This window comes from Colobus angolensis, unplaced genomic scaffold (genome assembly GCF_000951035.1).
Source record: "Colobus angolensis palliatus isolate OR3802 unplaced genomic scaffold, Cang.pa_1.0 Scaffold491, whole genome shotgun sequence".
NCBI classification, from domain to species: Eukaryota; Metazoa; Chordata; class Mammalia; order Primates; family Cercopithecidae; genus Colobus; species Colobus angolensis.
The window spans coordinates 2792493-2864581 of NW_012118388.1; the positions used below are offsets into that span (position 1 = coordinate 2792493).

At 36.9% G+C, this 72089-nt stretch overlaps 1 long non-coding RNA gene across 1 annotated transcript in view; it reads right to left on the bottom strand.

The window, feature by feature from the left end:
• LOC105524226 overlaps positions 1 to 2103 on the bottom strand; it is a 15534-nt gene extending 13431 nt beyond the window's left edge. Inside the window, exon 1 of the long non-coding RNA XR_001003720.1 lies at positions 2044 to 2103. This is a non-coding gene — a long non-coding RNA (uncharacterized LOC105524226). The remainder of the gene's footprint in view (positions 1 to 2043) is intronic.
• Positions 2104 to 72089: the final 69986 nt, after the last annotated feature.

Here is a 72089-nt window from a genome sequence, read left to right on the forward strand (position 1 = left end):
GATGAGATTTTCAAAAGACTAGGAATGAGTAGCATATATAGCAATTGAAACTGTAGGAGTAAAAGATATTATAAGCAGAATATTTAATGTTTAAAAAAAGAAAATTTTAGGGATAGAACCCTGAGGGACACTAGCACTCAAGGAACTGTCAGAAGAAAGAGTCCCCAAAGTTAGACTGAGAAAGAGTGGCTAGAAAAGTAGTGTGGCATGTAACGAACTCTCCTCTAGTGTTTTGAGGAAGAGAGAGTGGTACAGAACTAAATATTTCAGAAAGGTTGAATGATAATCCAAACCAGGAAGCCTCCAGTGGATGTGTTACTAGAAAATAGAGGCTTTTCATTGGAGTGGTGAGAGCAGAGGGCTTGAAGAGTGAAGGTCAGGAAGTTGAGACAGAAAGTGAAGATAATGAAGAAGGAAGTCAAGTTTCACGGAATCGTTTTTCTCAAGATTGTAGGGATATGTTCACGTTTAAATGCAGATAAAAAGTGAAAACAGAATGAGAGAGTTTGAAGATCTACTTGCTTTTTGAGCAAACTGCTTAATTTTTCTCCTCCCAATTCTTTAATCTGAAATATGGGGATGTGAAACAATGTCTACATCATGAGATCTAATTGTATAATCCATGCAGAGTTTTGCATATTACCTGGTATATGCTAATTACTTAATAAATACTGGCTAATATTAAATAGCAGAAAGAATAGTATTGAAACAGGAGAAAGGGAAGAGAATGTGGATTTGGATCCACGTCTGTGTGTACATTCAGCATTGGGAGATGTACAGAGTTTCAATCTCATAACCACTATCTCTCTGTCAAAAAAGAGGGGTAGTGGATTCAGAAGTTTCTGAAGGGAATTAAAAGGATTATATTTGGTAGTGGATTCAGAAGTTTCTGAAGGGAATTAAAAGGATTGTATTTCTCATATCTATATGAAGAAGGAAGGAAGGGAATAGACTAAAATTTATCATATCTCTTTTATGAGTCATGCATTAAAATAAGTGCTTTGTTTATATTATCTCATTTAGTTCTCAAAGTAAGGTAGTTATTATTCCCATTTCACAGATACACAAACTGAGGTTTCTGTATCAAAATATTCTGTGGTAACAATAGACTCAAACAATGACTCAACATCGAATAAGTTTATTGCTTGCTCTTCAAACAGTCTAGTAGAGTAATAGGGCTCCTTCTCCATAGTCACTGAAAAACTCAAGTCGATAAAATGCTCTGCCACTTTCAACAATATGGCTTCCAAGCTTGGCACAGTCTTCTCCAGCCAGGTGGAAACTAGGAAGGGTTTTCTTTTTCTTTTTTCTTTTTTTTTTTTTTAATCTTCGTTGTTGTATTTGGCTTGTTTATTTGTTTGTTCATTGACCAGAAAAATGATATGGGCCAGACATGGAAGAAATACTCATAAGTTCTGTTCATATTCTCCAACTAGAAAATAGCCACATGCTACAGGTAACAGTCTCTGCCAGTTTGTTTATTTGTTTGAGGAAGCTTGAGAGCAGGGAAGAAGATTACGAGTTTATTTTAGAAACATTGCATTAAAGTTTATATGTTCGAGTGGAATATTACCTATAGAGGTACAGCTTAAGAGAGAACCTCAATGGAGTTTTGAAGAGAACCCTGAGGTGTAAAGCAAATAAGACCATCAAGCATTGAAATAAAAAAGGTTGCCAAAAAAGATATTATAGTAGCTATAGGATTGCAATATTTCCACAGACAGCACTAACAGAATCCCTACCTACTACCTAAAAAGCTAGTAAGGATAAAATGGGAAAATAGGCCTCAAAATTGCTAAGCAAATACACTAAATTACCATTCCAAAAACTACAGTAAAGAAAGAAGAAGTAAGAATGAGTAATAATTGATAATACCGTGTGGTTTTCTTCAATCTTCTTTTATTTTCTATCAGTAAAAGCACTTGCTATGCAACTAAATGCAACTAGTAAATGAGACAATATTGCTCAAACTTATGTGGGCTATTTAGTAACCAAAAAAAAATTATTGGTGCTGCTGGCAACAAGCTGATAATCTATACTTACTTTTTCTATTGTGTGTGAACCATTTTTCTAATATATGTTCATGTCATATCTCTGTTAACTCTGTAAGCAAAAATGCAAAGCAAGTTAACAAACATTCCAACAAACAAAATTCATAGCCTTAATGGGAATAATGCACAACCCAACAAAATCATACAATTCTTGTAGAACAAACTCTTCCATGAATATCTAATATAGTAAAAAGAGCAAAAGACCTAGATTCTTGCTCTAGCCATGTAAATATCTGAATAATTTGAGGAAAGTCACTTTTCTTTGAAGGGCTTCACTTCTTCCATCAGTAAAATGACCCAAGTTTGAACTAGATTAGATTCAATTTACCAAACATTTATTGAACATCTATTGTTAAACTCTGTGCCAAGTACTGGGGGTATAGAAATACTTATGATACAATCCCTGTGTTAAGCTTTTCAACAAAAGTTATTTCTTTCCTGGGCACATAGATAACTAACTAAACTTTCAATCTTACTGTCAAAAGGTAAAACCCTATCGTTAGTTCTGCTCAATGAAATGTGAATAGCACATGTCTGTGTCAGTCCACACTGAAGCAGTAGAAGCCCCTACTCAATTTCTACTTCTTCTGCCATGGAAATATGAGAACAGTCCTTGTATTGAGAAGGTAGAGCCTCAAGTTTGAAGTTGCCTAGATCCCTGAGTCACTGAACAGACCGGCAAACAGCTGTCCTTGAGAGTTGCCCAGATCTGCGGCAGATTCTTGCATGAGTGAGATGTAAACTTTTTGTCTGATAACTAGCATTAACTGCAATAGAGTCTATCACATCTTCACAAAAGAGGCTAGTTAGAAGGTAGACATATGCAACATGGTATGCATTTCACTATGGGAAAAATAAAGTGCTTTTGGCAGAGAAAATGAAAAGTAATTCATTATTTCTAAAGATATTGGGGAAGCTATCATAAATTAAGAATGAGTGTGGCAGTTTAATGAAGGAACTGGAATATAACATTGAGACACAAGAAAGACCGTCAAGGATAGAACCTTGGGGAATAGTAACATCTAAGATTTAGATAAAGACAAGTTAATAAAGAAAACTGAGAAGAAAAGACAAAGGAGCAGAAAGAAAACCAGAAAGAAATGGTATTCTGGAAACCCAGAAAGGAAAGGAAAACATTCCAAGAAGAGTCAGAAATTGTCTGTAATGTCAGTTGTAGGGAAGTCATGATCTGAAAAGAGGCCACTGGATTCAAAATTATGAAAACTTTAAAGATGATATGCAGACTATAGTGATTGGGATACAAAAGGTGGCAAAATATGCTTATAGTAAACACACAGTGGCATTTATCAAAGTGTGTTTTGGAAAACATTTACTGCACAAAATTCACCCCCAAAAGATGGAGGGAGTTGACTGCTGAATACATTTGAGACATGCTGCTGCATACCATGTACCTATAAGAGGATTTTGAAAATCTATTTGTGATTTCTCACCTTGGGAGATAAGAAAAGGAAAAACAAAAAGTATTATTTTCTTACAAACTCACAATGTCAAGTCAAGAAAACAAAGTAAACTCCTAGGACTGCTCCACAAGTGTTGACCAATAAAGTTTAGTTTCTAATAGCACTAAATTTTGTTTCACTAAGAAAAAAAAATCCCTTGAATGGGGACAAGTTAGGCTAAATTTTTTAATTAGGTATGTCTTGAAAATAAAAGAATCCATAAAGTGTGTTTTCCCTTCTCACATAGCACATTTGTGGTTTGCTAGCCTGAGCACAATTACAAGTTTCAGCCGATTTTTGCAACACTCCTTTTCTCTAATTTGTAAAATGGGGATAAGAATAACACAGATTTCAAAGAGTTGCCTTGAGGAGTCAGTGAGATAAAACATGAAAGCACTTAGAATATTGCCTGACGTATACAGAATGCTCAATAAATATTAACTATGACCATTATTAAACTTTTCATATCTCCTTCAGCATCAAGCTGGCACACAGCAGAACTCAAATCATCTGGGCCCCCGATGAAGTGTTGTTATTGACCCTTGGCAGTCAATGTAACATTCATGCATAATTTACACACTAATAATCAAGAGTTGGCAGAGGAACTATTACATTTGGTTACTTCAATTTCAGGTGGAGATATCTGAACTTGAGAACTGTTAATCTAGCCATGATTTTTACAGAACTATCCTTGTGGGATTTGATCATTTAATCCACCTAATTGCATGAAAATAGAATAATTTAATGTATATTCCTAATTGGGGTTCACACCTAAACAAACGCACATGTTCTTAAATGAGTGTGCAACGAGTCTGTGCTTTTCTGTCATTACTCCAACCATTGCATTAAATTGTTAAGAAACCTATTTTCTGAAAGGAAACTATAGGAAAATATCTAGCCATTTTCTTAATTAAAGAGCAATTCTTTAAATCTTACTGTGATTTTAAAACTTTAACATAAAGTCTTCTGCTCTGAGGAAAATTATATAGTTAGGCTGCCAAAGAATTCCCTCTCCAAGAATTTACACCATGTGATCATGTGGGCTGTGAGCATTCTGAAAGTTTTCCCCTCAGATCTCCCAGACAGAGCACTGCCTCTTCCTCCCACACAGTTTGGGGTTTGGGTTATTTTTTTTTTTCAAAAAAAAGACATGAGAATTTAACTCATTTTTACTTTTAATGTCAGACTCATTCTGAGGCTATATACAGAATCCAGCATCAGCACAGAAAAAGTCATTTGAGTTTCCTCTTCCTCATATTGAAATGAAAAATAAATATCTAAAATTATCCGTAACACATAGTTTTAAATTGAGTAGATGTAAAACGCTTGCTCTGAGAGCAGCACTGAATTCCCCTCAGAATGTCTTTAGAAGTGGGTTTTTATATGTCTGCCATCTGAGTTTTTTATATCCACATCCTTAGAAGGCATTTCATGCATTACCCAGTCTGTCCAGCACGAAGTCCACATTACCTTGTGGTAACTGTACTACCATGAGGAGAGCAAACAGCATTACCTCATTGCTATCTTCTGCCTCTTCCGAATTCACAGACTCTTCATCCATCTTCTGGCAGCCTCAAAGACAAAAGTTAGGCAAACTATCCACCTCTATTTCAATAATTCTACCACACATCTTTGTTTGCCAGGATACAAGGGGGTATTTTAGAAGACAAACATTGTGACAATCCAGTACCCTGTTGTCATTTTGTAATGTTTTCATATTTCCATGGCATTCTTCCACCTGGCCACACCAGATATAGTTAACTAAGCTTCTTTTGTACTAACTTCATAGACACAAAACCAGTTACTATAAAGAATAGAGTAAGATCAATCATGTGCACCTGACTTTTCCCATCACTGCCTTTACTCTGCCAGTCCTCACTATTCTTCATCTCCTTAAGTATAACTTACTCAGGGAGACTTTCTCTCTACCCTCCTTCCTCTCCCAACACACACCTGCCTAGATCAAGTCCTTCTATACCACACTCTGAGAAACACCCTAATTTTTCTTTTCCTTTGTGGCATTTGAAATGATTGTAATTTTAGGGTGATCTGTATAATTGTTTTTTAGTGTTTCTCTCTCCTCCTAGACTGTTTACATGTCCATGGTTACTGCTCCATAAGTGTTTGTTGCATGAATGAATCCTCTGGGTAACATCTTTTATTAAAGAAACAAGTCTGATGAGATTATAGTCATGTTCAGATTTCTGTTATCAAACTGAGGCACAATGAGGAAGAAATAGAAATAGGCCATTATCACTTTGGCATTCAGAAAAGCATTTAATCCAAGCATAATTCATTTCATGAGCCTGGCCCTTTAAAATTTAAAATATAGCAAATAAACATACAATGATATTACCTTATCCTTGGGAACAATATATTCCCCCGTTATAGTTTTCTATAACTGACACAACATCAAAATGTGGTATCTGCATTTTCAGCAAATCATTTAATATACAAAGTACCATTGCAAAATAGCCTATTGAGGAAGATAAAAATTTACTATCATCTTCATTTGGCCTCCCTGACCAATCTCCTCTAATGGCTACTCTGTGTTATATTCCCCATGTTCTCTGCTGTTTATGTCTTTCCTGCTGCCTCTTTCGCTGCTTGGCTTCCCCTCTGTGCTTCACGCATTTTATGACTGGCATGCAATTCACTGAAGGATGTTCCCACAGAGATTTTCCACTCCGTGGAGGAGTCAGAGATTCACCATTAACCCCAAACTGGCCTACTGGCACTTACAGAACTGTCCAATAATGTCCCTCCTTGCCTCTCATCAGCTGGTGTATGCTTGGAAAATACAAGCAATTATGATATTGTCCTGAGGTAAACATAATTAGGAATCAAATCATTAGAGAAAAAAAAATTCACAATAATGCTTTTTAAGCCAAATATAAATGATTTATTAAAAACAATCTCTATTCGTTTGTCAGACTGATTTCCAGAACCGAAAGTCTCATGTAATGTTTCTATCCTTACCTAAAATGGTACTTAAAAGGTTATTTGAAATGTTATTTGTGATTACTAACTCTTATGGTCTTGCAGAAATCAAAATACCCCATACAAATATAGGCAAGGGTAACAAGGCAGCTGTAAATGTTTTTCCTCTAAACAGATTCTTGAAAGTTCTTTTTACTGAAAAAAAAAAAACATGCAAATGACTTCTGCTAGAAAAATATTAATAAATCTGCATGCAAAATTTGATTCAGGAAATATTAGGTGTGTGGTATGTATGGCACTGGTAAAATGCAGAGATAAATAAATCCTCAACCTCTCTGTCCCTCAGTATCTTCATCTGCAAAATGGTAATAACAATAGTACTTATCTCAAGTATGTGTTGTAAGCATTAAATGAGTTAACATATATGAACACTTAGGGATGGGCCTGGCACCTAGTAAGTGTTCAGGAATGTTAGCTGTAATTTTTATTATTTACAATAATGAAGAAGTTTTAGCCTGGCATGTGAGACTTAAATGTAAACATAAAAATATGGACCCCACTGTGGCTGTTCCAGAAGTTTTTAGTATTTTTTAAATCTCATTCGCCTTGAAAATGCATCTATATGAGTAGCACCTCCACCATAAGTCTGATCAACATTGGACGTCTCAGAGACTTGAAACCAAACCAATAAAATAAGGGCTAATAGTACCTCTTCATTCCCTCCACTCATTTCCAGAGAAAGCCGGGAAGATAGTTCTTTCGGTAGGAGACCAAGTTTCCAGCCCAATCTAATGCCTGGATCCCTTCTTAAATATTCTAAAGTGAACCTGAAAGACATCAGATAAACCCTAAAATATAATTTGTTTGTTTCTTTTGGTTGTGTGTGTGTTTCTTTTGAAATCTACAAAATGGGGATAATTAAACAAAATGACAATATATAATAATATATAATGCTGTGAGCCAGACCTCGCTACAAGCAATTTCCATATATTAACTCATTTAATTCTCACTATAACCAATTATTGTTCTCAATTTACAAATGAAGAAGCTAAGGCACACAGTAGCTGGTCATATAGATGCATCTTGTCCAACATCACACAATTCATTAGCCAGGATTTGAAGCTAGTAATACTCTTAACCACAATATTATACTGGTCCCTACTCCATCCCTTCAGCACTTACATTATAAATTATGCCTATACCAAAATTTCTTATATGTCAAGACCAAAAGCTCCAGGAGCTCCTTAGAGGAGCACAAAGAACATTGGCTTTGTTCTGTTTAACAAAGTCTAACTATGTAGTTCCTGTAACTAGGGTCACCATACATCTAATTCTGCCTGGGACCATCCAGGTTTGTACCTGTTTCCCCAGTGAAAATTATAAATAGCACCCCCTTTCACCTTCAACAGTAATGTAAATCATATGTCTGATCTTTAACTTAATAGTTCTGAATGTGAGAAATGAGTTTGTGTGTGTGTGTATGTGTATGTTGCCACCTGAGAGTTTGAATTATTTACCGTTAAAATGCTTTGCTACTTTTTCTTGCACAGATTTCTATCTTTAAAATAAACTCAGAATATTCACTCATCTCAGTAGTCACCTAGCAAAAGAGTTGAGGGGGTATAAAGGAGTAACAGGCCTTTATACCTATGACACAAAGTATTGGTAATAATTCTGACTAGAACTCAGCTTATTCTCCCATTGTCCTGCTTAGTTCATGAACTATTGTTGAAGTTGTTTTGTAAAATGCATTTGAATATATCTTTGACAAACATACTGTTAGTCACTTTTCATTTTTTCGTAATCTCGAAATTGATATATTCACTTGCTTGATCATTAAAAGAGGAGCATCCTATTTTTCATGGGGTTTCCTTGAGGTTTCATTGACGTTTCAAATTTTCATGCATTTTTTTAGGGCATGTATAAAGTAACAGATTGTTTTCCCTGCTACACTTTCACCATTTCTTGTCCTGGTTCAGTTGTCTTTGATGCTTCTTTGTTTTATGAAGTTAGCTTGTCTTCTGTCAATCCAAGAAAATAAAAAAGAAGTAGAAGAAAGAAAAGAAACAATTACATCACCTTTATATGCCTTCTGGAGACCTTCCTTCCACTTACCATTTTTTCAAAAATGGAGTGACTCTCTTGATACTGATTATATGTAGATATCTGACTGGAATGCCCTTTGCACCTTCTCCGTCTGGTGAAATATTATCTAGCGTTCCAAGTCCACATTAAATATCTTCTCTTCTGTGAACCCTCTAGACAGAATCAATTGATACACCATCTGTGATGCTGCAGTTTTCTTTATCCTGAATTATGATTTTACCCTCATCTGTCACTTCCCTCATTTGTGAGCTCAATCACAAAGCAAGAATTTGTTTTTATATCCCTCCCTTGGGTCTAACACAAGGTCTGGTATATATGTACTTAATGAATGTTTGATGAATTAATAGCATTTTATAGTATACAAAGTTATTTCAAACCTATTAGCTCATCCTATCTCTATAGCAATTTTATGAAGTATAAGATTATATTGTTTAGACTCATGAAATATAACATTATGAACACTGCCATTTCATAGATGGAAAACCTGAGAAATCCCAGAAGGTAAAGGGTATATGGGAAGAGGGGTATAAACCACTGTATAGGTTCCTAACTCATTAGATTTATTCAAACAATACATCATTTAGTCTTCAAGGGCAATAACGATCATTTTGATTTGAGAAAACTATTTTATTCGACAGTCTTTTCTAGAGTCCAGAGAAGCTTCTGGAAATTGTTTCTGGTTTTTCTTTATAGTATCAGTTATCAGAACTACCAGGAGCTTTGCTGTGAAAACTTCATCTGACACAAAATGTGTATGACAGAGACTGAACTTTCAAAATTGCACAAGTCGAAAAAGATAGGCCTTGAAATTACATTTCTTGAGCAGGTTTTCCATTACTTTTAGAATGGCCTCCAGGGTAAACCTGCCTCCACAGAGTAGACCTTAGCCAATCTTTATCATGGTGGCCCACCAGGAAATTTCCATGTGGCAACAGGCCACAGCTAAAGTAACATGGATAGGACTGCTCTCAAACCACTGAAACACTGCCTAAGTGTCCTTTTGTGTAGTCCAGACCCTTTCACCCTAAATTATCTGCTTATTTTTTTCCTAAGGAGGTCAGACTGCAGGAAAAATTCATTAACATAAAATATCATTTACATTTAACCTCTGAACAAGGAAAGTGATTTGAATTTTGATATATATATATATATATATATATATCTGTACTACTAACATCATTTTTAGTTCATGAACATAAAATTAATTAAATATATGGGCAAAAGAAACAAGATCAGCAAATTGAATCTAAATTGCAATGTGCCATAGTAAGAAAAGTTCAAAACTCAGACGAGCCAGGGGTGCCTGTTCTTTTAACCAGTATTGATTAAGTACCTGTTATAGAGTATGCACTGTGTTACATATCAGAGATTCAGTACTAGGTGAAACAGATAATGTCCCTGATCTCACGAAACTTTTAGTCTCATGGGAAGGTCAGATTATGAACATGTAATTACAACGAAGTACAAATGCTAAGGTTCATTTATACTTCATTTAAGGGAGGCCTGGGGAAAGGATTCTTTAGCTGATACTGAGGGATAAATAGGTGAGTTAGGCAAAGGGAAAGAAGAAAGATACGGAAATGAAGAGTTTTTCAGATAGAAAGAGAAAAGGAGACCAATGAGAATTCACTATGGTATGCTCCCTTCTGCCTTGGTGAGAATTAAACTAGCAATTTGAGTAACCAAGAGAAATTAAGAATGTAATAGGGAGAGAGTCAAAGGCCAGAGAGGCAGACAGAATACAAATCCTGGGGTAGCATATTAATCACGTTAAAGGGTTAGGACTTTATTCTCAGAGCAGTGATATGCCAGTGAAGTTTTAAGCAGGGTGGTTACATGATGGACCATCCATTGGCTGCTGTGTGAAAAAATGGACTGGACAGGGCAAGACTGGTGGTAAGGAAACCAACAATGCTAGGTTATTACAGAGGCCTAGCATAATAGACTACAAAAATGGTCATAAAATATTTCTATTCCTCTACTGACACCCTTTGGCAGTGCATTGCCACAGTGACTCAGTGCCCCTGGCTGGCATTAAGAAATATAGCACAAAGGTTTGAAGTGTACTCATACACTGTTCACTCTTACCACACTTGAAATCCTGAGACCACTATGTGAATTAGCCGAAGCTAACCTGCTGAAGGATGAGAAACCACATGGAAAAGAACTTAGGCACCCTGGCCAAAGCCATCCAGCCCTCAGCTGATAGCCTGCCCACCACTAGATAGACACGAGTGAGGTCATGGTAGATTATTAAGCCACCGGCCAACTCATTGGCAAATCATAGACATAAGAGAAAGTGCTGCAGAGATTAGCGGAGCTGGTCCAGACCCAAAGAACTGCCTGGCTGATGCACAGAATTATAAGTTAAGCAAAATGATTTCCATCTTAAGTCATTAGTTTATGGGGAGATTTGTGTTGTGCAGCAAAGGCTAATCGATGTGCTTGGTAAGAGATGATGCTGGCCTGAACTAGCAGGTTAGCAGTGAGGTTTGACAGAAGGACACAGAACTAGGTGCTTCAATCCAAAAAACCATTATTTTTGAATTGAACCAACAGATTGTTGGTAAGACCTACTTGCTGAGTTCAGGGATAGAGGAGGAGAGAAATACGTGGGAGGAAGACAGTAAGTACAACTGAGAATATGTAGAACTTGAAGTATCTGAGAAACATCTAAGCAAAGATGTCAAACAGGTCATGAGATCAATGGCTGGAAGACACACAAGAAAAACCCAGGCTGTGGACATAGATGTGAGATTTGTTGGTATAGACATTGTGTAATTGAAGCCACAGATAAACTTCCCTAAGCAAAGAGACTGAAAAGCCCAAAAGTTCCTGATTATTACTATATATGCAATTGTGGACAAGCTACTCAACATTTCTGAGTTTGTTTTACACCTATAAAATGGTGTAATGTTAGTTGACTTACTGAGGCTGTAATAAAGATTAAAATATATATATTTTGTTTCAGTCATTTGATGAATAGTAGAGGACTAAAATACCAATTATCTTCCCTATCACTTACAGTCAAGTTGCACAAAAATATTTTAGAGTTGTCTTTATTTCCTGCTTTCTATTCTTGATACTTGTGGATTAGTGATGGATTTTAATGATGAGCAATAAGAATGCTAGATTCTTCATTCTCCTTTTGAAATATTAAACAATTTTTCTTAAATTGCATGCATCAGAATTGTCTGTGGTAATTATTTAAAATGCAAATTCCTTTGCTCCACTTTAGACCTTCTGAACCAGAAATTCTGGAATCTGCATTTTTAGTAAGCTCCCAAGGTGCTTGTTACACACACATTCTAAAAGTACATAACCCAAGCTCTTCCCTGCATCTCCCTAATAATAATATAAAAACAAACAGAAGTTGTTGAAATGTACTTGGTATGCTATGAAACTCCCCGACAACTGGTCCCACACGAACCACCTTTCCTCAACTCTTCTGCCGTATTAACTCTATCCCCACCCTGACCAGGTAAAACTCTGCTAATCTTCCTCCTGCCTGTGAATTTGGCTGGCCTTCCTGGAAATGGAAATCTTTGGCCTCCTCCTGAACTGCCCTGATAACCACTTCATTATACTTCCAGAATGGGGTTTGACCCATTCCAAGATCCCAAAGCATTCCTGTCACAGCACACTTGATCTCTTCCTGTTGAAATTCTGCCTCATCATTTAGGCAGCTCTGCATGTTTTAATACACAGTCACATATATTACACGCCATCAGACTCATGAAATCAGTTGCTGATTAAAAATAAATATTGTCTCCCAGCTGCTAGGAAGGTTCAAACACTTGAAACTGATTGCAGAAAGAAAATAGGTCCAATATGTTCTGTTCTACAAAATGTCAAAGAGACAGTTATGCAGGCACAGCTGATACTTTCCTTTTGCACAAATTACAGGGTAGAATAGATACAAGAATGGCATGAACAGAAATACATATTTCAAGAGAATAAAGGAAATGGTACATCTATGAGCTGAACCTCCACAGGTTGCTACCTACCATGAACTTCTAAAGCTAAATTCATATAAAGAGGGAGGGCCCCAAAGATAAAGCTATCTAATCACAGGAGTACTTTCATAGGCATATGTTTTTAGGAATTATCTTGCTCATAGCACGTGGGATCAAGAATACAGGGTCCATAAATACACTGTATCTGTCTTTCTGGGACCAATTTGCCTATTCTCAGCAGCTGGAGCAGAAGGGAGGCCATACACACCCATTCTAAGATAGCATTAAAGGCCTATGTTTAAAATACCTTTAAATCTGTTCAGTAACACCATGTGCCAGCTCACAGTCCCTTCCTGCCAGCATCTCAGCCCCCTTTTCTGTGAAGCTGCACAAGGGCCAGACCGCCACTGTCAGAAAGAAAGGAAAGATAATCCTTCTCTGATTTAATGAAAAAAGCTTTATCTACATGCTCCTTTGATGAGGTTGGGTTTTAGTATTTCTGGTGCATTGTAAAGTATTTATTTTCAAATAATTTACCAGCAGATTGTCGATGTTCCTGTTTGAATACTGCAGCCCGCATATACCCATGCTAAAGAACATCCTGCATCCTTAAGATACTTCAACCAGAGTAATCATCACAGGTGTGAAGTGGTGCTCACCCACAGAGCATTGTATGCCTCCCCAATTTCCACCCTTGTCTGTACAATGTGTACAAAAATCTGTGGTGTTTAATAAAAGGGGGGGGAAGGTTCTTTCTAAAAGAAACCAATATACATGCATATTTTTCTCAATTAGAAGAAACTGCTCAAAGAAAGAGAAAGTGCCTCCATGTACCAGTGGCTTGCTTTCACTCCACAGATGCTAATGTGATTTTCACTGCTGGCAAGTCTCATTGAGCACAAGTGCTGGTATCAGTTGATGCAGGGTACCTCAAGGAATCTATTGGAGGCCACAGTCTCAATCTCAGGAGAACTTTTAGAGGCCAGGTAAGAAAAAGGGAATTGCTTGTCAGTGCTTTCAATAATTCCTTTCTCCCTTATGCCTAACTAAATCTAATTGAGCTCGAGTTTTCAGAAGTCTCTGATGGCTAAGGATCTCAAAAGCTAAGTATTAAAGAAAAAAAATCATCCTCCAATCACAGTTAATTAAATTAAATTAAATTCATTAATTCAATTAATCCCTTCTCTGTTCAAGACACTGCTTGATGGATGATTGAAATACAGTATGTTTTGAAAGTTTTAAATACCATAGGAAATATGATGCTCTGAAAATGTAAGTAAACTTACATGAGATCAAGCAGCCAAGAAAACAAAATGATTCTGGACCCACTACCCTTATTACTATAATATAACATATTTAATATATAAATATATCAGATATATTTATATTTAACATAAATATATATCATATAGGCAAATTCTAGGTCGAAAATCTATAGATTTAATAAAATACTTGATGCTAATGTCAGAATTGAAGTTCTCTTTATTCTTATAAAGGAGTGGGTACACTTATAAATTGTCTAAGTGGAAAAAAATTCCTAAATTTTTGAACACCTTCAATCTCTATTTTTAACTAGAAACTGAAACTGTACTATTTCTTCCCAATCTACATTTTAATGATTTTAGTACAACCTTGTTTTTGTCATTTGTTTATTTTATAGCTGTTACAACAATACAAATTTGAGCTTTATGAAGGAGGTATCCAAGAACCTACTGTGTAAAGCATGGAAAACAATTATTAGAACATAATTAATTTACTTTTTCCTTTCCCCTTCTTAGTCTCTGGGCATGGCTGCTTAACAACTACAACCACCACCGTGAAAAATGTGTCCTCTGACATATCTGAAGGTATCATCCTGAAAAGGAAAATAAAGTGTTCTTTTTACCTGAACTCTTCAATTTTCTTATTCTGATCTCCACATTTCTTTTTTTTTTTTTTTTTTTTTTTTTTTTTAGACAGAGTTTCGCTCTTGCCATCTTGCCACCCAGACTGGAGTGCAGTGGTGTGATCTCGGCTCACTGCAATCTCTGCCTTCCGGGTTCAAGTGATTCTCCTGCCTCAGCCTCTTGAGTAGCTGGGATTATAAGTGCCGACGACCACTCCTGGCTAATTTTGTTTTTTGGGGCTTTTTTTGTATTTTTAGTAGAGATAGGGTTTCATCATGTTGGCCAGACTGGACTCGAACTCCCACATTTCTAAATCAACCTGCAGGACCAGCATACAGAAAGGACTGCAAATGCTAAAGGTACAGTGAAGGGCCCTTCCTAACTCCCAGAGAATGGTGGGAATTCATTTACCTAAGAGGTAATACAACAAGAAACAAGATTAGGATCTGTCCGTTTTATCACAGGATCATTCAAGCAGTTTCTGAAGTTAGGTCTCCTGGTCTCTACATAAAATCTATTTCCCACAACCACAATTCCTTTTAAATGTGTACAAAATGCCCTGACAATAAATAAAAGCCTAGCTGCTCTGAGCTGACACTTCCACCCACGGGATGTGGTCAGACTTAGGTAATAACACTCTGGCTGACAGTCTGTCAAAGGATCATTTATTTTCACTCTCTGCACAAAAAGAGAAAGAGCTTATGAACCTATGAAACATACCAATGTGTATATTAAAATAAAATTTTCTCCATTGGAAGTTTGACTTTTGATGCAATATAAAGGTCCCAAATCAAAATAAAGCAGGTGCAAGGAATTTGAAAACATCAACAATCCAAGGGCTAGAAATGTGAAATGGTTCGATAAAATGCAAATATCTATATTTTATTCACCAAGTTAAAAATATTTTTGAGTCACTACAGAAAATGGAAGAGTGACAAACCTACCTAACAGATTAATAGACAATTCTAGCTAACATATTAAGTCCGAGACTTTAAGAAGTAACTCAAATTACCTTCAGTTATAAGTGATATAAAATGAAAACTCACAATTTAGTTCTAGGAAGCAGATGGGAAAAAAATTCAGCCAATTTCTCAGTGTAGGAGAGAGAGCTACTTGGTGACGCTTTAAGTGAAGAGCAGAGTGAAGAAATCTGTGCAGACTTCAGAGTTAGAAATTGGAAAAAATGTCTTTCACCTGTTAAAATTTGATACAGTGACCAAAAAAATTACTGGTATTATATCACAGGAATGAAGGATGCTTCTTCACTCCCTACACACACTCACAAAATCAGAGCTTTTTTTTTTTTTTTTTCTTTTGGCCACTGCTAAGGAGACAGTTAAGCATTCTGTTGTTGTTGAAGGCCAAAAATGTTGCTAGGGTATGGGTGGAGGTAGAACTACTTCGAAAAAAAAAATCCCCACTAATATCTCTATGTTGAAATATCCAGACAATTGATCTCATTGAAATGCCTATGACAGCCAAGTCAGTAATAATAAAAAGCAATAAAACATTATTATTTAAATTATTATTATTAATTATTTTCACATGTCTGGCAGATCTAGCCCCTTCAGAAGTATCTTATAGGACCAGACACAGAGTGATGGTAACTTTGATGATGGCCAGATACAGACAGAGGCAGGGATTGCTTTGTTTTTCCTGGACTGTGTAAAACCCCAAGGTTCTGAAATAACCTAAGAGATAGAGCAGACTTTATGAAAAATGAGTGATACTGAACTTCATCCTGTGTAAATGAGAGCTAGAATAAGCTTCCAGGAGGGCAGGAACTTGTCTGCCCTCTTTTCTAAGAATATCTGCAGAATTGAGCACACATCTGACATACAGAAGTCATACAATAACTATTTGTGGAATAAATAAATTAACCAGATTTAATTTCATTTAGAAGAAAATGTGTGCTATTTCTTACATCGCAGGTTTTGGAGCAATTCTTACTATTTATTCACCGCTGACTTGTAGATTATTTTTAAACTGAAAAGGACCTGTACAATCACCCCTACATTTTATAGATGAGAAAACTGGATGACCAAAGAACACAGTCAGTTAGCAGGAGAGCTAGGACTAAAGACCAACCAATCCCTTTTCACTTTAGCAATATTACTACATACTTTTCTTCTTAGAAAGTCTTATAGGACCAAAATAAAACAGTCAATTAAGGGTCACAAAGTTTTAGACAATTACTCTCCTTTTGTATTACAGATTTTCCACTCCCCAATACTGTTGCAATCATATGAAAGTAATTTCTACTTCTTACACTTGCCCTTTGTGGTCTCATCTTCAACTTGCACTCATGCCATTTGCTTCTACCCAGAATGCTCTCCCATGCGACTTTTTTGTTGGAACATTCCTGCTTAGAGAATAGCTCAAACTTTTCTCACCACGGAGTCTTCCTTAACTAACATTAATTCCTCCATTGGAAGTCTGACCATTTTCAATTGGGAGCCACTATCTGGCCGGTGGGCCCTTCCCACATTTGAAGAAACAATTAGGGTCATTCATTCTAAACTGGGTTAAGTGAAACAACTTCTTGTAATAGACAATTCATTCAGTTGCCTTTTTTTTTTTTTTTTTTTGCCTCTGAGTCATTAAAGCATACATTTCAAAAAACAAGTTGCTTACCAATAATTTCTAGTCAGTGTTTTATTTATTTTTAACTGAAGTTAGAGGGATTAATCATACCCTTCCTTATTATGATGTTACCGTTCTATCCTTTTCTTACTCAAAGGTATGAGAAATATTTTCTCTTTATTTGATTTTGAAGATAACTGCTGAAAAAAACGAGCCACAGAAATAGAGGTGCTAAAATACAAGATAACAGTTAGATAAAAAAAACTGAGGACTCATTTTTTAATACTTTTTGATCAGATTTGTTTTAAATGATTATTTTCTTAATAAAAATGAGAAGAAATTCTTATTCCCACATTTGAGTTAAATCAGCTAATGAAGGCTATGGAAAAGTGATATTCATTTATCCATTCAATTAATATTTAGAGTTAGGCCTATTATGTGTCAGATACTATTACAGGTACCAAGGAAAGAGCAGTGAGGAAAATATGAGCAAAAGTCCTTGCCCTTTGTAAAGCTTACATTCAAGTTGAAAAGAAAGAAAACAAGCAAAATAGTAAGTCAAATACATAGTATGCTAAATTTTGTGTGTTATGAAGAACATAATAAAAAGGATGGGGGATAGAGAGTGAAAGTAGCTCATAGGGGAAGAGGTGAAGAAAGACTTTAAACAAGAGGTGAAGAAAGTCCTCACTGAGAGGGTGACATCTGAGTAAGGACCTGAGAGAGTTGAAGGAACAATCGTATGGTTATACAGGAGGACAGTATTCCAGACAGCAAGTGCAAAGTCCTGAAACAGAGATACATGTGAAGAACAATAGCGATAACAGTGAGGCGACTGACTGAGGGGAATAGAGGCCACAAGACCAGAGAGCAAGGTTACAAAGGGATTTGTGTACCATGTGAGAACTTCAGCTATTATTTAGAGTGAAAAGAAAGCTATTGGCTGGTTTTCAGCATAGAAAGAAGACATTCTTAGCCTTCTCTAATAAGGCTAAGTTTAAGCAGAAACTTTAATTAGGCAAGGCAGCAGTCTGTGTGGATATCTGGGAGAAGATAGAGCTGTAAATGCAAGATCCTAGAGAAAAGAACAACCAACACTGGTACGCTGGAGAACAGCAATGAGAAAAGGGTCACGAGAATGGGGTGAACAAAGTTGGGGTGCATCCAAAATATGGGTTAGGAAGAGGAAGTGGCATTATCATGTAGGGTCATTTAGACAGGACTTTGAGTAAGCTTATCATGGGGTATAACACAAGTAGAGAATAGTATACGATTCAGTGAAATTTTATTTATTTATTTATTTATTTATTTAGAGACAGGGTTTCACTCTTGTTGCCCAGGCAAAAGTAGAGTGGCACAATTTGGCTCACTACCTCCTGCTGAAGCAGGAGGATTGCTTGAACCTCCTGAGCTCAAGCAATCCTCCTGCTTTAGCCCCCTAAGTAGCTGGGACCACAGTCACATGCCACCACACCTGGCTAATTTTTGTATTTTTTCTAAAGACAGTGTTTCACCATGTTGCCCAGGTGGGTCTCAAACTCCTGGGCTCAAACAATCAGCCCGCCTTGGCCTCCCAAAGTGCTGGGATACAGTAAGCCACCGTGCCTGGCCTGAATTTCTACCAACTCGCAAATTTTCACCAACCCCACATTTAGACCACCATCCAAACCAATCTATAGAATAGGGTACTATAGAACAACCCTGAAGCCTCCTTCACGCCTCCTCTGTCATTACTATTTGCCCATCCAAGGATAACCACTATTTCACTTTCCATCACTTTGGATCAATTTTTCCTGTGTTGAACTTTTTATAAATGGAATCTTACAGTATTACCCATTGATATCAGGCTTCATTCACTCAGTGTTGTGTTTGTGAGATTTGTTATTGTGTGTAGTGGTGGTTCATTTATTTCATTGCCATGTAATATTGCACTGTGTAAATATACCACAATTTATTCATCCATTCAAAAGAGGAAAAAAAGAAAGTGGAGAGGTTGAGAAAGACAGTTCATGTAAATGGAAACCAAAGATAACCAGTAATAGCAATACTTATGTCAGGTAAAGTAGACTTTAAATTAAAAGCAGTAAAATTATTACAGCTTGATTATAATATTTAATATATTTAATATAAATATTAAACCTGAAAGTAATAGCAAAAATCACAAGTACTTTTGTACCAACTTAATGACAAAGAAGGACATTATAATATGATAATAAAGGGATCAATTCAGCAAGAGGATATAAAAATTCTAAATGTATAGGCACTCAGAACTGGAGCAGTCAGATATATAAAGCAAATATTATTAAATCTAAAGAGAGAGACAAACCCCAATACAATAATAGTTGGGGACTTTGACACCCCAATATCAGCATTGGACAGATCATCTAGACAGAAAATCAACAAAGAAGCATAAAATGTAAACTATGTCATAGACCAAATATGCCTAATGGACATTTACAGAATATTTCACCCCACAGCTGCGGGACATACACTCTTTTCATCAGCACATGGAATATTCTCTAGGACTGCCCATATGTTAGGACACAAAACAAGTCTCAAAAACTGTATAAAAATTTAAATTATTTCAAGTGTCTTTTCTAACCACAGTGAAATAAAGCTAGAAATCAATTAACAAGAGGAACATTCGAAAATCTACAAATACATGAAAATCTAACAACATGCTTCTGAACAGCCAATGCATAAACAAAGAAATTAAGAAGGAAATTTTAAAATTCCATGAAACAAATGAAAATAGAAACACAGCCTATCATGACCTCTGCAACACAGCAAAAGGGGTATTAAGAGGGAAGTTTACAGCAATAAATGCCTACATCAAAAAAGTAAGAAAATCTGGTATGGTGGCAGGCACTTGTAGCCCCAACTACTTGGGAGGTTGAGGCAGAAAGATCCTTGAGCCCAAGAGTTCAAGGCCAACCTAGGCAACATAGTGAGACCCCTTGCCTCCAAAAAAAAATAGTGAAAATATCTCAAATAAACAACCTAATGATGCAGCTTAAGAAACTAGAAAAGCAAGAACAAAGCAAACCCAAAATTTGTAGAAGGAAAAAATAACAAAAAGCAGAGCAGAAAGAAACAAAATTGAGACTAAAGAGAATATAAAATATCAGCAAAAGGAAAAGTTAGTATTTTGAAAAGATAAATAAAATCACAAACCAACAACTAAGCTTAGAAAAAACAGAAAAGATCTAAATAAGTAAAATTAGAAACAAAATGATGTTACAACTGATACTAGAAATGCAAAAGAGTATTAGAGACTACTAGGAAGAACTATATATCAAAAATTCAGAGAATCCAGAGGAAATAAGTGAATTTCTAACTACATACCAATACTGAACCAAGAACACATAAAAGAACCTGGACAGATCAATAATGAGTATTGAGATTGAATCAATAATAGTCTCCCAGCAAAGAAAAGTTTAGGATCAGACAGCTTTACTGCTGAATTCTATCAAGCTTATAAAGAAAAACTAATACCAATTCTTCTGAAATTATTCCCCCAAAAATGGAAGGGGAGGGATTTCCTCCAAATTCATTCTACACAGCCAGCGTAACCTTGATACCAAAATCAGATGAGGACACACAAAAAAGAAAACTACAGGCCAATATCCCTGATGAACATACATACAAAAATTGTCAACAAAATATCAGCAAACTGAATGAGATCATGTCAAAAAGATAACACACCATGATCAAGTGAGATTTATCCTAGGGAGGCAAGGAGGATTTAACATATGCAAATCAATACACATGATATATCACATCAATAGAATAAAGGACAAAAACTCATCTCAATAGACGTCGAAGAGGCATTTGATCAAATTCATCATCCCTTCATTATAAAAACTCTCAAAAAATTAATGATAGAATGAAAGTACTTCAACATAATAAAGGCCATATATGATAAACTCACAACTAACATCTTACCAAATGGGAAAAGCTGACTTTTTTTTTTAAGAACTAGAACATGACAAGGATGTCCACTCTCACCACTTCTATTCAACATAGTACTGGAAGTCCAAGGCAAGAGAAAGAAATAAAGAGGACTCAAACTGGCAAGGAAGAAGTCAAATTGCCCCTCTTTGCAGGTAACATGATCTAATATATAGAAAAACCTAAAGGCTCTAAAAGAAGAAAAAAAACCTCTTAGAATGAATTCAGTACAGTTACAGAATACAAAATACAAAAATCAGTACAATTTCTGTATATGAACAACAAACTAGCTGAAAAAGAATCAAGAAGGTAATCCCATTTACAATATTATAAAAAATAAATAAAATACCTAGGAATAAATTTAACCGAAGAGGTAAAAGATCTCTACAAGTAAAATTACAAAACACTGATAAAAGAAATTGAAGCAGACATAAACAAATGGAAAGACAACCCATTCTCATTAGCCAGAAGAATTAATACTGCTAAAATCACCATGCTGCCCAAAGCCAGATTTAGTGCAATCCTTACCAAAATACCAGTGACATTCTTCACAAAAATAGAAGAACAATCTTAGAATTTGTATAGAACCACAGAACATCCCCTAATAGCCAAATCAATCCTGAGAGAAAAGAACAAAGCTGGAGGAAATACACTACCCGACTTTAAAATATACTACAAAAGTGCAGTAACCAAAATGGCATGTTACTGGCATTTAAAAAGACCAATGGGGCTGGGCACAGTGGCTCATGCCTATAATCCCAGCATTTTGGGAGGCCGAGGCAGTCATGTTACCTGAGGTCAAGAGTTCGAGACCAGCCTGACCAACATGGTGAAACTCTGTCTCTAAAAAAAATACAAAAATTAGCCAGGCGTCGTGGTGTGTGCCTGTAATCCCAGCTACTCAGAAGGCTGAGGCAGGAGAATCGCTTAAACCTGGGAGGCAGAGGTTGCAATGAGCCCAGATCATGTCACTGCACTACAGCCTGGGTGACAGAGCAAGACTCCATCTCAAAAAAAAGGAAGAGAATAGAACACAGAAATAAATCCATGTATTTTCAGTCAACTGATTTTCAACAATGGTGCTAAAATCATTCATTAGGGAAAGTACAGTTTAATAAATGGACCTGGGAGAACTGGGTAACCATACACAGAAAAATGAAACTAGACTCCTATTGCTCATCTTATACAAAAAAAAATTAAAATGAATTAAAGATTTATATGTAAGACCCAAAACTATAAAACTTCTAGAAGAAAATGTAGGGGAAATGCTTCAGTACATTGGTCTGGGAAAAGATTTTATGAATAAGACCTCAAAAGCCAAGGTAACAAAAGCAAAAATAGACAAATGGGATTATATCAAGCTAAAAACCTTCTGCACAGCAAAGGAAACCATTAACAGAATAAAAAGACAACCTATAGAATAAAAGAAAATATTTGCAAACTATTCATCTGGCAAAAGATTAAAACCCAGAATATTAAAAAAACTCAAACAACTCAACAGCAAAATGAATATTCCAATTAAAATTGGGCAAACGATCTGAATAGACATTTCTCAAAATAATGCATGTAAGTGGCCAATGAACACATGAAAAAATGCCCGGCATCACTAATCATCAGGGAAATGCAAGTCAAAACCACCATGAGATATCATGGCACTCCAATCTGAATGACTTTTATTAAACATACAAAAAAACAACAAATGCTAGTAAGGATATGGAGAAAAGGAAACTCTTATACACTGTTGGTGGAAATGCAAACAAGTACAGTCATTATGCAGAACATTATGAAGTTTCTTTTAAAAACTACAAATAGAACTACTGTATGATAACAATAATCTCACCACTGGATATATATTAAAGGAAAGGAAATCAATATATCTAAGATATATATGCACCCATCTGTTTACTGCAGCACTATGCACGGAGCCCAGACATGGAATCAACCCAAGTGTTCATTCACAGATGAATGGACAAAGAAAATGTGGCACATATACACAATGGAAAACTGTCCAGCATTTGAAACAATATACAGTCCTTTCGTTTGCAGCAACGTGGATGAGCCTAGTTCCATGAGAAAGATAAGCCTTCTTTCACTCAAGTTAAAGAAGCCAGAACAGAAAAATAAATGCTGCAAGTTCTGACTCATATGCAGAAGTTAAGAAAGTTGATCTCATAGGAAACAGTAGAACAGTGGCTATCAGAGGCTGGGAAGGGTTGGAGGGATAGGGATAGACTTGTTAAAGGATACAAAAATTACAGCTAGATAGGAGGAATTAGTTCTAGTGTTCTATAGCACTGTAAGATGACTATAGCTAATAATAATTTATTATATACTTTCAAATAGCTAGAAAAGAGGATTTTGAATGTTCCCAACACAAATAAATCATAAAACTTTGAGATGATGTGTATAATAATTACCCTGAGTTGATCACTTTACATTGCATGTATCTAAACATAACTATGTACCCCAAAAATATTTAAAATTATCATGTGTCAATTTAAAGAACTGAAATGGGGAAAAAAATCATCTTATGCTCAAATGACCCCAATAACTGCCATTTGTTTCCACAAACACTTGAAATCTATCCCCCGTTGCCATTTATAAATGCAGGAGCATAGAACATTTAGCAACAATGAAACTGCTCTCATGAGAGAATGCTGAAAATCTCTTACTGAGACTCTTAACTCTATTCATTCACCATTTTGTGGCATCATGTAGTGAGATTAGATATAGTAACTCCTCAGGGTCTGAAACAAAATTAGCAAAAATAGTGTTTTTATCTCTTATCTTTTCTGAGAACTTCATGGTAGTTTTTTAAAAAATTAATTATGAGGACAGATTTAGGATATTCTGGCCACGTGCACTCTCAACTTACAAGTCCCTGGTCTATCATGGAACCATAAATATAAAGGATAAAATATCATAACATTTAAAATAAGTAAGTGTTTAATAAGGAAATACAGTAAGGTACTCCCCCCCCAACACACACCACACACACACACACAAACAAAGTTCATTAGAGTGTGTGCCAATGATCCTAGTATGTTCTTGGCTGATAGAGAAGTCACTGCCAGGCACTCACAAGCGGCCCAAAGTGATATAAAATGTGGATCAGTTCTCATAATTCCCAATACCCGAAGCAGATGTTAAGTCTTTCTAATTTGTTTCCTTTCTTCTTTAGCAACAGAATCCCTTGGTCACATTGCATTTTAGTTTCCTGGATCATAAGAATAAAATGCAGGAATAAAAATTTCACATAAATCTGTACCTAGATTTCTCAACAACCACCAGAATATAGCATATATTTTATTAAAAAGAAGATAAAGTTGTTGAACTATAAAATTCAATTTGGGGAAGCAGAGTAGTGTTAATAGAATTCTAATTGGATAGAGTCCTTTTTTAAATATTTCCTTTAATTTCAGTGGAAAAAAATCTTATTGATGCTTTTGATTATTATAAATTACTGGATCTTTTAACACTCTTAGTATTGGAGTGGGTGTAAACAGCACAGAATGCAAAACTGAAAAGACAAGTATTAAATGAAAGGTTGATATGGGTAACAGTATGAGCACATGCATTAAAACTATTACAGAATTACTGAGACATATTAATGTATTGCTATTTAGTAACTGCTATAGTTTTCATGTTAACTTTTATAAGGAAAAGATCCTGGGCTTGTACCAAAAGTTACCATGAATTAATTTTCATTATATTGAAGTGTGTGCTGAAAAGTGGGAATAGAATTACATTCAAAACTGTAGGCTGCCTCAGCAAGTTTCTAATGCAACTGAATACATTGTTAGGTTGGTGCAAAAGTAATTGCAGTCTTTGCCATTACTCTCTCTCTCTCTCTCTCTCTCTCTCTCTCTCTCTCTTCTTTTTTTCCTCCTGGGTTCAAGCGATTCTCCTGCCTCAGCCTCCTGAGTAACTGGGACTACAGGTGTGCACCACTACACCCGGCTAATTTTTTTTGTATTTTTAATAGAGACGGGGTTTCACCATGTTGGCCAAGCTAGTCTTGAACTCCTGACCTCAGGTGATCCGTCCACCTTGGCCTCCCAAAGTGCTGGGTTTACAGACATGAGCCACCGCGCCTGGCCTTTTCCCATTACTTTCAATGGCAAAAACTGCAATTATTTTTGCACCAATCTAATATGAGTATGCCCCAGATTTTAGCTGGGCATACTCAGAATTTTGACATTTCCCAACTCTTCTCGCACCTGTGTGTGGCCATGTGACTGAAAGCTGGCCTGTGTCAATGTGGAAGTGGCATAAGGCACCTTCCAGGAAGTTTTCTCAAGGAGAGGGTGCTTGCGCTGCTTTATCCCTTTCTACTCTCTGGCTGGAATGTAGCCCTACTGGACCACCTGGTAAACTTGGAGATGGAACCCACACATACATAAGAAGGTAGCAAGGAAATAGAAGCCTGGATTCCTCCATGATTTCTCTTTGGATGATGTGAGGTAAAAACAGGGAACAGAAATACCAAGAATAATATTTGAGAGATTTTTTATAGAGGGGAAATGAGAAATATAACCATATATAGGATAATTAATTATCTGAAATAATCTCTTCATTTCTGATTTTATCTAAGATGTTTATTTCTTAACACAAAAATTAAAAAGGGCTATCTTACACCTTGTTCTGTATCACCCATCCCCAAATAATAACAAGTATCTTATCAATAACAGTGTACCCTAAGTACAAAACATGACACTATTTCTTACTAATGAATTTCACGTGCCCAAGCAAAAGTGAAACCTGGATTTGGGTTGAGCAAGAGGATGGTTGTCTGTGCTGATAATGGTCTTGGAAGAAATAAATTCAGGGGATATTAGAGATTAGTATCAGGCTATCCTAAAGGACAAAAAAACTGATGATAATTCTCTCCAGTAGAAATGCCTTTGATGAGAAAGACAGAAGGTAGTAAATACGGTCAAACAAGGAAATTGATGGTGAGGCTCACATAAGAAAACCCACTTGTCACACAACACATTTTGAACCTCATGAATAAAAAGGGTACCAAATTAAAATTTTTTCTACAACTTCTGATATGATTTGGCTCCATGTCCCCACCCAAATCTCATCCTAAATTGTACTCTCGTAATTCCCACATGTTGTGGGAGGGACCCGGTGGGAGATTATTGAATCATGGGGGTGGTTTTCCCCATACTGTTCTCGTGGTAGTGAAAAAGTCTTACAAGATCTAATGGTTTTATAAGGAGGTTCTGCTTTCATTTCTTTCTCTTCTTCTCTTGTCTGCCACCATGTGAGACGTGGCATTCACCTTCTGCCATAATTGTGAGGCCTCTTTCTTTTGTAAATTGCCAGTCTCCATTATGTCTTTATCAGCAGCGTGAAAACAAACTAATATATTCCAAAACGAATACATTTACCTTTTCTTCTCTAAATTAAGATTTTGTAATTTTTTTGATTCAAAAATAAGGGTGTTTCTCTTTCAGTAATGAGCACTGTTACATATCTGTGTGGACATAAGAACGTAACAGAGAATGGACAATTGTTCATGTTTAACTATTTAGGTATTCATACTGAAAATGACAAAGAATATGTTTCAAAGTTCCTTTCCCCAAGATGCTTAGCTCTCAATATTACAGGACACCTATATCTCCACCTATCTCACTAACTTCTATTCTCAGAAATTCATATGACTTTGAAACATTACACTGTCAGCTGTCCTTACAAGAAAAATAGATTAAAGTCTAGAAAAGAGGTAAGTATATTTTGTCTTTTGTACATGGAAGTGGTATACAGATTTTTGGAAAGTGGAATGACATTTTTAAAATGCCTTCACAGAGAGGATCAATCAAATTACAAAACATCTTGATACCTGGGTTAAAATAAAGACTCCAAGAAAAAACCAATATGCCTGTGTATCAAAGAGAATGTACCTGTCATAGAAGTGCCTATGTGTTGTGCATGAGTGGTTTAAAAAAAAAGAAAAAAAAAAGGCAGGAAAGGTGAAGGTATGTAACCAAATGTCTACCTCTGCATTTCAGGCACAGCTCACAAGAACTTGGTTTCGCTTCTAACAGTTAGAGAAGAGATGTAAAAGTGCAATAAGCCACCACAAGTACAGACCTAATACAATTAAACATGGTCTATTATTAAATACTATTGAACGCAATGGAGTGAGTAGCTATGTTACTGGAAGGTGAGTGCTACTTGCAAGATTCAATGATAGGAATAATCAAATGCCCTAATATATGCCCAGATGATAACAACAAAACCCAAACCCAGCTCAGTTTTTGACTAGATTGACTCAATTCCCACGCAAAAGGTTTAGCAAGTGGTATTACAAATCTATGCTCCTACTCAATTCACTTCAGTCATTACATTCCTACACAAGATAAATGACATGCACGCAAAACCTACAAAATACATGAGGAAGCAATAAACAAAAACACTATGTCAAAAGACAAAATAATCAGCAAAACCAGGTTCAGACATGGCCCAGGTGTGTAAATATTAGTCAGGGAATTTAAAATAACTATGCTTAAACTGTCGAAGACGCTAATGGAAGAGGTGGGAACACCACCTGAACTCATGAGAATTTCAGCAGAGAGATGGAAACTATAAGAAAAAATAAAAGGAAATGCTAGAAGTAAAAAATACAATAACAGATTAATCATGCTTTTAACAAGTTTATTGTTAGACTCAACACAGCTGATGAAAAAAAAAAATTGGTAAACTTTAAAAGAGGTCAGTAGAAATCACCCAAATTGAAACACAAAGAGAAAAGGTGAGTGAGGAACAGAAGATTCAAGAGCAGTGGAAAAAAATCAAATATACATATAATTTTAATCCTAGTAGGAAAATGAAGATAGAACAGGGGCATTTGCTGTGAATTTTCCAAAACTAATGAAATACACAAAACCATAGACACACTTACACATCCAGGAAGTATCGTATTAAAACTGTCAAAAACCAAAGAGAAAAAGGAATTTTTGAAGGAATGCAGAGAAAAAAATTATATATGGAACAGTAAAAATAAGAATTATAGCAGACTTTGTGTCAGAAATCATGCAAGCCAGAAGGCAGTGGAGTGACACCTTTAAAGTACTGAAAAAAAAGAAAAGGAAAACCAGGTATTCTAGACCTAATTAAAATATCTTTCAAAACTAAAGCAAAAATACTTTTTCAGACATGTAAAAAGAGATGGATTGTTGCCATCAGACAAGTACTATAATAAAATGTTAAAGATAGCTCTTCAGGAAGCATGAATACAATGCCAGACAAAAACCAGGAGCTACACAAAGAAATAAAAAGTGCTGAAATTGAGACAAATAAAGATGAATATTAAATTTATTTTTTCTTATTTTTAAAAACTCTGGAAGACAGCTAGCTCTCTAAAGCAAAAAAAAAAAATAGTAACAGTGAATTGTGCATTTATGGTGCATGTAAAGTAAAACATATTAACAATAGCACAGAGAATTAGAAAAAAATGAGAATATACTGTTGTAAGGTCTTTACACTATTTTAACCTGTACAACATAATTTAAAGGTAGTGTATAATTGATTAAATATATATAGTAAATGCTAGAGTGTCTTAGTTCATTTTGTGTTACTGTAATAGAATACCACATACTGGGTAATTTATAAAGAAAAGAAATTTATTTTCACAGTTCTAGAGACCAGAAAGTCCAATATCAAGGTGCCAGCATCTAGTGAGGGCCTTCTTGCTGCATCATTTCATGACAGATGAGAGGATAAGAAAAGGTGAGAGAGAGAAAAAGGGCAAGAGGGGGCCAAATTAATATTTATAACAAGCTCACTCTCACAATAACTAACTCAATCCTGTGATAACAACATTAATCTATTAATGAGGGCAGAGCCCTTATCACCTAATCACCTTTTATTAGGTTCCACCTCTCAACATTGTTACACTGGGGATTAAGCTTTTAACACACAAAGTTTAAGCAACACATTGAAACCATAGTAAAGAGTATAGGTAATAAGCTAAATATAAAAAGCATATCAGCTTTTTATGAAGAAATTCTCAATCCAAAGGAAATCGAAAGGTTGGGGGAAAAAAAGAAAGAAAACAACTAGCAAGATAACAGATTTTAGTACAAGCCTGTCAACAATTACACTAATTTCAAACAGTCTAAACACACGAATTAAATGAACATGTTGGATTAGATAACAGAAGCAAGGCCCGTTTACATAGAAGATATAGATAGGTTAAAAGTAAAAGGATGTTAAAGATATACCTTGAAACACTAATCAAAGAAAAGTTGAGGTGGCTATAATAATATTAGACAAAGTAGACTTCAGAAGAAGACACTCTATCAGAAATAGAGATTTTACATAATGTTATTATAGCGACCTCAACTTTCCTTTCCCTCACTTAAAAGGCTCATGCTTCTTTTTAACTTTTATTTTAGGTTCAGGGTTACATGTGCAGGTTTTTTATATAGGTAAACTTGTGTCACAGGAGTTTGTCGCACAAATTATTTCGTCTAGGTACTAAGCCTAATACTCAATAATTATTTTTCTGCTCCTCTCCTTCCTCCCACCCTCCACCCTCTGGCATGCCCCACAGTCTGTTGTCTCCCTCTTCCTGACCACATGTTCTCATCATTTAGCTTCCACTTATAAGTGAGAACATACAGTACTTGGTTTTCTGTTTCTGGGCTAGTTTGCTAAGGATAATGGCCTCCATCTCTATGTTCCTGCAAAGGACATTATTTCATTCTTTTTTATGTCTGCATAGCATTCCATGGTGTATATCTACTACATTTTATTTATCCAGTCTACCATTGATGGGCATTTAGGTTGATTCCATGTTTTGTTATTGTGAATAAGCACTAAAAACTTAATTAAAAAAGAAGAAAATCTCAAATCAATGATCTACACTTTCAATTTTAGAAACTTGAAAAAGTAGACCAAAATAATATCAAACCAAACATAAGAAAATAACGAAGAAAAGAGCAGAAATCAATGGAATTGAGGACAACAACAGCAAACAGACAAAATAGATAAAACCGAAAGTGATCAGCAGGAAACAGCGAGCATAGTCTCCTGACACCTCCATTGTGTGATTTGTAGCAACATACTCCTAGTAAGTATACCTCCTCATTAGCAACTTTTCTTGGAACCCCAGATTCAGATTTCCAGCAAGTTCCACCTGTGCAGGACCCCCAGTGAGTTCTTCACCAGCTAGTTACTCACAACTGTGTCCTCCAACAAGGTTTGTATCTCACCCCCAGGGGTTGGGGCAAGGGGCAGGTTCTTCTTTCGATGCTCTATCTCAGCCCTGGAAGTGGTGGCTGCTTCTTGTATGTGCTATTCTGCATTCTTTAAACTTCTGTTTGCTTTATATTAATTAACCCCTTATTACTCCAAACCCCATTTGCTCCAAATTATTATACTTAACAATTCTTTATATTTAACTTTGTCTGTTCAAATTACTTCTCACTGTGCAGTTTCTGTCTCCTGATTGGACATAGACTGATACAATTACACATCATTCTTTTTCAGACTCAGTGATTTGAATATGATACGGAGGGCTTTTAACTACCCTTCTTCTAAAGATCTTCAGACCACCTCACTGCAGTTCCTATGTTCAACCCCACTCTAAAAAAGAAGTGGGAAGTCTATTTTAATTTTCTGGTCATACAGGAAATTGCCAACATATAGCACCTGCATATAATACGTGAGTCAGACACCCGAAGAGGCTCGTATCTTTTTCTCCTTGAACAGAAGGTGTAATAGACGGAGCACTTGTGCCTTCCATCAATTATTCATTAAATCCCTCCCATGAGACAAGCCAGTTAGGAGAAAAGAATTGTTCAATACAGGAATAAAGCTTCCATTGATAGAAAATCCCAACAGGAGAGCCAAAATCTTGATTTCTCATTTCACATGCCACCTAAGACTTCATTACAAGACAGCATTTCTTCCCAAATTTAAAAAAAAACAACAACAAATAAGTAAAACTCCATGCATTTCCAAAATCCCATGTAATTTTTTCATACTCCTAATATTTTAATATCATATACTTTTCTACTTGGAGGTTTATTCCTTCCATGTCTCTAATTAGTATATGTTAGGAGATGAGAACACCATCTACAATAATTAAGAGTAGAAAAAAGAGGATACAATAATTTGCTTTTGATGTGTTTATTCATTTGTAATCAACTGATTTGGAAAAAGAAATGGCAAAATCCCTCAACTATAGACTCCAGGTAAGAAAAAGAATTTGAATCCATTTATTCACATCGTTCACCAATACTTGAATACCCCAAAGCATTCTCACCTATGTGAATATCTCACATTATGGGAAACTCAGTATCAACATGATGGTTCATCCTATATATGGACATCTCATTGTTAGAAAGTTCTCCCATTTATGTTGAACTATTATGTTGCTCTATTAGCGTTGTTTCGAGTTTTGTTTATTGGGTTCATGGGGAATGTGCTGCAGCAAGTGTTTCAAATAGCTAGACCTCTGCCAGGTTCCCCCTTGCTACACTATGCACCTTTGGTAATGAAGAACTTTAGCCTACTCTGTAAACAAGATTCCTGAAACAACAAAGAGAGTAATTCTAATCAATAATGATATGAGACAAACATTTCCTCACCCACCTCCACATAATTATGAAAGATTATCAAAGAGGCTAAACACCCAGGTCCAACTTCACAAGAGTCTGAGAGAAGTAAAACTAAACCACCTGTCCAGAATTTCTTCTGGCCAGGAGCCACCTCAGCTCACAAGTACTTCCTTCTTCCCAGAGCACTCCCTTGGAATACCAGAACCTGTGAGATCTCTGCCCTTCTGGAGAATAAGCCTCTGATCCCAGGATCTGGCCAATTTTTTCACAAAGGACTTGGCAGTATACAGCTATCTTGTTGAATATGAGATGTGAAGGAAGATATTTTACACTTACTTTCTCTAATGACAGGTAAATGCTGACAGCGTTCTGTTTACTGTAGCTGGTTAGGATACAGACACAAGGTTAAGGCTCAAGTTCAAAGACCCAGTATTTTTCATAGACCCAGTATTTTTTCACCAAGCGACTGGCCACCACATGCTAAAATATACATTCAGTTTTACACCAGCCAAGAAGAGATGAAAAGATTCCAGGTCTCATGGAAAAATGACTGAAAAACAACATCAGTGGAATCTGGAAGTTAGAGCTCACAGATGGGGTCTTGCATATTAATCTTGGTTCTAGGAAATACAGGCTCCAATCATTTGCCCTCAAACCCACAAGGTAATCATTATTTCTTCCTTTTAAAATGTCTAATGCTAATTAATAGTACATTGTGTACACTATTTAAGGTAGCATATGCATCTGAAAGGGAATTTAAAATTGAAGATACCCACTAGTTACGTTCACTCTGTGATAGAATGTCTTGAACTCCAAACATAATTGTAAGCACCGAGTGTACAGATGACATCAAAACCTAAAGCTGGGCTAGATTACAGAAATAATATCAACTCTGTGAATGAGCTCCTCCTTTACATTGGAAGGAAGGGGCAATATGTTTCAATAGAAGACAGCAGATGCTAACGGCCAAAATAGCTACGTACACAAAAAGAGAGATATGTCCTTGCAGGATCCAGCAGAGGAAAGCTTCCCAGAGAATGTAGCCCTTAAGCTGTACCCATGAAGAAAAAGTAAGATATAAATAAATGAAAAGGAGATTACAGGGCAATTCAGGTGGTAGGAATAGTGTGATAAAAAATGGAGAAGCAGGATATACAAAGCATCTCCATTGAACAATTTGTACCGTCGGGCTGGAAAGGATTCAGGAAGCGAGGAGCATAAAAGGCAGATAAGTCAGAGGCAGAGGGTAAAGGGTCTTAAAATCCTTAAAATGATAATAAAAATTTCAATTTGCTAGGAACAGTAAAGTTCCCAAGAAGATTTTTTTATCATGACATTGTTTAGAGTTGCTGGTCCATGGTGATTATAAAAAGTAGACTGATTTTAGTTGACATTGTTAGTATTTTTAAACTCTCTACAGACAATGCATCTCCTTTTTGCCTGTACATGGGGACTGACTACTGCTTCCATCTTCCTCTTGTTATCCTACTGATTTAGAAAAAGTTACAAAAACTTTCTTTTGATAAATGATGTTCGTATTTGATATGGTTAAATTTCTCTCTCTCTCTCTCTGTAAGTACTTACAATATCCTTGCTAGGAAGGGCTAAGTCTTTAACATACATTATCTCCCTTAATCCTAAAACAATCCCGTAGCTATTAATGTTCCCACTTCATAAAGGAGGAAACAGAGCTTAGAGAAAGAAGCTAATTGGCTTCTTTCACACAGCCAACACGAAGGAACAGAGTCAAATTCAGGTATCTCTGGCACTACATTGCATGTCTATAACCAGTTCCTCTATCTTAGTTCTCATCAATAATTAGTAGTTTTGCTACCATTTGCAACATATTTGTACCATGTTTTTAACATTGTTCATGGAGTTTTTCTCACACATTCTATGCTGCCACCATCTGGCATCTTATAAAACTTTTAAGCTTTTCTTCTGGAGTCATTCTCAGTCTTATCAGAGTTTTGCATTCCCTTGAAAGAGGGCTGAAATTGGTGTGGACTGGATTTATGTAACTTGAAAATTCTTCATGTTATCAATATACTCCCCTTTATGCATCTGCAATGTGTAAGGGTCATAAAAGATTAAAACGGAAATGTATTGGCTAATGAAATTTTATTGGCAAACAAGAAATTCATAGCAAATCAGCCACCATGCAAAAATGCTGCTGAAGGGATATGTCAATTCCAGATTCAGAGTACAAAGTGAGTTTGATGCACTTTTCCTTTGGTTAAATGTAAAAGCCTTGCATTAATGACTAAGGAAAGGTAGGCAAAGAGGAGCAAATCAATTAGGCCGTATAGAAGAGACTCAAAGGGCAGGGAAGGAGCCAGGAGAGATTTAGTGCTCAATCGTAAGTTTCTAAAAGGCTGATGGCCATAATCCTACAAAAAATAAAACATTTTCACATTTGTAAGAAGAACAATAAAACCCTTGCCAAGTCCTTACTATCATCTGATTTCTTCTGCCCAGTTTCTACCTACCACCAACCACTGATTGTATTAAATGTGATTCTCCCTCATGTGAGAGGCAGGTGAGAGGAAAAAAAAAAAAGGATGCATAATACGAACACAAGTTGATGCATGTATTTGACTATCTTGCATTGCTATTTAGGAATACCTGAGACTGGGTAATTTAGAAAATAAACTTATTTGGCTCACGTTTCTGCAGGCTGTACATGCACGGCACCAGCATCTGCTCAGTTCTGGTGAGATTTCAGGAAGCTTTAAATCGGGTGGAAGGTGAAAGGGAAGCAAATGTGTCACAGGTGAGAAAGCAAGAGAGAGAGGATGGGCTGGGCTCCTTTATTTTATTTTTATTTTTTATTTTTTCACTGAAAGTAATCAAGAAACTGGCTCCTTCCAGTAACCAGCTCCCACATGAGCTAACAGAGCAAGAACTCATTTGTTACCATGGGGAGGGCACCAAGCTGTTCATGAGGGATCTGTGGATCTGTCTCCATGAACCAAACACCTCCCACCAGACCCTACCTCCGACATTAGGGATCACATTTCAACATGAAATTTGGTGGGGACAAATATCCAAACTATATCAACGTGGAAGGAGGGAGAAACAAGGAGACTGTAGTTCTGTGTTCTGATGTGCCTCACCATCCTCCACCAGTTTATGAATAGCTAAATCAGTTGATCTCAAAGTGCCTTTGCAGTTCCCACACGTTGATGCCCTTGTTAAGAGTATAACCTTAATACCATATTGAGATTATGGGAATATTGAGGATGAAAAATAAGACAACACGTGTTTAGTGCCTACTACTTTCCAGGTACCATGTAAGGTACTTCAAACCCATTGTATCATTTAATTAGTCTTCACAGTACAGTAACCCTATGAAATAAAGATCATTATGCCTGACTTGGCTCTTACTGTGCATCAAGCCCTATTCTAAATACTTTAGTCAATTAATATTCACCACAACCCTATGAGAGTAGGGACTATCCCTGACCCCATTTTCCAGATGAGAGATCTGCAGCCCTGAGAGGTTAAATAAGTTACCCAATAGTACACAGTAAATGTGGAGCTGTTAGGCTCCATTTGGTTGCAGAGTCCATGCTCTTAAGCAGTACTATACTCTAATATCTCTTCAATACACACATACACCCTCACATACAGATAAGCACACGTCCCCACGCAACCTGACTTCTTACATACAAGCACATGGAACCACAGGGAAAGTAGATTCAGAGTTCAGATGAACTAGGATGCATCAGACTCTCAGTATCCATTGCAACATTCTCTATCTACCTGACAAGGAGTCAGAGGAAATAAACCAGGTGACCGAGAAGCTGACCACGATAACATTTACAACTGCCAGGGCCTGGAACTCATAAAACCTCTTAGAGGACAGAGATTGGCCTTAGAATTTCCATAGCTATAGCTGTAACTGTATTATAATAGTTTGCTCAGGTTACCATAACAAAGTACCACAGACTGGGTGGCTTACATAAGAAATTGTTTTCTCACAGCCCCGGAAGACAGAAGTCTGAGATCAAGGTGTTGGCAAGGTTGTTGTCTTTTGAGGCCTCTCTCCCTGTCTTGAAGATGGCTGTCTTCTCCCCGTGTTTCCACATGGATTTTCCTCTGTTCGTGTCTGTGTCCTAATCTCCTCTTCTTGTGAAGACAACAGTCATATTGGATTAGGACCCACCCTAATGACCTCATTTTAACTTAATTATCTCCTTAAAGACCCTGTCTCCAAACACAGTCACATTCTGTTCTGAAGTACTAGGTGTTAAGAAATCAGCATGTGAATTTAGAGGTATAAAGTTCAACTCTCAACAACTACTCAATAAAAAATGACACTCTGACAGTTCATAAATTAATTACGCTCAGAGGTGGATGCTTGATTCTTAGTGACATCAATGTAAATTGTCTAGGTCAAGTAAATATTGAAATCAATAATGTTTAAAACTGTCCTTTTTATCTTTTATCCCTGTAACAAAATGAGAGATAGACACCTTTAATACAAAGGCAAAATAAGATGCAGACATTTTTAAACATTCATTTTGAGACATGATTCCCTTTTGAGAAATGCCTTACCAAAATAAATAAATAAACAAACTACAATATCTGATATTTCCAGAAATAAAGTTCTACTTCCTTTTATGAAAATTCTTACCATAAGTCTGGGGTTTACGCTTTCCAATAAAAAAACAGACTTGGACTCTGTGACTTACAATTTTAATGTATCTATAAGCTGGGACTATAGAGGGTTTGTTTCAATACAAACTGATTCTAAATACTTTATTTCTTCAGTAATCATGCATTTGATTGCCCATAGCAAGAACAAGTTTTCTCAAACAAGTTACATTATTATGTCTAGACTACCAACAACAGCCTGAGGAGATCCATGTTTCCACATATGCAAAACTTTGGAATAAATTCCTATTTGTCAAAATAAATAAAAATAACTCAGTAATTGGTGTTTAATTAAGTATCTATGTATATCATTATTAATTTTATACATTCAGTACAAATGAAACGGTCTCAATATAAAAGAAATTGCTAGTGGGTAGTAATTATAAGCCTACAATACTTATATTTTAAGTTCATGACTAATACTCAAAATAATAATAAACAGATCCTCAAAAAGTAAAATTTGCCCTAAGAATTGAAATAATAGAAATACCTTTTTATTCTAGAGCTGTATGCACACCTGGCTTGTGTTTTAGAGTTTGTTTTTGTTTCTTCCCATGGCACCCCAAAAATAATAGCACCTGAGGAAACTCTGGGGTGATTTGCTCACTTCTAGAGTCTATTTCAACATCACCAAGCAAAGTCGGTTAATACTTAAAAGACAAATGATAAGCAACATAGGAATCTTGTTTGTCTGTAACATTATGTCAAATTAGATTTAACTTGGAAAAAAATGATAAGCCAAAAAAAAAGTCCATTCAGAAGAATACAAACTCAAAATCACAATCACACCTACTCTCTTGTGTGTCAGGGCACTGTGTCAGACACTGCATGCTAAGCTAATGTGTCCTCAAACAAGAGGTCTTCAGTCATCTGTCTAAGAATGGCCCGTGGAGAAAATCAAAAGAATCTAATTAGGCAACATTTAATTCCACTGTGATAAATAACTTAAGCTGCATCTGTAAGAAAAGGTAATTATTGGCCCTTAGAGCTAACAGCAAAATGAGTTAAAGGTTTTTAAATTCACAGCTAAACAAACATTGTAAAGATAAATAAAAGGATAAGAAAGATAAATTAATAATTATATTCCTATTCTTCCATAATGAATTAAGTAACCACTTTCTACAGTATTTTATGAAGATTTTAAAATTCCTTTTTAAAGATACATTAATAGAAATATAAGTACAAGAATAATTATAATTAGGGGAAAGTGAAAAGTTTCATATCCCTTAAAATACTAAAAGCTGTACAACACCACCAATGTGTTCACTAAATAATTTAATTACATTACATGCTATTTTAGCCAAGCCTCATCTATATGGACAAATTATTCAAATATTTTGCCCCACCTCTTTCCTTCTAATAACAATTCTTTGAGAAGGTTACAAATCATCCTTATCAAAATTGCAACATGATTTTTTTCATGTGAAATCATATCAATTTGTTATTTATTAGCCACTCTGATAAAATATTTGCTCTTAGTGAGAGACTGAACCTTGTATCATGACTAATTGAGGTTTGAGATTGATTATTGGTAGATGCCATTATTCATTATATCACTATGGTTAGTAAAGACAATTCATAGTTTCCTCTACTTTAAAGTACTATTTTTTAAATATCTATAAATATCACAGAACTTCTTTGACCTCTACTCAAGGTTTCATATCGCATCACCCAAGATAATGATTTATTTAATCTTAAAGTGCTCCAAATGACAATACATTTAAAATACTAACTTTTTTTAGTTCTGCAGAATGACTCAATATAGACAATCTGCCTTGAAAATAACTGTTCAATTTAAAGATTTTTGCAAAAGGAGACAATCATGTTAAGCCTCTTCAAAGTAAGCTCAAGATTCCCAGTCCCCACTTTGAAGGCTGTAGTAGAAATAGATAGTTGGAAACATAGCCAGTGATATTTTTCTGTTAGGGACTGATATGAACAAACTGTCTTTTTTATTTTTATGGCCCTTGGAGGTATTTCTCTTCAGCTATAGAGAGCTTTGAACCCTGCCATAATTGATCCATTTCTCCTACTTTCTAAGGAAAGCAAAAATCAACAGAATTCTGCTTGTTACTCCAATAACCACATATGTTTTTTAAGAGCAGCACTTGCTCCAACATTCCTCTTGACACAGTGAACTGACTTCCTAACAAGCTGGCCTCTTAATTTCATCTTGCTCTGAAAGTAAAGGAATAATGAGCTCAGTGATGCTGAAGCAACACTCCCAACCGCCAAGAAGAAAACCTTAGTGCCCATTCTGTCACCAGCTGACTAGGAGCAAGACTAATGAATTTCTGCCACAAAGAAATGTTTGCTCCCATATAAGACTAAGTCCTGATCTTTAAATTGTGCCAACCTTGCCAAGCAGCATAGCAATCAGCTGATGAAAGGATATGTGTGTATGTGTTTGTTTGTTTGTTTGTTTTTTCTAAATGCTCCATGTAGAGAGAATGAAAAGATTAGGAGAGCTGAGCTGGAAATAACCATCCATTTCTGCCACCTATATTGCCAGTTTTCTGACATGACAGGTCTACATTTACTTTCACTTATTATTCCTTTTGTAGTCTGGCTTCTGGCCCCAACCATTACCCCAAGAGTCATCAGACACTTTCTACTTTTCAGATCCAGTGTTTCTTCTTAGTTCTTATCTGCCTCAGGCTCTGACATGTTTGACAATATACCTTTAAAAACCCCTCTTTTCCGTGGCTGCCTTCTCCTGTTCTTTTCCCTTTCCTCTCATTCCTGCTCTACATTCATTCCCCCAATAAGGTATTAGCACACAAGCTAATTCTTTGGGATGCAAAAATATTCTACCTTCATGTAAATAGGTAGAGAGGATGGTATTTAAGAATCAAATAGGCTGGGCATGGGGGCTCACACCTGTAATTCCAGCACTTTGGGAGGTTGAAGTGGGTGGATCATCATGAGGTCAAGAGCTCAAGACCAGCCTGGCCAACATAATGAAATCCCATCTCTACTAAAAATACAAAAAATTAGCCTGGTGTGGTAGTGAGTGCCTATAATGCTAGATACTCAGGAGGCTGAGGCAGGAGAATCGCTAGAACCCAGGAGGCAGAGGTTGCAATGAGCTGAGATGGTGCCATTGCACTCCAGCCTGGGCAACAGTGTGAGACTCCATCTCAAAAAAAAAAAAAAAAAAAAAGAAAAGAAGAAAGAAAAAAAAATCAAATAGGCTGTCAAAGAATCACGTTCTTAAAGTTGACGTATCTGAGCCTGACTCCCAACTGCACCGCTGCTATGGACTGAATATGTGTCCCACTAAAATTCATATCTTGAAACCTAACCCCCACAGTGATGACATTAAGAGGTGGGGCCTTTGGGAGGTGATTTGGCCATGAGGGCTACTCCTCAGACATGGGACTAACGTCCTGATAAAAGAGACTCGAGAGGCCCCTTGCCTCTTTCATCACATGAGGACACAGCAACAAGGCATCATTTATGAAGCAGAGAGTTCTCGCCACACATTGAATCTGCTGGCACTTTGATCTTGGACTTCCCAGTCTCTAGAACTGGGAGAAATAAATTTATGTTGTTTATAAATTACTCAGTCTACGCTATTTTGTTACAGCAGCCTGAACGAACTAAGACAATCACTTACTGTGGGCACATTACTCTATTTCTCTGAGCCTCAGTTTCCCTCACCTGTGAATACTGATCATAATAATGTTATCATTTTTTACATTTGTTTGAGAGGATTCAACAAACATTTATCACATTCACAACACATTCCTGTTTCCGTACAACATACTATTATTATTATTTCTAATTTAAGTAGTCTTTGGTAGACAAAACTAGAGATCTTAACCAAAGAGTAACCAAATGACAGCTGGCTTTCAATTTGTTTGAATAAAATTACAAAATCAAGGAACTCGAAAATACCTTTGCGTCCAGGGTTGTCAAGTTATACCTGAAGAAGAAATACAGCGCGCCTCCTGTTTTTATAAATAGTCATTGGAACAGCCACGCCCATTCATTTATGTATTCTCCATGGCTGCCTTTGTTCCTTAACAGCAGTATTTGGTAACTGTGAAAGACAGCGTGAAAAGAGAGCCTAATCAAATCTGGCCCCTAATCTAGTCTAACTACTTCATTTTACTGATGAGAAAATTAAATATAATCATTTAATTCAGAATATTGCTAAGAAAATTTTCTAATATATCATCTTTGTTAGGTTACAGGAAGACTTATGTATATGCAGACTATTAACTGATATAAATAAAACCTGATTCATTTGTTTGTTTTGTGTTTCTATGGCACAGTTATAGCTCCTGGGAGCCCTGCAGAACGTGGTGTTTTATTCTGACACTATATATCTAGCACTTCCACTGTAAAAATGGAAGTAATTCCCATTAGGACCAGCAAAACCTGAGGCTAAAATAAGACAGTAAAAGCTCATGCCAAAAGCTGAATTTTACTTAATATAAAGAAAGGTGGCAGTTTCCAATTTCAGCAGAAAGTAGGAGTGTCAAATTGCTACAGAAACTGCCGTCCTCCAGAGATTGACGACCTGAATGAACCCAGAGGCAATTTTTTATTCTCATGAGATGGCTTGCTTAGATATTTCTGGGAAGGAGCAGTAGGTCTTAGGAAAGGTTAGAATGTTGTTGTTTCCTGGTAACTACTTGCAGAGGTTGATCGGAGTCAATGAGACCAAACAAAAAACAGGAATAGGGTGGGTCTGTGGCATTTAATCAGTGGCTATAGAGGGTTTCAGTGGATTTTCCAGAAAGAGGAACATTTCATGGTTGAAGCTTTGATTTGCTTCTATTATTTTCACATTCTTCCCTAATGCAGTATGAATATCACAAATAGAAGTCACTTCTAGGACTCCCATTAGTAAAACTTAGCTTCAACTTAAAACTTCAAAAAGAGTTAGATGCATGCTTCTTCTAGCAGTGACATCAGGCAGGCAGGCAGAGAAAAAGAAAATACCGTTTCCCTTTCACGGAAACCAGTTCTATTTTCTTCTCTCCTATAAGGAGTGGTATTAACCCTAAATTGCACAAGATGTTTTAAAGATGCAGAAATAACTAATAGTTTTTGCTCTCAGAGCCTTCATATGTGAACCCTATGGTGTTGTCCTACAATCACCTAATTCTGAATCACTAGGTGTGTTTGTTTAAAATGCAGATTTCTGGTCCCTGTACCAGGCATTGTGATTCAGCACTTATGTGTATCACAACCAGGCATATATATTTTCAACATTTCCCATGTGATTCTAATGCATATGAGAGTTTCGGAACCATGGTTCTGCTGAAGAGGGAACTGTTATAGGAAAGGGTCCCAATTCAGACCGCAAGAGAGGGTTCTTGGATCTTATGCAAGAAAGATTTCATGGAGTCCATGGAGTATGTGAAAGCAAGTTTATTAGGACAGTAAAGGAATAAAGAATGGCGACTCCATAGGCAAAGCAGCGGCATGGGCTGCTAGACTGCATATACTTATACTTATCTCTTGATTATATGCTAAACAAAGGGTGAGTTATTCATGAGTTTTCTGGGAAAGGGGTGGGCAATTCCCAGAACTGAAGGCTCCTCCCCTTTTTAGACCATATAGGGTAACTTCCTGAAGTTGCTATTGCATTTGTAAACTGTCATGGCACTGGGGGGAATGTCTATTAGCATGCTACTACATTATAATTAGCACAGAATGAGCAGTAAAGATGACCAGAGATCACTTTTGTCCCCATCTCGATTTTAGTGGGTCTTGGTTAGCTTCTTTACAACATCTTATTTTATCAGCAAGGTCTTTGTTACCCTGTATCTTGTGCTGACTTCCTATATCAACCTGTGACTAAGAATGCCTAATTTCCTGGAATGCAGCCCAGTATATCTGCCTTATTTTACACAGGCCCTATTCAAGATGGAGTCGCTCTGGTTCAAATGCCTCTGACAGAACTAGCACTAAAATTTTAGCTCTGCCACTGTCTAGCCCCGTGACTTTGAGCAATTTACTTAAAAATGAGTACAATCTAAGAGTTAGCCAAGAAGATTAATAATTTTCTTTTTCTATTTTTTTTTTTTTTTTTTGAGACAGAGTCTTGGTCTATGGCTGGAGAGCAGTGGTATGGTCTGGGCTCACTGCAAGCCCTGCCTCCCAGGTTCACGCCATTCTCCTGCCTCAGCCTCCCGAGTAGCTGGGACTACAGGTGCCCGCTACCACACCCAGCTAATTTTTTGTATTTTCAGTAGAGATGGAGTTTCACCATGCTAGCCAGGATGGTCTCAATCTCCTGACCTCATGATCCACCTGCCTCGGCCTCCCAAAGTGCTGGGATTACAGGCCTGAGCTATCGTGCCTGGCCAAGATTAATAAATTTTGAGAATTAAGAGAGCAGAGCCCAAGGTGTGATAGTAGTGTGAGGTATAATTACCTGGAAGACATTAGTACACTGAGCGACAATGGCTAAATTGCTTTGAAGGCAGGATTGTGCAGAAGGTACCATGTTTAACAACATTGCCTTAAAAAATAATGTACTTCAGGACAAAACATTTTGATTTTATAAAATGTTAGCTTAGCTATTCATGTTGTATTGTCTCTTCCCTTTATCCTTAAATTTGATAGGGTAGACTAAAGTCTAACACATATTTTCATGAGAATGAATAAAATCTCAGAAATAACCAATTCACCAGGGCTTCATGCTAGCCCTGCCTGCTCAATAGATTCTGCACAATTACAATGTCTTAGGGGCAGAGCTTGAGTTACCCCAGAGGAGAAACCATCTAAACATTTTCATATTGCTACAGACTAAATTAATGAATATTTTACTCTCACCAGCTGCTTCATAATCCCTCTCCTGCCTAAAAGCCATGAGATTACAAAGTCTAATTTCACCTTCTCTGGGGCTTTTATACCCTGTATATACAACACCCAAATCCCTCTGATATTTTACTGACAAAACAAAAGGCAGCAAAAGAAGCTGTAATTGAAGTCACTGCTACTAGATAAATCCAAAACCTGTTCATTAGCAATTTTCTGCTAAACTATAGAGTTCAAACCTGGGCCTATACTCTTGATGCCATTCCTGGGACTAAGGAAATAAGTAGCCACTAAAATTAACATAGGTATGCTGGAAAGCAATAACTTCTCACATTCAGCTAAAAAAAAAAAAATTGATTAGAAGAGAAATCTGAGCATATTAATATTAATTATACATATAACATGTATTAATTATATAACTGACCTTAATTACCTTTACTACATCATCTCATTTAATCCTCACAACAATTCTATGAAGTAGGTGTTATTATCATCCCCATTTTACAAATGAGAAAAGTGGGAAAGAGCTTAAGGTTACAATGAATGTCACAGTACCTGTGGTACTGAAAATCACCAGTCAGGTAGCCAGTCCAGTTTTACTTGGCTCCAAATATCACATTTCTAACTATTACAACAAAACAGATCTGACAGTTTTTATGTCTCTATCTCTATTAGAATTGTTTGATTCTTGTTTGAATTGAATCAGATATCTCCGTTAGTCATTATTATCATTTTTCTCTACTAGGGATCATCCCAGTTGAAGGGACTGTATTTTTAAGGCATGTAGTGAGGCACTTAACAAATATTTGTTGAATGAATGAATGAATGAATACTTCAGTACTCAGAGGACTTGCTAGGTGTTTAAACCCCAAATTCTCTTATTTTCAATAACCAACCATCAGCATTATTCTTATATCAGCTGTTCATATTCACAATTCTTCACAGATTAATTTAGCATGATTAGTAATTACAGGAACATAGTTAACAAATTATTTACTTTTTGAGTCTGACACCATTTCAAGTTTAGGATCTCTAAGACCATACTGAGGTTTAATAATGCAGGAGAAAGACTCACAGAGCTCTCTGGATGCTGTTATACTTATGATGACAGTTTAGGATGCAGGTTAGGTTAGGTTGAAAGGCTTACATTCTGACTTTGACTAAAGAATCCTGTCGTGAGTTCCTCAAATCTTGTTGGGAGTTCCTCGAATTGTTGACATACTAATTAATACATAACCTACTAACACTGAAAAGAACACTGATTTGTTTCTGAGTCATGAACTTTTACTGGTTGTCTTGCATGTAGAACATTTCAGCTTGTATGTTGTAATCTGTAGCCAATGATTATAACCTCTGTATTGCACCCCGCAATGAAAAGGACAATTCTGGTATGAGGAGTCCTCCTCCCTTCTTCTAAACTGTCCTGTAAAAGCTTTCCAACTGATAGTGGACTGTGGAATATGCCCAACTTTCTTGGTGTGTTTTCCCAAGTCAGTCCTCACAGGTGGTTTCCAACAAACCTTTGTCAAATTATTTCTGCCTCAGCAGCCTTAATTTTGGTAGACATGACTCAAAACTTCTATCATAAATTACACTGTTAGGCTGTCTGGCATAGCCTAAATTCCCAAATAAGACACTCCTATCAGGCATGACATTGCAAGAACATAGAGATTACCTCCCAGAAGCTAAAGGCAAAGGCCAGATCTCTCTTTGGAAAAGGTTAAATTCTTTATTCCACAAAGAATTTAAATAAGTCCAAGGTTCTTTTTTTTTTTTTTCAAAAACACTTTTCATTTGTATTTTGATATACTTTCTGAAGTAGGAGATCTAGAGGTCCAATTATAGCTACAGGGTCAGGATGTGAATGTGAACGTCATCTTCTTGGCATGCTGTTATTTCAGTGTCTCTACAAGTGTAAGCATAGGTTAGCATCAAACTATAGTAGAGACCAACCTGCAATTACAGCTAATTCATGTGACCAAATTAGGAATCTAAATAAGGAGAAAGATTTTAGAGTGTCCTTAATTTAGGATTCAACCCAATAACTAGACTCTGAAGCCAGGCCTATCCTGCATTGTTATCCCAAAAATCAGTCCTCTTCTTAATTGTATCATCTTTTCCTAAAGCCCATTTCAGACTCCTTGCTATTCATTTTTTTTCTGACTACCAAGAAGATAAATAAATGGACCAGGTGCAGTGGCTCACACGTGTAATCCCAGCACTTTGAGAGGCCAAGGTGAGGAGATCAACTGAGCCCAGGGATTTGAGACCAGCCTGGTCTCAAATGTAGGGAGACAGAGCCAAAGAATGCCAAAAGATTGCCAAAACCCACCAGAAACTAAAGGGATGCATGGAACTGGTTTCTGCCTCACCCCCTAGGAAGTAACCAACCCTACTGATATCTGATACCTGATACCTCCAGAACTGTTAGACAATAAATTTCTGTTATTTAAGTCAGTTCATTCCCAACCTTTTTGGCACCAGGGACCAATTTCATGGAAGATAATTTTTCCATAGCCAGGCATGGGAGTTGGCTTTGGGATGATTCAAGTACATTACATTTATTGTGCACTTTATTCCTATTACATTGTAATATATAATGAAATAATTATACAACTCACCATAATGTAGAATCAGTGGGAGCCCTGAGCTTGTTTTCATGCATCTAGTCAGTCCCATCTGTGGGGGATGGAGACAGTGACAGATCATCAGGCATTAGATTTTCATAAGGAGCACACAACCTAGATCTCTTGCATGCACGGTTCACAATAGGGTTCACATTCCTATGAGTATCTAATGCCACTGTTGATCTAACAGGAGGTGGAGCTCAGGTGGTAATGCAACTGATGGGGAGCAGCTGTAAATACAAATGAAGCTCTGCTCACTCACCTGCCTCTCACCTCCTACTGTGCAGCCCAGTTCCTAACAGGCCACAAATAGGTACCAGTCTATACCCCAGGGGTTGGGGACTCCTGATTTAAGCTACCCAGTTTGTGTTACTTTTTTACAGAAGCCCTAGCAAATGAATTCGTAGACTAAATATGTACTACTAGGTCATTTTGAATGTCATTTTTGTAATTTTCTCATCTTATTGGTCAAATCAGTACGGTTTAGAAAAAGAACTTTCTCTTTTGCGTATGCAACTTCGGTCTCTTCTTTTTCATTATCCTGTATTTACTCTTTTCTCTATTCACATCCCAGATTTTATTCTATGTGGCCAATAAATATTATTGCAATGAGAGTCCAGTCTTGTGAGTCAGTTATCAAGCATGAAGAGCTTTTCAAATATTGTATTTTGCAAGCTCGGAATTTCTATTATGTTATTTTAATTAATTTCAATTTTCTGTTGAAGTACTCCATCTTTTTATTCATTTTGACTATCTTTTTAACGTATTAATCACAGTTATTTTTGAACTCTGTTTACAAAATCATATTTATATCATCTCTGAGTTTGCCTTTATTTACTGTCTTCTCTCTTATTTGTTGCTTTTCCTGCTTGTTTGCATATCTAATACTTGCTTATTATTTGCTTGACATTATAAATGATACATCATAGATGCTGTGAAATGTGTTATCTTCCTCTAGAGATTCAGTTTTTATCTAGCAGGCAATTAAATTATGGAAAATCACCCTTATCCTGCCACAGCTTGATTTTAGTCTTTGTTAGAGTGGGTCTATTTCACTTTTTCCCTTATTCCTGGAATCTAGCCCTTACTCCTAGCATGCTCCTTACTTCTAAGATTTGATGTTTCCATAGTGACATCAACAACAGGCCCAAGGTATTCATTTGCTGGACCCAAATGTCAGTGTCTCCCCAGAGTTGTGCAATTTCTGAAATCTCTGCTTATCTCTCAGCACCCCCACATCTTTTCTCATTATGTGAATACACACTTTTATGCATCACTCAAAGACCCAAAGTGAATTTTCTTTTTTTTTTTTGAGATGGAGTCTTGCTTTGTTGCCCAAGCTGGAGTGCAGTGGCGAGATCTCCGCTCATTGCAAGCTCCACCTCCCGGATTCACGCCATTCTCCTGCCTCAGCCTCCCAAGTAGCTGGCACTACATGCACCAGCCACCACGTCCAGCTAATTTTTTGTATTTTTAGTAGAGACAGGGTTTCACTGTGTTAGCCAGGATGGTCTTGATCTCCTGACCTCGTGATCCGCCCACCTCGGCCTCCCAAAGTGCTAGGATTACAGGTGTGAGCCACCGCGCCGGGCCCCAGTGTGAATTTTTATGTAGATTTTTGGAGCCACTTCTCGGTACTTCTCTCCTAATACCCTACCCCTCAAATCCCAGTCACCATTGTAACTCCTAAAACCAGTCTCTGTTTTCCCTGAGAGCAAGAATTTTGCTTTCTGCTAGGGCTGTATGCTCCCATACTGTGGTTTGAAAATTGCTCTTTGGGAGAAATCCAGAGTGAAGGCAGGGTGTAGGTCACATTTTTTCCTTATCTCAGGGATATCAACCTTGCATTGGTTGCTGCTCACTTTCTGCAAACACTTTTTTAAATTTTTTCCATATTTTATATATGTTTTGATGGGTGGACAAGTCTAACATAAGCTACTCAATCATGGCCAAATCTTAAAGTCAAGCATAAATTGTTTTATTGTATTTATTTATTTATTTTTTAGAGACAGGGTCTCACTCTGTCACCCAGGCTGGAATGCAGTGGCATATCATAGCACACTGCAGCCTTAAACTCCTGGGTTCAAGTGATTCTCCTGCTTCAGCCCCCTGAATAACTGGGACTACAGGCAGGCACCACCACGCCCAGCAAATTTTTTAACTTTTTGTGGAGACGTGGTCTCCATATGTTGCCCAGGCTGGTCTCGAACTCCTGGCCTCAAGTGATCCTCCTGCCTAAGCCTCCCAAAATGCTGAGATTACAGGCATGAGCTACCACACCAGTCCATAAAGTTCTTAAACACGGAATTAATCCTCATGACCCATTTATTTGCTCTTTCATATCCTTCTCGCTCCTCTCCATACCTTACTAACTGTAACATAATAAAAGCACGTTGCTAACAGATAATTTCCACAAATAACTATAATCCTACTATTTAAAAACTCAACATGCTATCATCCTAGAGAAGAAAATCTATAACATAGTGCCAGTAGGAATGCCAACTAATAACAAATTGGTGTTTAGACTTCTTACCTTCTGTAAGGCTCATGAAAGAAATATGTATTCATAATTGTCTAATTTCTTAAATTCAACCTTACGGAAAGACAGAATCAGGATAAAGACAAACACTAAGAACAATGCTCAGTGGAGACATAAACAGAGTTCTTAGATTAAAATACAGGTAGGGGCTAGCAGAATTCACACTGTTTCCCAGATTCGCTATCCCATGAAGAGACACTTTGTCCAAGCACAGCCAGACATACTTTAGTTTTGTTTGAGGAAATAAACTCTGATTTCTTGTCTCATAATATTTACAGAGGGGTTAGGAATAAGGAGGAAACATCCACAAGGAGTAGAAAGAGTCTTAGTCTTTGCAATTGGAGTGTCATTGGCATCTACTCTGAGATACCAATTGCCCAATAAGTTTGAAGAGCCAGCTATTTTCAGCTAAAGAGCGTGATGCTCTCCTGGATGAGCCAACTAGTCTATTTGATAAAGAAAACCAGGCTGTCTCCTTGCAGACAGTGAGTAACAGCCTATAGGTTATTATTTCAAGCTTATCATGAAGGTTTGTTGTTGTTGTTGTTTTGAAATGGAGTCTCGCTCTGTCGCCAGGCTGGAGTACAGTGGTATGATCTTGGCTCACTGCAATCTCCACCTCCCAGGTTCAAGTGATTCTGCTGCCTCAGCCTCCAAAGTAGCTGGGATTACAGGCACATGCCACCATACCCAGCTAATTTTTGTAATTTCAGTAGTGAGGGCATTTCTCCATGTTGGCCAGGCTGGTCTCTATCTCCTGACCTCATGATCCGCCCAACTCGGCCTCCCAAAGTGTTAGGATTACAGATGTGAGCCATAAAGGCTCATAAAGGCTTTTTCTAGCAGGGCCTTTGTTTCTGGTTAAAATACTAATACAGTACATCTAGGAGAGGTATTACAGATTGGTCAGTTACATTTCAGAATGATGTTTTTATTGACTCCTTTTCTGATAACCTATTTTGATAGTTAGAGAGTAGAATCAAAAGCTGTGGGTTGTGAAAGGTAAATAGGAAGAGAAGCAAAGGAATTTGCAGAAAGAAGTTTGGAGGCTTGAGGAAACAGCTTCAGATTTAGCAGTTTGGGCCCCTGCTTATAAATCTTCATGTCCGTATTGATATGTTATTAATAGCATATTGGTACATTAGTATAAATGGTATTCTACATCTCACTTAAAACAGTCATCTTCCATCTCAAGCTACACAGAATCACCTATAGAGGGTCTCTAATGTAATTGATTTGGGGTGTACCTAGGACATCTGGAACACTGCATTCCACCCTGGGTGACAGAGTGAGACCCTGTCTCTAAAAAATAAATAAATAAATACAATAAAAACAATGTATAGGTTTTATAGTTCCAGATGTCCTAGGTACACCCCAAATCAATTACATTAGAGACCCTAGAGATGGGATCCAGGCAGTAGTGGTTGTTAAATCTCCACAGGTGATTCCAATATGTAGCCAAGCTTGCGAATCACTGACATGTTCTCTTGGCTTCAGCTTTCTTTCATAACAACGCATCAGCTAGGCGATCCCTGAGCATTCTTTCCAGTCCAAGTTCTTCAATTCTGTGATAATGCATGAAAATTTTCTCTTTAATCAATGTTCTTTTGCTGCTCACAAAACTGAAGCAAATACACTGAGTTCTTTTTTCCTTTGGCTTTGTGACTTAGGTAAATACAAATGTTCTCCAAAGTTTATATTGTTTCATAAGATGTTTTCCATCTCTGCTCACCTAGACATTCATCAGAGGAAAGGGGGAAACAGCTATTAGCTGTCCAAAGAAAAGCATAAGTCTAACACGAAACATATTATGAAAATAAACACTTTACAAGTGGGATGAGTCCTTTCTGTAAACACAGGAAACACCTGCTTATTGATGTTTTGCTATTGTGGAAGTTTTGTGTAAGTGTTTTCATAATTACAGATTCATATTCCATATATGTTAAGCAAAACTGTTTGCATGACTCATTTGGAAAAGACTTTGAAGTCTCTTGCTTAAGACCTGACAGTGCTCTCTTCTCTTCCTTTCTCTCTCCCCAAGAAGAGATGCCTAATGAGAAATGCCGGGATTGGCCACATGAGTTTTCACAGAGAGGCTCCGGGAAGGAGAAAGCCTGGAAATCAGGCCCATCTGCACAGCACACTCACCTGCTGTGAGTCATTCAGTCCATGTCAGGCATTTTTTTTCCTACAGCTCTTCCTCCCTCACAGATGTGATATTAAAGAGCTATATAACGTATAAGACACTCCAAGGTACTGTGAAGCAGAAATGAAATAAATATAGGATCTTTACCTTGCCAAAAAGCAACATCTCAGAATTTGCAAAGCCACCTGCTAAGGTCAAGTGGTTTGTCATCTGAAGCAAACTGCCTCTGTTAAAGACAAATGTCATAATATCCACAGCCCCCTCCCAGGAAACCTTCAATATGGTTCACCGATATTCTCCTTAAACATAGCTGCATATTCAGACCTTCTCAACCTTGAGCATGCCTTTGTTCCACCAGCAAGATCCTCTGCCTTTTTTTTTTCTGCCCTGTCTCCCATTTTCCCTCTACCCCCACTCCTCACTATGGAAATCCATCACTCAAGCTCCCGTTTAATTAATAGCCACTTTATTCAGCATTTGGCATGTTCCAGGATCTTAGCTGAATGCTTTTCATGCATTCGTTTACCTAATTCTTCCAACATATCTACAAAGTAAGTTTTATGAAGCCAGACAATCAAAACTCAAAGAGGCAAAATAATTTGCTCAAAATCACAAAACCAAGATTCAAACCCAGGCCTTTCTTGATCCAAAGCTGATTCTATTACCCACTACATTGCACTGTCACTCTTCCCACAGAAGGGTGAAAACTTTTTTGATGACTACCATGTAGCAATTTCTCTGCTCTTGAAATCAAGCTCCCCTCCAGTATATGTTTTTACAGGTTGCATATTCTTGATCACTATTTTATATTGCTATTTAATTTAAAATGAATGTTTTGTTTCTTTCCCTAAGTATATTACAAGCCTATTAAAGCCACAGAACTATGCAAAGTGCCTAACATAATGCACCTACATTCTGTAGGCACATACAAAAACTGGTGTTCTTTTTCAGTCGTGGTATATGCTTTTGTTACCCTTTTATCACCTAGCACATTGCTATGTACAGTAGTCTAACCCAGACAATAAATCCTTCCCATTTGTGTAGGGCACAAATGGAGGGATTAAATAACAAGGCATGAGGTGAAGAAGGCCAGTAAAGATGTAATTGAAGATGAATCTATCTATCTACTTTTGGGTCATCTTGGGTTATGATTTTAATGTTGATAAGAGCTATCAGAACTTAAGAAGCATTTCTTTTTTATAATGTACAGAATACCAAAATACTGATATTAGACAGTATTCCATATTTGTATAAATTATAATTTCTAATCAGCTATTAATATTTACTAGTGTCTTTGTGCAGAATGTTTATCAATATGTCATAGCACAAAGGTAGAAACAAGCACAAAATAAATTGACATAGTATTTTACATTTTAAGAATAATCAGCCAGGCACAGTGGCTCACGCCTATAATCCCAGCACTTTGGGAGGCCGAGGCAGGCGAATCACTTGAGGTCAGGAGTTCAAGACCAGCCTGACCAACACGGGAAACCACTGTCTCTACTAAAAATACAAAAATTAGCTGGACGTGGTGGCGCACACCTGTAATCCCAGCTACTCAGGAGGCTGAGGCAGGAGAATCACTTGAACCCAGGAGGCAGAGGTTGCAGTGAGCCAAGATTGTGCCAATGCACTCCAGCCTGGGCAACAAAGCAAGATTCCATCTCAAAAAATACAATTAAAAAAAAAGAACAATGAGCACAAGGTTTTTCTATGCAAAGCAATTTGGTAAATTAAGAAAAATACTTAGAAAAGTCAGAAAAAAAATTGCCAGGCAAAGTTAGAAAACTGAGGGAAAACTTTTAGAGCTTGATTAAGTAGATAATTCCTCAAGATGAAAGACTTACTGATGAAATAAAATAAATCTGATTCTAAGAGATAAGAATAATTGGCATGCAGGAGATACTGACTCACAAAGCTTCTTGTACCAACCAGAGTATCATTTTTTTCAGATAGGAGAGGAGTAAAGGTTACGCCCTGTGGCTTCCTAATGTGTACGAAATTACTCTGATGCTCATTTTTCTGATTCCAAGACTCTTGACTAAGAATGTCCAAGCTCTTATTTGAGACCATAGAATAGAATATGATAATAAATGACTTGAAATAGAGAGGTAGGCATCTCAGCGAGCAGCACATATGCACTAACCCCTAAACCAGTCACGAGTACCTCCTCAGTAACACACCCTCTTCAGCATGCTAGGAATATGAAGCCAGTACATGACACAGGAAGACTGGAATGTGATATTTATCTTACTCTTGTCTACTGTTTTAATGTGTGAGTGTAAAGGGTATTCTGCCCTTATTCATGAGTTTGTTTCCCTTTGTGTAGAATGCAGTATAAGTCCATCACATATAATATATAATAAAGTGTGATGTATACATATATGCATTTTCATGTTGCTAAACATTATTTCTAAACATGATTAATGATGGCTGCCTTGTCTACTGTTTTAACGTGTGAGAGTGTAAAGAATATTCCTCCCTTATTTATGAATTTGTTTCCCTTTGTGTAGAATGAGGTAATACCCATTTACTTTCCTTCAAAGGTCTCAGGAATGACTCATGAAAAAGATTCTTCAATTTAGCCAGTACAATAAAATGTTTTCAATAACAAATACTTTCCTTTATGCCTGTAGAACATTTAATCTGCATATAACTACAATCTAGACTCTCAATACACATTTTCTATTTCTTGCTAATGTCCATGAGACTTTCAGGAATTAGAACTGTAGGTTCCACCATTTCCTGGCCTTTCTGTAGCTATAGATTTTCTAGCCATATGATTTTACAGTCACCTTAGTTTAGTGAGGGTAGCTCCAGACATGGCGTCAAATGACCCATGTTCAAATTTCAGCTCTGCTTTTCATTATTAGCCTTGTGACCTTGACTAAACCAAGTATCTCCCTGAGCCTCAGCATCTTTTCTATAAAGAGGAGAAATAATACCTGCCTGCATTTACCCATAGGATTTTAATGAGACTCAAGATGAAAACTATGCAAAAATGCTGTGTAAATCACATCTCTGTAGCAGGATTTTTTGTGCTATTTTTAGTTGCTTGCAGCCCTTTTATTCCCTATTAGCGAAAATTTTCATTTGTTTGCTTCTGATCTTTAGTTTCTACATATGTATATATGTGTTTATGCATGTATAGATTTACTTTTTTAAATATAAGCATTTTATTGTAATACAATTATGTATTATAATACTTTTATCCTACTTTTACAAAATGTATTTTATAATACACATACAATTTTATGTATTTTATAATGTATTATGGTAAAATTATGTATTATACTTGCATATATAATGACATATGTATGTATATATAACTAGATTAATAAAAGTTCTTCCAAATAACAGCTTAGTATAAGTCCATCATATATAATATATAATAAAGTATGATGTATACATACATGCATTTCCATGTTGTTAAACATGATTTCTGAACTTGATTAATGATGGCTGCCTTAAAAATATGGTGGTTTTTTTTTTTACTGATGAAATAAAATAAATCTGATTCTAAGAGATAAGAATAATTGGCATGGCAATTGGCATGGCATGGCATGGCAATAATTGGCATGGCATGGCATGGCAATAATTGGCATGGCATGGCATGGCAAAATAAAGAATAATATTTTTTTAGCCTACCATACAAGTGAACTATAATTTATTTGATCATTCTCTATTTTTAACTCATTAGGAATACTTTTCCCCAGGTTTTTGTTTTGGGTTTATTTGTTGTTGTTGTTGATGATGATGATGGTACTGGGTTTATTTGCTATATAACAATACTGTAGTAAACATATCTGTGCAAAAATTTCTGATTCCATGGGGAAGATTTCTGGAACTAAAATCACTGGATCAAAGGATATGGAGTTTTCTGAGTCCCCTTCTATCATACTGTCAAATTCTGTTTCTGAATCATTATTGTACTAGTTAGACAATGTAAAATGGAATCAATGCTACAGTAACCTTGTCAGAATTATTACCTATTTCAATCATTACTAATGTCAGAGGCAAAAAATAATATATCTTTATTATTTACGTTTATGTGATTATTAGTGAAGTTGAAAACTTGTCATGTTTATTGATTTTAATTATCTTTGCCTAGAATTATCTCTTCTCATTCTTGCTCCAATTTCAATATTTTCCTTATTGATTTATGTGTCATTTATACTTCAATGAAATTAATTTCTTTATTTTTCTTCATAAAATTTTTCAAATTTGTCATCTGCGTTGTAACACTGCTTATGATTTTTGATATTGTATTTTACATTTATGTTTTTTGAAATCAGATTCACCAGCCATTTTCTTCCACTGCTTTCTTTCTATGCTTTGTGAATTAAGTAAAGGGAATTCCTACTGCATCCATATATCTATTCATTCTTTTACTAAAAACCAGCCCCGATGTTCAAAGACTTATAGAATAAAGCTAAAGCTGAAGATACTGATTGTTGCCTTTCTGCTAGGAAGCCAGTTTGAAACCATCAGCCAGGAGATTATTAAGTATTTCTGGTAGAGAAGGAGTTGGCACCAACCCAGACACAGCTCTATTTATAGGCAGCACAGATACCTCCTGTGCTGTGGCTTTTAGCCAATGCTAAGGACCCAGAAGTTCTAACACTTGTAAAGCACGTCTGTACCAGTGATCATATAAGTCAGAGGAGGTCAGGCTCAGGGCTAGTTGATACCTGGGGAACCATGAGAACAGGGAATAGGATACCACCACCGGAATCAGTTCTACTGGAGAAGAGTAGTTTGCAAATGTCTAGCATGCAGAAATTGTAATTAGAAAGATGAGTCTAAAAGCAATTCATGACCTTCCAATTCTAAGGTTCTCTCTCTCACTGTTCTCTGGCTGTATTCAACTCTATGCTGAATAAAGACAGGCCTCCTGCTTGCCTTATATTTAAATTCTACATGCCTGTCTTTAGAAATACCCCTGGACAGGCAAACTTGCTTCCTCAGCAGCAGGAAAATTAATCATGGCTAGTAACAATAATACTTAACATCAATTAAGCTATTTCTGTAGTCCAGAACCTGTTCTAAGCCTTTAATATTCATCAAACCCTTCAAAACTCTTTGAACTTATAAGAACTATAATTTTCTCTATTTTATAGTTAAAGAAACTGAGGCATGGAGAAGTTAAGTAGCTTGCCCAAGGTTGAGCCAAGACTTGAAACCAGACAGCCTGGTTCCAGGGTTGGCACCCTTATGATATTCTACATTATTCTGTATTAATATAACACAAATTTTGAGAACGAGTGTTAATTTTAATTTATGTATGTGGAAAGACATAAACATATGTTTATATATATGAAAAGATATATAAATATTATGCCCTTGGATATCTGCCTTTACTTATTCTGGTTAATGGAGGGGGAGGGTTAGAAATTAATTAAATAATTCTTGGATTATCCAGGCCTCTGACTTTCCTACCTTCTGATGCTTCCATCAGAAAAAAAGAAGAGAACAAAGGAAAAAAACACACATGGCAATTTTGCTAAATTTGAAGTTAGCTCTGCTTGGAGTTAACTTTAAAGGGACAAGAGAGTGAATATAATGGTCAATGTAACATCAGCTTCATGTAATCACCCAGTCATCACAGGTGCTTCCCTTGTTACCAGCTTAGAGCTGAACAATGGAGGGTGCAGAGTGTGTATGGGTGAATTCCCAAGAACAACACAATTGTAGCCATCTCTGAGTGAACCTTGCCAGATGACAAGGTTGTTATTGGGTTGTGCTGTCATTGTGTTGTTTTTCGGAATTCACCCATACACAGTCTGCACCCTCCACTGTTCAGCTCTAAGCTGGTACCAAGGGAAACACCGGTGATGGACACTTGTCCCTATAATCCCTTTCTCTTCCCACCTGGTACCCCGCACAGACTCGAACTTTCTCGTGGCTACAGTTTCAGAAATATTCATGGCCAATTCGCTGCTCGAGGCCTACACAGTGAGCAGGAGAGGTACCCCCTGCCATCAATCTGCCTCTTGTCATCTCATTCCCGCCACTCTATCCTCCACAGCACCTCTAGGCTGGTATTTTCCATTTGTGAATATAATCGCATTCCTCCCATTAAAATTCTCCTGTAGGCTGGGTGCAGTGACTCATGCCTGTAATCCCAGCATTTTGGGAGGCTGAGGAGGGCAGATCACTTCAGGTTCGGAGTTCGAGACCAGCCTGGTCAACATGGTGAAACTCTGTCTCTACCAAAAATACAAAAATTAGCTGGGCCTCATGGCGGGTACCTGCAATCCCAGCTACTCAGGAGGCTGAAGCAGGAGAATCGCTTGAACCTGGGAGGCAGAGGTTGCAGTGAGCCGAGATAGTGCCACAGCACTCCAACCTGGGCAACAGAGTGAGACTCTGTCTCAAATAATAAATAGTACAATAAAATAAAATAAAATAAAATTCTCCTGTTGGTTCTTATCTCCTGTAGGATAGAGTCTAACCTCACCAACATAGGATACATGACCCTTGAGGTTCTAGCTCCACCTCCCCCACCCTTGAAGTTTGCATTCTAAGCTTCACAGTCTACTTGTAAGTCCTCAAATATGCTTTGCTATCCTACAGGTCTGTGTCTTTGTCTAATCTGTTTCTCTCCTGGAGTATCCCCCACCATCCGACACCCACATGAACATACACTTCATATGATTTGCATCTTTGGATCTCATTTTAACTTCTACCTCCTATGTGAAGCCTCTCTCACTGCATCAGCCTACTTTATGTCATTCAGAAAAACTAATTGTGTTCCAAACCTGCCTCCCATGTGCATGTATCACCTTATGTGCTAGTTGCTTGTGTATCTGTCTCCCACTTAGATTGTGACCTCCTTAAGGAGAGGGGACTATAATTTTCGCCTTTGCAAATGGCATTTACTAAAAATGTATTTATTGGATGGGTAGATGAATGGATGGCTCAACGAAAGAATGGATAAATAGTATCTTGTACACAGTGATAATTGCTTACATTTGTATTCTTTAAAATTAGCAAAAACACCAATTTGTATAATCTCACTTAAACATGACAACAAATCTCTGAGATAGGTATTACTGACAATTTACACATAAAGAAACAGATTCAGAAAGGTTAAGACACTTGCCAGAGGTCACACAGTTTTGGTCGTACCAGAATCATAAAAATGATTTAAATGTGCCCTTTTACTCGCCCATAAATTTATAGAGTTTTACAACTGGAAGACTTCCCTAGTCAATCCCTTTTATTGGGACAATGAAAACCTGAGGCCCAGAGACTTAAAACATTTCTCAAATTTGCACCACTTATTAGTGGCAGACTCAGAGTGGGTAAAAAAAAAAAAAATGCTTTATGGCTCTTAATTCTAACTTTCTAGGTTCATAAATCAGGCTCTTCCACTCATTGACTGTAATGATTTTAAACAAACTGCTTAACTTCTCTGTGTCTGTTTCCTATAGTGATAAATGGGGCTAATAATAGTACCTACCTAACAGGCTTGTTATGAGGATTTAAATGAGATAATCCATAGGAAACTCTTACAAGAGTGTCTGATCATTATGAGTGCTTTAAAAATGTTAGCTATTAATCTTCATCATTTTACTTGGGTTGGTTCTTCCTCCTCACGAATCAAGAGCATTAAAGAGGTGCTGTTGTAGTGATAGCAGTCAAACTCAAGGGAAAGAAGGTAAAAGGCAAAAAACAATATAATTCATGTGGCAGAACGGAAATAGTAAGTTAGAGCACTGGAAGAAGTTATGGGAAAATGATAGAAAAACTCTACCCTGAGGTCACAGGCAAACAAATTGTGTTAGGCTTTTCTTTCCCTGAAACTATTGAAACTACCCACTTTCTTAGGGAAGCAAATTAATATGAACTACATTGAGAGGTTGAAAAATAATAAAGCAATCAGTAACCCTTTCCATTACTTATCTTCCCCCTTTGAATAATTAGTTTTATTCCTCTCTCTGCTAACTTAAATAGAAAAATGTACAAATACATATACATAAAATATAACCAGCAATAATTGCACTGCCTTGTCTATTGAAGGACCATTAGACTATACACATCACCTCTTCTATTGAGTTCCATCCATCTGGTTTTCTCTAGAAGTAAGGATTCTCCACAGTATTCATTTATCAGCCTCATCAAAATTGCATTTATGCATTTATATCTTGCCAGTCTAGGTTTCAGTAACAGTCAGATAAAGCTGGGCTGTAGTAACAAGCACAATCAGCTTACAAGAGCTGAAGTCCATTTCTCACCCATGGTTCACTGCAGCTCTGCATCTCTTCTCATTCTGGGATGAGCCTGAAGGAGCAGCCTCCTTCTGAAACAATTGTAAGCATTGCTGCAAAGAAAGGAGGGCATCAAAGTTTCAACCAGCTGTCAAAGTTTCTGCCTGGGTGTGATTCATATCAGATCTGCCAACCTTCATTGGCTGAAGCAAGTCACATGACCAAGTCTGTCTTCCATAAGATGGGGAAGTAGATATTGATCAATAGTAATACAACCTATCACTTTATTTTTTCTTTAAGGCAGGGTCTCACTCTGCCACTCAGGCAGGAGTACAGTGGTGAGATCCTGGTTCACTGCAGCCTCAACCTCCTTGGCTCAAGTGATCCTCCTGCCTCAGCCTCCTGAGAAGCTGGGACTACAGACATATGCCACCATGCCTAGCTAATTTTTACTTTTTTATTTTGTATTTTTGTCACAACAGGGTCTCACTATGTTTCTCAGCCTGTCTCAAACTTCTGGGCTCAATCAATCCTCCTGCCTGGGCCTCCCAAAGCTCTAGGATTATAGGTGTGAGCCACCACGTCCAGCCCTGTCACACATTTCTACTCACTACTATGGTTAATTCTTTCCCTGAGTATCAGTAGATTCTGATTTTCCAAAATAAATGTAAAATGTCTTTACCATGCTTCCTACTTATTTCCGTGAGACTCCTGATTAGTTCTGTGAAGTTTTTTTTTTTTTTTTTTTGAGATGGAGTCTAGCTATGTCACCCAAGCTGGAGTGCCATGCTGTGGCATGATCTCCGCTCACTGCAACCTCCGCTTCCTGGGTTCAAGTGATTCTCCTGCCTCAGACTCTCGAATAACTGAGACTACAGGCATGTGCCACGATGCTCGGCTAATTTTTTTTGTATTATTAGTAGAGACAGGGTTTCACCATGTTGGCCAGGCTGCTCTCGAACTCCTGACCTCAATTGATCCACCAGTTTTGGCCTCCCAAAGTGCTGGGATTACAGGAATGAGCCACCACGCCCAGCCAGTTCTGTGAAGTTTGTATTGAACGTATTACTGCCCCAAACAGAACACATGTTATATAAAGACCAGATGTTTTGTTTTGTTTTTGCTTAGGTTAGGTTATCAGATTACTAAATAAATTCTCATGAATTTCTATATTGTTTCTCCATTCTCTATTAGACTAGTGAGTTTCTCTTTTTATCTTCTAAATCTTTTGCCTCATAGGCCTGACATTTATATTCATTACATCTTTTGTGTTTCACAAATATTTGCTAATAAAACGATTAAAAGAAACTGAATGAATCTCCTAAAATAAAAAAAAATAGCCTTGAATCCCAACTCTACCAACAAACTGTTCTGTAATATTAAAAAGGGCTGGTCCATGCCTTTGGGTTTAGAAACTGATGATGTCATTCTTAATGGAATTGGTGAGAAATTGAAGAGTGTTCGTTATTTAATGACTGTAATGGGCTCTGAAAGCCTTCTGCAATTCATGTGACTTACAATGCCAAGACATCAAAATCAAGGGGAAAAAGAAAATTACCCTGGAAGTCATTATTTCCATGAGTCAGGGAAAAACTAACTTCTACATAATTTACCTCACACATAGTTTTCAAAATTATATCTACCAATTTGAGTTTGTAATGTATTTTTATCCAAATTACCTAGATTCATGTCAACTCAGTACTCTATCTAGGTTAAACGAACCAGAATCAGATCTGAGGTGGGACAAGTTACTTTCTTCAGGGGCTCCATAAAAGTCACAGTTTGGCTAAATCCATCTACAGCAGAGTTTCTCAACTTTTTTTCATCATCATCCCCTTAAGGATCTTTCCTAATGCCCTTCCATGCAAATTTAATACCACAGATTTGCCTTGTACCAGATTACTTATTTTATATATACATATATATATATATATATATATGTGCTTTACACATAAAAAATAAGAGTCATATTTTGCCCAGCCATGAACTTAAAGGAGGTTTTCACGTCTAAGGATTTGCTCCCTATGGACATTTCAAAATAAACTGACCAAGTACAACAGTAGAGATCTAGGTAATTAAGCTTTGCTCGATGTTTTGGAAGATGATTTTTCTCCTTCTAAAGTTAAAACAAAAGATTTTAATTTAGACAAAATCGTTTTAAATTCAAAGCTATGGATTTTCTTTTTGGAGTTAATGTAACCCCAAACAATGATAATCAGGCTTTATGTCGTTTTGTGAAAATGCTTTTGCACATTTTCCTGCAGTGTCACAGAGTGGCATTCTATTCATTTTGATGACATAATCTTCTACTTAGACAATGCTTGTACAGAGAAAAAATGTTACACTATGAGATTACAGACAACCAAGCATAATTCCAAATAGACCACTCAGTCCCTAAAACAGACTTTTATTCATAGCCAGAAGAAGCCCTCGTCGTCCATTACCTTATTGTCTTTAAGGAGCTTCAGGTCTACCCATGTGAGCTTCCCTTTCATATCCCATACATGTCTTGACATCTTTGTGGAGGTCATTATCTTTCATCAGCACACCTGATGTCCCCACATGGGGGTGAGGCCTCCTTATGCAGCAGCCCTGCCATTTTAAAATTATGAATTATGTACAAAGTACATGGATTTCACAAGTCTTCTAGTGCTATGAAATTAGGGATAACAAACCCTTTTCTGGGAGGTGTTTTGCTTCTAGAGACCAAATTATTAAGCAAACTTCATCAAATCTTTGGCAGTTTCTGTGCATCATTTTCTTCTTCTTCTGAAATAGAAACAATAGAAGTCCTAGCCAGATCAATCAGGCAAGACAAAGAAATAAAGGGCATCCAAATTGCAAAAGAGGAAATCAAACTATCACTGTATGCCAGTGATAGGATCATATACCTAGAAAAGCCTAAACACTCCTCCAAAAGACTCCTAGATTTGATAAATGATTTCAGTAAAGTCTCAGGTTACAAAATCAGTGGACACAAATCAGTAGCACCGCTATACACCAATGATGACCAAGCTGAGAATCAAATCAAGAACTCAATCCCTTTTGCAACAGCTGCAAAAACAACAACAAAAAAATACCTAGCAATATACTTAATCAAGGAGGAGAAAGATTTCTACAAGGAGAACTACAAAAGAGTGCTGAAACAAATCATACATGACACAAACAAATGAAAATGCAACCCATGCTCACAGATTGGCAGAATCAATAAACGTCATGAAAATGACCATACTGCTCAAAGCCATCTACAGATTCAATGTAATTTCTATCAAAATACCAAAATCATTGTTCACAGAATTAGAAGAAAGAATCCTAAAATTTGTATAAAACCAAAAAGGAACCCAAATAGCCAAAGTAATTCTAAACAAAAAGAACAAATCTGGAGGCATCATTACCTGACTTCAAAATATACTACAAGCCTATGGTTACCAAAATAGCATGGTACTAGTATCAAAGTAAATACATAGACCAATGGAACAGAATAGAGAACCAAGAAATAAAGCCAAATACTTAAAACCAAATGATCTTTGGCAAAGCACACAAAAACATAAATTGGGGAAAGGATACCCTATTCAATAAACAGTGCTACGAAAACTGGATAGCCACGAGTAGAAGAATGAAACTGGATCTCTGTCTCTCACCATATACAAAAAACAACTCAAGATAGATCAAAGACTTAAATCTAAGACCTGAAACCATAGAAATTCTAGAAGAGAACACAAGGAAAAATTCTGCTGGACAGTGACCTAGTCAAAGAATTTATGACTAAGATCCCAAAAGCAAATGCAACAAAAACAAGAATAAATAAACGGGACCTAATTAAACTAAAAAGCTTCTGCACAGCAAAAGAAATACTCATCAGAGTAAACAGACAACCCACAGAATGATAGAAAATATGTGCCAACTATGCATCTGACAAAAGCTAATATCCAGAATCTACAAGAAACTCAAACAACTCAGCGAGAAAAAAAAAAAAAAATCCATTAGAGGGGCAAATGACATGAGTGGGCATTTCTCTAAAGAAGATATATAAATAGCCAAGAAACATATGAAAAAAATGCTCAACATCACTAAACATTAGGGAAATGCAAATTAAAACCACAGTGAGTTACCAACTTACCCCAGCCAGAATGGCCATTATTAAAAAGTCAAAAAACAATAGATGTTGGCATGGATATGGTAAAAAGGGAATGCTTATACACCATCGGTGGGAATGTAAATTAGTACAACCTCTGTGGAAAACAGTATGAAGACTTCTTAAAGAACTAAAAGTAGACCTATCATTCGATCCAGCAATCCCACTACTGGTTATCTGCCCAAAGGAAAGTAAGTTGTTATATCAGAAAGACACCTGTGCACATATGTTTATTGCAGCACAATTCACAATTTCAAAGATATTAAACCAACCTAAGTGCCCATCAACCCATGAATGGATAAAGAATATGTGAGATATATATACCATGGAATACTACTCAGCCATAAAAAAGAATGACATATACTGTATATTCTCATTAAAAGTGGAAGCTAAAAAAATTATTTCAACAAAACAAAAGTTAGAAATTATTGAAAGCTTGCTGAGTGTCATTTACTTTGCTAAATTCTTTGCATGTACTGTTTCATTCATTCTACAGTCCTATGAGTAGATACTACTATTATCTTTATTTACAAGTTAGAAAATTAAGGCATCAAGAGGATATACAGTACATGTCATGGGGGGTTGGTAATGAAGAAATGTTGGTCCAAGTGTAAAAAGTTTCAGTTAGACAGGATGAGTAATTTCTGGAGCTATATTGAAAAACATGGTGACTACAGTTAATAATAATTAACTATATACTACAAAACTGCTAAGAGAGGAGGTCTTAAATGTTCTCACCACACCAAAAAAATGTTAAATATGAGGTGATGAATACATTAATTAGTTTGATTTAATTATTTCATAATGTATACCTATATCAAAACATCATGTTATACACTACAAATACATATAATTAAACACTAATAAAGTTGGGAAACACACACGCATACACACACACATACACACATACAACTAGAGAATATTAAAGCCATGATTTCACCCAATGCTCTTTATCATTACATACTATTGCATCTCCATGTTTTGCATTGAGAACTTCATTGCCATCACCAGCCCATTTCAGCCCCACTGCCAGCCTACTAGTTCTACCCAAGAAGCAAACAGAAGTTATTGAACATAACAGGGAGAACTAACTAGATGAAGTTGTGTAGCAGTTGGTTAAGAATTAGACTGCTAGCTCCATTTTACTACTATTTTACCTGGGCCGTTTGTTTAGCCTTCTTGTGTTTGATTTTCTCATCTGTAAAATGGAAATGATGATAATGACATCTACTTGTAGGGCTATTGTAAGGATTAAATGAGATAATCCTCATAAAACATTTAGTGTCTGCCACTTCCATCATTTATTTGTGTTAACACACAAAGACTATCTTTTTAAGCTTTGTATTCCCCATGCCTACTTAATGCTTGGCTTATGACAGGTTCTAGATAATTGTTTGATGGATTAATGACAACAAGGTAGGTAAGGATTCATTATCAAAGAAGTGTAAACCTACATCTCAACCAGGTTTCACAGAAAATGTAGTCAGAGAAATTATTAAGGTCAGATATTGAATTACCCAAAGGAGAAATAGCAGATACAAGCAAAATAAACATGACCATTGGGGCTAAGAGCAAATCTAGGTCAAAGCTGGTAAAAGCTAAGGGAATAGAAGCAGGGCATTGGAATACGGGTGCATGCACCAGATTATAAAAGGCGACCTGTCTGCCATTCTTCTTCCCTTCCTACTGTAAACAAACATTTGTTGGCTATTTTCCATGTATCCAGAACTGTGGTAGGCTCTGACAATACAAGTAAGAAGGCCATTGGAATTACTTGATTTGCCTATTTCCTTGTCATGTTTATTTGAACTGCAAAGCAGATTGCTACTAAAGTACAAAAGGATTTCTCCTGCCTTAATTTCTACTGAGGCACCAGTAGACCATACGCCAAATTGAGTGTGAGACAGATCACCACACACAGAATGTGTCCCTACCAAAAAGTTACAGAAGTTGTTCCCTAAGTCATCTCACTCACTTTGGACATATAAATGGGTTAGAGAGAGAGAAAAAATGAAAATGGAAAATAATTAGAGATTTCTGCAGAAAGAGTCATGCTCTAAGTTCCTCCCACTTACCCAGAACGGTGGAGTTTCTGGTATTACCTCACTTCTCTCTGCCATAGTGAATGGACTTTCAAAAACACCAGTTGAAGAACAGGTGTTTCCTACAGTTGATGGGCATGGAGGGCTGCAACCTGGACTAGCTAAAGTGATCTTTTGGGGGACAAGGGTTGTGTGAGTGGTTTTGGTGGATCAGACCTGGGCCCCTTGGTAGAGAAAGCTGGCATGGCATTGAGTTGGGTCCTGTGAGGTAGAGCTCCCTGGAGTAACAGAGGAATCCCAGGATCAAGAAGCTAGAACACACTGGATTCCTCCTGGGGACTGTGGAAGGGAGTCATCGTGGCTGTGCAATATAGAGATGACTCTGACAAGGTCAACAAACCTCAAGGTCAGAGGTGTCCAGAAATGAGAATGCCAAAAGAACTCACAAAATGCCCACTGGAGAGAGTCACCTTAGGAATAAACCCAACCCATAAGAACCAATTCATGACCTTTTCTACCCCCCTACCCTTCCAAACCTCAATAGCATCAGAAACATGCTCACAAGCTGGGATGAGAAGATCGTTGAAGAGAATGACAGCAAAGCAAAGAAAGACAGATGCCAACCATGACACTCTCACCATGTGGAGTTTTTCTTCTGCCCTTCCCTGCTCCAAAGGCAAATGGTAAAAAAGTGCCCAAATTTTCAGTCATCCAATATTACCACGTAATTAGAAAATCCTAAATTTTCTGTATTTTTATGAGAATATACATGCACATATTCAAATAATGATTAACAATTTTATGAATCTTGGTGGTATACAGAGCACTTCGACTATTCATTACTCTTGCAATGCCCCCATGAATCATATCAGCTAGAAGAAGGCCTGACTTGGGAAAATGAACACATCTGGCATTGAATCAAGTTCAGTTTGTATTAACATCTTAAACTTGTAACTTATTGATTCATCGAAATTATGTTTTTGTTTTTGTGTTTGTTGTTGTTGTGTTACTTTTTTTTTTTCTTTTGACAAAGAGTCTTACTCTGTCACCCAAGCTGGAGTGCAGTGGCACGATCTCAACTCACTACTACCTCCACCTCCCAGGCTCAAGTCATCTTCCGGCCTCAGCCTCCCGAGTAGCTGTGACTACAGGGGCATGCTACCACACTCAGTTTACTTTTGTATTTTTTGTAGAGACAGGGTTTCACAATGTTGCCCAGACTGGTCTCAACCTCCTGAAATCAAGTGATTCCCTCAACCTCAGTCTCCCAAAATGCTAGGATTATAGGCATGAGCCACCATGCCTGGCTAGGTTTGTTTCTTAAAAGAGAAGGTAGGATATGCTAATATTTAAGTGTCAGCAGAAAACTTATGGAATCTACCCAAGTTCTGACTCAGTAGCAAGAGATCATTTCTTTCATTGGATGTCTGAGATGGTAATGAAAGGAGATAATAATAAAGTTGTGTTTACTGGCCGGGCGCAGTGGCTCAAGCCTGTAATCCTAGCACGTTGGGAGGCCGAGGCGGGCGGATCACGAGGTCAGGAGATCGAGACCATCCTGGCTAACATGGTGAAACCCCGTCTCTACTAAAAAATACAAAAAAAAAAAACTAGCCAGGCGAGGTGGCAGGCGCCTGTAGTCCCAGCTACTCAGGAGACTGAGGCAGGAGAATGGTGTGAACCCGGGAGGCGGAGCTTGCAGTGAGCTGAGATCCTGCCACTGCACTCCCGCCCGGGCCACAGAGCAAGACTCCGTCTCAAAAAAAAAAAAAAAAAAAAAGTTGTGTTTATTTTACATGTCATTAGTCACGTTTTTCCAAAAAGGTCTGAATCTTGCAACTATCTCTCTCTCTCTCTCTCTCTCTCTCTCTGACTCTCTCTCTCTGTCTGTCTCTCTCTCTCCTGTGTGTGTGTCTCTCTTTCTCAAGAGTCTTTGAATTCATCATTAAAAGGAATTTTTAAAAATGATATTGTAACATGCCAACATAGGCAAATAACATTCTTAACACAATTGAATTTGCGTCCTCTATTAGACAGTGTTCTGTTGCAGAGAACAGAAATCACACATAAAGCACTTAGCCCAAATAGCATCTTGCACATACTAAGTGATTCGTGAATAAAAGCTACTATTACTTTAAACACTACCTCTTGTGCATTGCTGAGGGATAAGCCATTTCTTATTTTTTCTCTTTATATGCTATTCCACCTGCTACTTACAAAGAGATACATTATGCTTTCTCTTTCAACTCATACCTTTTATTTGCAGATACCAAGACTCTTTCCAATCATTAGAAATAATAAATTACTCTTGTGCATTCCAAACCCTGAAGAAAGTTAAATATTTACAAAGTTCTGCATGGTAAATAAAGAACAATTCATGGAGATCGTCCCTATAAGAATGATTCTTTATACACTTTTGGAAAGCCCCATCAGAAATTTTGGCCTCAACATTATAGCAATAATTCATCTGATCTTTAATGTTATCACTGCTTTTAACTTCCTCATGGACCCATGCAAGAATGAAATGCAGCAAAATCAACAGGAACTACTAGTCAAACTTGTATTCTTCCATAGTCTAAATTTTTGTTGCTGTCAATTGCATTCGCTTGAATGACCAACTAGGGTGAAGCAAAATTTCTTCTCGTTTTTCTTCTACCCTTCCCTGCTCCAAAGGCAAATGGTAAAAGGTACCCGATTTTTCAGCCATTCAATATTACCATAAAATTAGAAAATCCTACATTTTCTGCATTTTTATGAGAACATATATTCACAGATTCAAATATTCAAATGATTAACAATTTTATGAATCTTTATGGTATACAGAGCACTTCCACTATCCATTACTCTTGCAATGAAGAGTATTTGCAATAAAGTCTAGCCCCCATGAGCCAGATTTTGTTATTTCAAATTTAAGATCAAGATTAAAATTAAAATATTTAAGATTAAAATTAATCTTAATTGTAAGATTAAGAAACCAAAATGTAAGATCAAGAAAGTAACAAATGCTGAAATTATTATATAACTCAACTATTAGACCTCTGAACCCAAATTCTTTGTTCATTTCAGTATTTCATGCTTTTTAAGTGTCTTCAAAGAAAAAAAGAAAATGCTTTCTGCTTTTCCTGAAAATCAGTCATCTATAAAAAAGTGGAGTGATCTAGCAGTTAAGACACACGAGGAGGACAGAGGGAACTCTGATTCTTCTTTTATAGTTATTGAATGACCAGGATGACCAGGAGATATAGCAAATACTCTCTGGGCTTTCAGATTTCCTCTTGTGAATAGACATTTTCACTGCCTTCTTTGGAAGCTAATGAGACTGGGAAGGGAGAAGATAAGGGTGAGGAGGTGTAACCGATCTTGCAAAAAAACTAGAATGGATTTCAGCCTTTTCAACTGTGCAGCTTAGCATAGGTCTTGGCAGGTGGTATGAACAAATTAAGGCAGGCTATAAAGAGATGATTAGGAAGATCTCAGCAGAACACCCAAAAGGACCTCTTGATAGCTACAAATCCATCATCAGGCAGGACTAAGGAAGCTTCATAGACTGAGTCTGTTAGTCAAAAACTCTGGTGAAACTCCCATTGTGGGCTGACTCAGTAGAGATGCAGTGTAGGCTGATCTGAAAGGATAAGAGATCTAAAGACATAGAGAAAATGTTCATGAAGTGCTTTGAACTCTTAAAAAATAAACACTGCTAACTATGAAGTGCCATCAGCAATGACCGTTTGTGGTACTAGAAGGGCAATGTTAATTGTGCATCACAAGTAAACTTGTTTTGCTTACACCTACAAGAATAGTGGCTGATAAACCTGACTTACCAGATAAACATAGTTCTTAATCTCACTCTCACAAAGGAAAAGGTTTTATCATAACAGCATTGTTTGTTCTCTTTCTATGCCGTACCTTAAAATTGCTCGCCTTCATCATTGCTTTGTAAGCTACGTTCTTCCTTTTCCTAAAGGCCTACAGTGAAGAAGAGTTCTACCTCCAAATATTATCTTGCCTTCTTCCCCTATTAGCTACCTCCTCATCCTTCTCTTATCTAACAATCCCTTCCATTTACATTCACATTATTACACAGATATGTCCAAATTCAAGAAAGTTTAAGAAATAGAAAAAAAATTGAACTTATAAATATAGTAATCATGAGAAATGTTTCTCAAATATTCCTTTGTTTTACAAAATATTAGCATAGTCTTATAAATATTTTCCAAAGTGCACTTTAAAATGTTTAACATATTTTAAGTGTATTACCAAGTACCATTCCAATTGCATAAAATGAGGTGCACTTATATTATCTTCCTTTAGAGAGTCATTGGAAAGCAAAAACAAAACAAAACAAAACAGAACAGGATCAGAAGTAATCCTCAATATTGTGTTATCATGTTCTTATACTGTGTTGACCTCAGCAACACTATGAAATGGGTACTACTAGGTCAGCTAATAGATTTAGCAAAACTTACAGTTTAGTTTTAATTGAGCTTCCCTACAAAGATCATTTCAAGCCCTGATTACTTTTTGGCATGGACAATTTTGTGTTTCTTCAACATATTAATGAGTCTTGGGATTTATAAAAAGGGGGGATTGGGCCATTTTAATCCTCCACAGTTTACAAAAGACCACTCAACTCTAATCCTTCCTTCAAAATCACAAGTAAATCATTGTGAAAAATATACTGGGGCCGGGCACAGTGGCTCATGCCTGTAATCCCAGCACTTTGGGAGGCCAAGGCGGGCAGATCATACGCTCAGGAGATGAAGACCATCCTGGCTAACATGGTGAAACCCCGTCTTTACTAAAAATACAAAAAAAATTAGCCAGATGTGGTGGCAGATGCCTGTAGTCCCAGCTACTCGGGAGGCTGAGGCAGGAGAATGGCGTGAACCCGGGAGGCACAGCTTGCAGTGAGCTGAGATCGCGCCACTGCACTCCAGTATGGGTGACAGAGTGAGACTCTGTCTCAAAAAAATGTGTATATGTATATATATATACTGGAGAAAAGTTTTAAACAGTTATTTCCTAACTATTTGCAAGGTATAATGTCTTGCACGTAGAATTATTTCAATATACAAACCAAAAACCAATTTTACATTTGTCAAAATCCCCTCAGCATGCTTGTTCTCCTAAGCCCCTCCAAGACATGAAGAAAACCAACATTTTAGAATGGTCTAAAATTCCATCCCATGAGCACCATAGGAAGCTCTGCTGCAGAAAGAAAATCACGCTTGACAAATACATATAAGCTAATTTCTCAATTAGGTTAGCAAAAGAAAAAAATATTATCCTCCTTACAAACTGTGCTTCTGTTCATTACAGTAAAGACATGAAATCAACCGAAATGCCCATCAGTGATAGACTGGATAAAGAAATGGTGGTACATATACACCATGGAATACTATGCAGCCATAAAAAGGAATGAGATTATATTCTTTGCAAAGACGTAGATGGAGCTAGAAGCCATTATCCTCAGCGAACTAATGCAGGAACAGAAAACCAAGCACCGCACATTCTCACTTGTAAGTGGCAGCTAAATGATGAGAACACACAGATACATGGTGGGGAACAACACACACTGGGGCCTGTCAGAGGGTGGAGTGGGGAAAGGGAGGGGAGCAGGAAGAGTAGCTAATGCATACTGGGGCTTAATACCTGGGTGATGGGTTGATCTGTGCAGCAAACCACCATGACACATGTTTACCTATGTAAGAAATCTGCACATCCTGCACATGTACTCCTGACCTTAAAGTAAAAGTTGAAGAAAAATATTTGACGGAGTCTTGCTGTCATCCAGGCTGGAGTACAGTGGCGTGATCTTGGCTCACTGCAACGTCCACCTTCTGAGTTCAAGCAATTCTCCAGCCTCAGCCTCCCCTGTAGCTGGGATTACAGGCCACCACGCCTGACTAATTTTTGTATTTTTAGTAGAGATGGGATTTCGCCATGTTGCTTAGGCTGGTCTCAACTCCCAAGCTCACAGTGATCCGCTCGCCCTTGCCTTCCAAAGCGCTGGGATTACTTCAGCTTTAGCCACTGCCCCCAGCCGATTTTTAAATTATCTAATCAAGTACTTCACCAAATTAAAATTCATTGAATTGTATTCAATTTCTCTACTGAAAAATTAATATGAAAGCAATCATATAGCATTCATAACTAAATAAATATTTAGAGAACTTTTTAAAAAATCTATGCTTAACATGGAGCCAACTTTATACCCTCACTTTTCTTTCCCTAGAAGATTTTAAAACTAACAATCAAGGTGCTTCAAATTAATTAGTGAGTGTCAGACCAAGGTGAGGTCACTGTCTGCTGGGGAGGAGACAGCCTTAGTGGCCTTAGCATCAGGAGACAGTTAAAAAACAATCCCATGCCTTCTTCCAGATTCCAGAACTAACCAACTTGTGGGAAAATTAAGAAAGAAATGTAAGAGAAGAGTCCCTCCTAGCCCACTAAAAAGCTATAAAATTTTGTGTATTCTCACAAAGCTGTAGCTACAGCCACATCACATATATAATCTGTTCCCTTAAGATAAAAGAAGAGAAGTTACAGATCAAGACACATGTTTCTTCACTTCTATCTAGCTCTGACCCAGTATATAGATATCATAAATTATTATTTTTTTATTTTTAGTTTCTGGACTCCCCCACTAAGATTATCAAATATCCAGCAACACTCAGTCTCCTTCAGATAATCCTGAAAAAGCTTGCTAGGGAGAAATCATTCCTCCTATGTTTTGATCTTTAGAAATCTATCCAGCGATTTTGAAAGCCTTTTTGACTACGGGAACAAACTAGCTCTGGTAAAATACCTCACATTTTGGGTTAGGATTCCAAAGATTGGGTCTTAGAGGTAAAGATAAACAGAAGTGTTTCAATCTTTGCAAGGGCTGAAGTGTAGCTTCATATTGTATCAATGTCTATAATTAGAGTGAGATAATCTGGGATTACTGGTGTCCCTAGCCAAAAGAAAACACGCAATTAATAAGGTCTAGGATGACACTATCCAGTGCTTGAAATTAATTTTATAGTTTTTCACATACATTGTTTAGCACAATCAAGAATAACCCAACAATGTATTTTAAAACCAGGAGAAATAAGAGACAACAGTTCTAGAGCTACAGGGCATCTAGATAATGAAATTTTTATACACAGACTTTAAGCATTTAATAATATGTCCAAAAATACAAGAAAAACATACACCAAGAACTTTAAGAAAAAAGAAACTATAAAATAAAACCAAACAGATTTTCTGGACATGAATAATATAATAATCAATATTAAAAATTCAATGAATGAGTCTAAAATTAGATCATACATAACTAAGGAGAAAATTAGTGAACTGGAAGCAAAACTGGAATAAAATAATCAAAATGAAGTATGAAGAGATTAAAATATGCAAAATACAGAATAGAGAGTAAGAGATACAGGAGATACCATGAAGT